This window comes from Varanus komodoensis, unplaced genomic scaffold (genome assembly GCF_004798865.1).
Source record: "Varanus komodoensis strain SLA01 unplaced genomic scaffold, ASM479886v1 scaffold74, whole genome shotgun sequence".
NCBI lineage: Eukaryota > Metazoa > Chordata > Lepidosauria > Squamata > Varanidae > Varanus > Varanus komodoensis.
The window spans coordinates 983,269-1,050,057 of record NW_025336401.1 but is presented as its reverse complement, the minus strand read 5'-3'; the positions used below and the strand labels follow the sequence as shown (position 1 = coordinate 1,050,057).

Sequence of the window (66,789 nt, the reverse complement as noted above, 5' to 3'; positions counted from 1 at the left end):
CAAGCCCCTTCTCTGCTTTCTCTGCCTTCTCCTTTCTGTCCGGTTAGGAACGGTGGTGCTGAAGGGACAGCGACCACCTGTTCGCTCGCGCGCGGCGGGGAAGAAGGTAAACTTCTCGGCGCTCTCCTCCAGTTTGCTCTGTGCTGGGCTTCCTCTCGCTCGCTCACTCTTGGCTGAACCACTTGGGGCTCAAGGGGTGGGCAGGGCCTGCAAGATGAGAGTGCCTCCTATTTTAAAAGAAATCCCTGCAGACGGAGGGGGAGTCCGTCAGGGAGAAGGCTGCGTTAGACCCCTTCTTGCAGACATCTAGTCCTCCACGATGGGGCACTGTGCACGGATTGTGTGAAGGGCACCTGCAGCATGGCAGCCTAGAGGCAGGCTCAGCGGCCAGGAAGGCCAGAGGGAGGGTCGCCAGCGGGAGCGATTTCCAGATAAGTGGGAAAGGTGCAAGGAATCGTTTTTCTCTGAAGGGGGTGCCTCAGTGGCACATGCCCTGCAGAGGGATGGCGTCCAGCAGGAGAGTGATGGCGTCTGGCGTGGCTCCAGTCCGAATTGTGTCCACAGCTGTTGGGTCTCATTGGCTTTGGGTCCGGCGCCCTTGCTTGGTGCAAGGGATGCACAGCAGAGCATTTAACCGGGGCTTGCAGATTTCAGATGAGGCTCAATAGGCCCAGTTCCTTCCACTTTTCTTCCTAGGACTCGTTTTCTGTAGTCCTCAGTGTCGTTGCTGCTCTTCACGGCACCAGCTCCAGTTTGCCCATGTCCCGCCCAAAGCGTGCGGCCTTGTACCAGATGCACCTTTCCAGGTGCAGAATAAAAGGCATGTGTGGTTTTGTTTGTTCATCACAACCTTCCCATGACTTGACGTGCCACATGGATTTTTCATTGCATAAAGGCCCACATTTGGCATCGAAAGGCATTCCCACCTGCTTTGCGCCAGTTACCTGGTAATCCTTGAGGTTTAGGCTTTGCCTGGAGCTCAAGGACTGGCTTGCACATTTGAGTTATCTGCAGCCACCCCATCCTCTGAGGTGGCTTGCGGCCCAATGTGGCTTGTAGCCTGGAGGCTGTGGGCTTGTCTGGGAGGTTTTTGGACTCCTGAATAGCCCTCTGCCACAGGACCCATTCTGGATCCTTCCTCCACAGACCTGGAGGCCTGGATCCTGGCTTTCCTATGGGAAAATCAGGAGCCTGGTGTACTGCTGGTGTCCTGGTTGGTCAGCTGCTTTTATTATGCCCAGAAAACCTTTATGTTGTGAGGATTCCCAGATAAGAAGACAGATTCTTCAGGAACAGATAAGGGCCTTGTTCCACAGAGAGTGGCTGATTCTTGGAAGTGGTCGTCTTTCCTGCTTCGGCCTTCACTGTGTGTGCTTGTGCAGGGTGGCAGGGGGAGGGAGGGAGGGATGGTTCCCTGTTCTACACATCAAGCAGAATTAACTGTCATCGTTTCAGGCTGCGGGAAAATCACATTTCTTAAAAATACTTCTCAGTGTTAGCAACTCCCTGAAAGAAGAAAAGGGTTGGCAAAGCTTTGCAGCAGAATCCGTCTCCGTGGTATGATACTTTTCTGTTTGGGAGGAGCGGCATTTTTAAAATAAATGCAATGATTGGGTAAGAACAGCCAAGGGAGGAGTTCCAGCTCTGCAACATAAAGCTGCACCATCTTTTCCACGGGTGCCTCCCCCTCCCGGGTGCGCCGACCTGGTCCATGGGGGGGGGGGGCACTGGGGCGCATAGTTTGCATGGGAGCCAGCAGGGCTCCCTGCCGCCTTGGAAGAATGATGACTTCCCCCCAAAGCAAAGAGAATTTTCCTGGTGACCTGCTCTTTGCAGATGGGGAGTTTCTTGGACGCAGCGGTGGGCTCGGAGCCTAAGCAGCACAGCAGAGTGGGGCAGCCTGGCTTGGCCTCCCGGTCCCTTGCCCTGCCCTGCCCCTGCTGCCTGATGGGGAGGGGCCCCATCTCAGAGACAGCCCCCAGACCCTCATCACGCCCCCACCTGTTGGTCAGGCCGCAGGGAGCAGACGTCAGGCTAGGAGCTGAAGTTGTGTGGTGCTTTTCCAACAGCCCGAAGCAAGGGCTTTATGAGGCAGCAAAATTCTCTGGCCCGGTGGTCCTCCTCAGCGTGAGGGGGACCTCTGCTGCCTGCCTGCCCACCCAGGCTGAGGCCTGCCGGGCCTGGCTCTGTGACACCCCCTCCTGCCACTGCTGGGGCCAGGAGAAGGCCTCTGCCATCCCCACGCCACGAAGGGCTGTGCGGAGCCAGGGCCCGCCGTGCCGTCGGGGCCAGCCTGAGTCAAGGCCTGGCCTGGCCAGGGATCGAGGCTGCGGGAACTCAGGGCCTGGGATCCCGGCCTGGGTGCTGTGAGGGGAAGGCACCCGAAGCAGGAGGCTGCTCTGGCTGGCCAAGCGGGGCTCCCGGCAGCTTTGCTCTCTTTTTCGGGCTCCTCGCGTGCCTTTCTCCAGCCCTCAGCTGGTTTTCCAGTTTCCGCCTCTGCTCCGGCTGAAGGTGAAACTCACGTGTTCTTTTATAGGGGCCAAAATGGTGGAAGCAGGCAAAAGGCTAAGCAGAGCAAGGGGCAGTCTTGCTCATTTAGAGCTATGTGGGCCGCAGTGCCTCGGAACATGTGCAGAGTGCCCTACTGTCGGGCATGGCACCCTCTGTGCACACCGCCTCCCGAAATGAGAATTCTCTTTATCTTCCCCAATCCTCTGTGCAAACTGCGGAGCGCAGAGCTGCGGGTTTGCGCCCCTGTGATTCTTGGGGCCGTGGCACAGAGCCAACCTCGCCCTTCCCGGGAGGCAGCGCTGCCTCCCGCACTCTGCCGCCAAGCCAGAGCTGGGGGCCTGTCCTCTCGGGGTGGTCTGTTGGGGGCCGCAGCCGGCCGCGGGCAGGGTCCCGGTGCCCGGTCGCTGCGCCATCGGCCTCTTCCTTCTTGCACAGCAAGCTATTCCCTGGGACTGGATGTATGGCACGCGGAGGGCTCTGGGAATCAGGCTCAAATAAGACCGGCAGCTGCAGGTTTCCTACCGCTTCCCTCAAGGGAGGAGGGCCCCAGTCTGTGCTGGTGATGCTGGGAGCCAACTGGGAGCCCCCTTCCTTGGGTTGGCCTTTGAGGTTTGGGGGGCCCCACCATCTGCCAAATGAACATGGCCCGGAGGAGAGCTGCCTCGGGCCAGCAGTGGCCTTCGGCGTAGGGATGACGGTGGTCCGTGGGGCTGCTATGGGACTGGGAAAGGACGTGTGAAGCGCCTTGGGGAACAGCTTTGGCTTCTCAGGCGACTGGAGGAGTGACCAAGAATGCCCTGCTGCAGCTTTCTCGGCTGCTGCCCACAAGTTATTAATCAAAGGGCCAGACTAAACAGCAGCTCCGTCCATATTCAACCTCTCCCCACCCCACCAAATATTAAGTCATGGCCGTGACACAGCAAAGATGTGCAGACGGCGCTAAATCACGACGGCTTTTCCAGACACGGTGGGTCGGCCTCTTCCCCGCGTGAAGTGTGCCACCCCATCCCGGCCAGGCTCCCCACTTTCTCTTGGTGCTCAGACCACCGCATGGGGCTGCTGGGAGGAGGGGCCCCGGCCCCCTCGGTGTTCGCCACCACACATCTGTCGCCGTGGGGCTCGGTGCCCTTTGTTGCGGGCACCTCCTGGGCGAGGCAGGGGACACCCTCGCCCCCCAGCTGCGCCCGTGGGAAAGCCACCACGCTTCCCCGGCCGGTTCTCGGCCACTTGACCCTCGCAGAGCGCCCATCACCCACTGTGCGCAAATGGGCCAGCCACGGCTGCGGGCGGAATCTCTGGGGCGGTGCCAGTGGGCCCATTGCTCCAGTCGGTGGACAGCCCCCGGGGGCAGAAGCAACAGGTTGCTTGAGCAAGGGCCGGGTGGCAAGTGGTTGAAAAGCCGTGGAGAGCGGTGGGACGGCAACTTCCGCCTAGGCTCCAGGTGCGAGACTTGATGGAGGGGAGATTGGGCAGCAGGCGACAAGGAAGGTCCTTCTGCCGCCCCTGAAGCACATGGAGGGAGAGGGAGTTGCCAGCACGGCCTCCCAGGCCAAGGAGAGGAGGGCCTCCTTGGTGCTGGCCCCCCGGCTGCAGACCGCCCTGCCAAAGGAAGCTCGGCTGGCCGCCTCTGTGCTCTCCTGCAGGCAGGTCAAGGTGTCCCTTCCATGCAGGCCTTTGATGTGTGAGCAGGTCTGCTGGGCAATCTGCTGCTGCTGCTGCCACCGCTTCGAATCGCATTTGCTTCAGCCCTGTTCCGGTCAGGGGCTATCCTTCTAGGGCTGTAAGCTGCCTGGAGCGCCATTTCTTTAGCAGAAAGGCAGGGTGCAAATCAGTGCAGTGCAAACGCAGTGCAGCTTTCCTCTGCTCCCATGTGGGGTTTCTTCCTGGCATCAGATATGGTGCGTGTGTTGCCGTGGAGTGTCTCCAAATAAAGAGGCCGGCTGGCCTGAAAATGGAGTCCCGGCTTCATGTGTTTGCACTGGGCTGATCAGCACATGGCTGTTAGACGCTACATTCCTCTCTCTCTCTCTCTCTGGAAGCGCTTTAGCCTTCCTGGGGTGACCCTGACATGCCCGTGGTAGGCATGTTATGAGCAAAGCTGGCTAGAGCCAGGGGTCAGTCTAGATGGCCAGAATGGCCCTTCTGGCTTGCTCTATTGGCCCTCAACATGGAACGTCTTTCCCTAGCGCCTCCCAAGCACCTGTCCTGCCGCTTCAGTTGCTGCCACCAACTGCTCTGCAGCATGTGGGGCGAAGGAAGTCGGGCTGCCCTGCAGAGCCGCCCCTGTCTTGCTTTTGGCGATTCACCCGGCCTCTCTTCCCCTTCCAGAAAGAGCTTTGTGCCAGAGAGATGCCGAAGGTGAGCACTCTCGCATCTCCCCACTCAACTTGTTGACAAAGACCTGTTGGTATAGACAGGTTACAAATGTTTTAAATAAATAAATAAACTTCCATCTCAACCAGACCCACCTGTCCAGTCCACTCCATCTGCTCCATTCCTTCCATTTCTAGCCACCTGCTTAGCTAAAGGACTGGGTGATTGTCAGCAATGTATACAGTGCAGTAAAATACAAAAATACAACCCAGTAAAACAGCATAATGTTGATACAACTTTAAAAACAATATTTTTAAACATTTGCGCAAGTACAGCAAATTTGAGCAGGGGCTCCCAAGCTGCAGCTTCAGCCTTGCTGTGAAGATCTCTGGGGGGGAAGCTCACCCTTAATGGAGCGGCATCCCTCCCCCAAAACTGGGCCTTCTCCCCAGGAAAGCCACAAGCATGTGGCCATGTTGGCCTGGGCGTCGTCTCGGCCTCCTGGCGCCGCCGCTCTTGTGGTTCCACATGGGCCTGGTTGCCCCACTTTGCGGGGGGGGGGGGGGGGGGGGGCGTGCCGGCCATGCAGGCAAGAGGTCCCTGCAGGGGGGGTGGAACTGACCGGGGCGGCCCTGGCAGCTTCCCCTCGCCTCCGCCGCTTTCCCACTGCATCGCACACACTGTTTGCTTGGAGGTGCTTACAGTAATATTGCAAGACTTGATCCGTAAACTGTTCGTTTGTTTTTACAATCCTGGGGCTCCCCCTGCACAATCTAGTCAGGGTGGTCGCGCAAAAAAATCAGGTGGGGCCAACATGAAACCAAAATGCCTGTCAGAATCGGAGAACGGCGCACTCCGTGATTCTTCCGGTCTGCGTGCCATTTCTAAATCGCTTGCAAACCGAAGGAGACTTGCACCCAGACTGGGCTGGTTGGGTTTTCCTCTGGACTGGCGAGCCCCCGTTGTCTGAAGAATTCTGTGAGACTCAGAAACTTGCCTGTGCCAAACGATGCGTCGGTCTAGATAAAAATGTTTGAGTTGGGTGATTCTGCCTCTCCCTGCGGATCGCTCCATGATGCATGGAGCCCCTGGAGATCGCATCTCGCACTGTCAGGTTTCGAGGGCTTCGGAAGCCCCGGCACGGAAAAGGCATCATCCGCTAGACCAGGAAGCCTGGCGTGCGTGGCAGTGAGGCTGGCACTGGCAGCGGAGGCCCTGGTGCAGCAGCGCAGGGGGGACCGAGTCGGGGGCTGACCCGCCCGCTCAGGCAGAAGCAGCGGTGCCGAGGCCACCGGGCGCCTGAGTGCTGGCAGTGAGTGCTTCACTTGTGCTAACCTTGTGGAAAGCGAAAGCTGTTTGTTCTGGAAAAGCGGCCCAGGAAAATATTGATTGGAACAGCGTGTGAGCGAGATCCGCCTGTGTCTGCGGAACATGCAGGCAAGAGGCGAGGTGTGTATGAAGCCGCCCCCGTCTGCTTTGGTGTGGGATTGCCTGGCCTGGGGAGGCTTTGCGGTGGGGCGCGAGTGCTGGAACTCCCCCATGCAGATTGCCTGGGCGTCCTGCCTCCGATTCTTGGCCAAGGTGTCCCCATCAGGACTATCGCCTCCAGCTTGGCCCAGTCCCCTTGCCAAGCTGCCTTCACTACGTGCAGCCGTCACTCTCTCCTGGGGAAGGGGGCCCCCTGCTTTTACTTCCTTTGGTCTTTCCTGAAGCTCCTCCCGTTCAGTTTCATGGGATGAACCCGTAGGGTTCAGGTACTATGAGAGGAAGAGAAAAATGCTCCCCTCTCTGCATGCCAGCGATCCTTTCCACACCTGCGCCCCGTCCCCTCCTTTACCTTTGTTCTAAGCGAGAAGCCGCAAGGGCTGCAACGAACCCCGGTCCTGGTTTGCTTCCAGCGCTAGCAGCCACCCAAGGGCATCGGCCTCTTTGCAGCAGCTGCATGCCAGGGACACCTGACCCACTGAAACGCTCACTTGCCTGCCAGAGACCCCCCCCACCCCGCAGAGCCACTGTTTCTCAGGGTGAGTTGTAGGACCCACTGGGATCACAGGCATTCCTGGGTTTTGCGCCCTTCTGACAGCCACAGTTTCCCTTCACAGACTCCTGCAGCTGCACCTGGCGGGCAATGAGTGTGGTGTCAAAGCTCCCTTGCAGAACTGTAATTCCAGAGCGGCAAGAAAAGCTGTCTCTGCCGTTCGAGCACGTCCCAGCCCCTGCCCCTGGCCCTGCCCCTGGCCCTGCGGGGCCGAGCACGGTTGAAGGCAGGTGGCCCAGGCTCCCAAGCGATGCCGGCGGTGCAGATGGAGATGGCTGCAGAGACTCTGTGTGTGTGTGTGTGTGTGTGTGTGTGTGTGTGTGTGTGTGTGTGGCGGGGGAGACAGAGTGGTCCACTGAGGATCTTCTCTGCTCTGGCGAGGAGCCGAGCAGGAGGCCCCTGCTGGTTCCGCAGGTGGCTCGAGCCCCTGCTGTCCTCTCTGGCTGTGACGGTGGTGTGCAGGAGTCCCTGGCCCAAGACCCCTGGCGTTGCCTGGTTCTGTGGGGCAGAAGGGGCTTGGCTCTCTCTCCCAGGCGCATCAACAACCCCCACCTGTAGCTTCCCCGCAGCAGTGGGAACGTCATCCTATCCCGGCAGCCAGGCTGGGTTTTGGAGGAGTCCTTGGGGGCCACAGCCCAGAGGTGGGGGCTGTGCAGGCAGGGGATGCAGCCCAAGCTCAGACGCAGAAGATGCGAGTCCCACCAGCCCGATCTGGCTTGAAGCCCCGGCTGCCAGGACCTGGCCTTCGGAGAGGCGCTTTGACCTTCGGGAATGGGGGTGTGCTGCGTGCGAGCCAGGAAGCCCCTGGACAACTGGCGCTTTTGCCCTGGCTGCGGGTGCCCACCCCGCTGCATTGGCGGCAGGGGCACGAGCCCTCCAGGCAAGGAGACGGCTGAGCAGCCCGTGAAGGGCACTGCAAGAGACAGTCCGGTGCTTTGCCCCTGCGGGAGCTGCCCGAGCACCTGCATGGAGCTCTGTGCGGGGCATTGGGGCAGCCCTCCTCTTCCCCACTGCTCACGTGGGTTCCATGCCCTTTGCGACCTGAGTTTAGAGGGGCTGGTGGGGCTGCTGGTGAGCCATCTCTCTGCTCTCTTTCCCTCCCCCACAGAACCACCTGCCCTCGAGGGACTGCACCTGCTAAAAGGCAGCGGTGGTGGCAGCCAGGTGGCCCCCTGGAGGAACCCGCTGTTGCCGCTTGGCTGCTCCGCCTGGCTGCCAGCCTGCCGGACCCCTCTCCGAAGACCTTTCCCGTCCGCCATGGGGGTTCTGTGAGCCCCCAGAGTCTGCTTGAGGCCTGGCTCCCGGCACGGCCCTCCCCAGACCATGTGGCGGTCACTCCTGCAAAGCCCGCCGCTCCTTCCCCCCTGTCTGCACGTGACTGAGGTGGCTGCCGGCTGGGAGGCGCGCCTGGCCCTGTGGATCCTCAGCTTTGCCTCGGCCGTGGGGCAGATGGAGAGCCAGGCCTACTCGCCCACGGTGAACACCCACTACGGGAAGCTCCGGGGGGTGCGCGTGCCCCTGCCCAGCGAGATCCTGGGCCCCGTGGACCAGTACCTGGGGGTCCCCTACGCAGCGCCCCCTGTTGGGGAGAAGCGGTTCATGCCCCCCGAGCCACCCTCCTCCTGGTCGGGGATCCGGAACGCCACCCACTTCTCCCCAGTGTGCCCGCAGAACATCCACACGGCCGTGCCCGAGATCATGCTGCCCATCTGGTTCACGTCCAACCTGGACGTGGTGGCCACCTACATCCAGGACCCGAACGAGGACTGCCTGTACCTCAACATCTACATCCCCACCGAGGATGGTGAGTCCCGAGCGGGGCGCAGCAGGAACGCAGCCCCGGCCGCCGTGTGGTCCCGTGTGGTCGCGCATGCTGGTGTCGCCCTTCCCTGCCTGGTGCATGCCCGCCTGTGTGTGGAGACGCTTCTCTGGCCACGCTGCTTGTCCCGCGCTCTTCCCGGCTGCCATCTCCTCTCTCTCCCTCTCTCTTTCTCGCTCTCGCTCTCTCTCTCTCTCTCTCTCTCTCACACACACACGCACGCACGCACGCACGCACGCACACGCGCTGCCTCAGCCCATCCTGGTCCCCGCCACGGCATCCTCTTCCTCCTCTGCCATCGCCACGGGCTCCTCTCGTGTGTTGCCAAAGATGAGAAAACGCCCCGGCCGGGCCGGTCTCCGATCTTCACGGCGAGCGGCTGGTTCGGGGGCCAAGGGGCCGGGGGTGGGGGCTTGGGGTCGGTGTGGGTTCTCCTCCCCAGGACTCCTCCTCCTCTGCCCCCTCTGCCCACCTCGGATCGCCAGTGGGCAGGAGCGGGTGTCGCGCGGGCCGCCTGCTGCGCGCTTTGCGCACTCGCCCTCGCCGGACAGCGGCGCCTCCAACCCGCTCGCCCGCGGCCGGGCGAGCTGCGGCCGGCGCGCCTCTCTGCGCGGCGCCACGGCCGGCGACGAGTGGGGCGGCGGGGCCTCGTCCCGGCCCGCCCCGCGCCCAGCGCGCCAGCGGGCCGGGCCCTTGGTGGTGAGGCTGGGCGCCGCCGCCTAACGCTTCCTTTGCAGCGGGCCGCCGCCTTCGAACCGTAAGTAGCCGCGCCAGGAGGGCGCTCCAGCCTCACCACCAGCCCAGCCAGCCCAGCCCAGCCCAGCCCAGCCAGAGCGGAACGGGGGGAGCCTCGTACCTGCACAGCAGCACTGGGGGGAGCCGCAGCCCCTTCCCGGGCGAGGCGGCCGCTTCATGCTTAGCGCTCTCCCCCAGCCTCCTTCCCTGGCCCGGGCCTCCCGCCAGGGGCTGCCCTCCTCCACCCCCCTCCTTCCCCCGCGGTCAGTCCTGAGGGGCTCGGGGCGGGGGGCGGCGCCCGTGGGCGAGGAGGGGTGCATGGCCACGCGGCCCAGCGGAGCCTTCTGTTATTTTGTAGTCTTCTATTCATTTTACAGTAAAACGGATTTCCAAGGAATGCGCCAGAAAACCCAACAAGAAAATTTGTAGGAAAGGAGGTAGGTTGCGAGCCTTGGTCTGGCAGAGGGGCACAGAGACAGGCCAGAGAGAGGGTGAGCGCGGCAGGGGCCCCTTGGTTCGGGGACAGGTGGAGGGGCCTCCCCCAGGAGCTCCGGATGGGTCTGTCCACCCCTCTCCGCTTGGAGAGCTCTCTCTCTCCTCCAGCCCCCTTTCAAGCACGTGGCACAGGGAGACCCCTACCCCAGCCAGGAGCAGCAGCTGCGGCCCTGCAGTGCAGGCCACCCGTCCTACAGGCCTCTGGGGGGGAGGCCCCTCTGGCCCTCCCTGTTGCCCTCCCAGCCTCTGGATTGGCGTTAGTGCTAAGCGCGCCCACCGGCATCCCTGGCAGCAGAGGGGAAGCGTGCGGTGCCCAGTGTTGCTCAGCGTTTGCCTAGCAAAATGGTGCCTCCCTGGCATCCCCCCCCATCAGCCAGTTTTGTATGTAGGGTATGTGGCAGGGACATGACTGGCTGCAGTCGCCATGGCAACTCGGCCCCAGCCGCGCGTTCGTTCACGTGGTGCGAGCCGCCTCGGGTTTCTGGTGCGGGTGTCACCGGCACGTGGACACACTGGGACGCACCCCCGGCCTTTCCCCTCTTCCATGCATGCCCCCAGGACTCCCCTCCCATGCCCTTGACTTTTGGGGCCCCCTTTTGAACATGCCTTCCCTCCTGGCTTGGGGGCAGGTCAAACCGTGTGGCTCTGGGCACGGCCGAGTCCCCATCCTGAGTGCGGCCCCCCTTCCTTGGCGGCAAAGGGGCTTCCGTGCCCACTTCTTCCCCAGTGCTGCTCACTGGCCCCCTCCTAGCAGCTCCCAGGGCCCCTCCACGCTGAGCACTGGGAGGCTTGGCGAAGGGCCTCCCTCGCGTTGTGCCAGAACGGGCCACGTTGGCCTCCTGGGCCAGGCCAGGCCTGCTGTGGGCATGGGGCAGGCACAGGCTGGGCTCAACAGCTGAAATCCAGGCCCCCTTGCCGGCCTCTGAGCTGCCAGTGCCAACCCGCTGGGCACCTGCCAATCGGAGTGGCTTGCACACCCCGCCTGGCCCGGCCCAGCTCCGCCGTAGTAACAGAGCACCTGCCTCCGGATGGGTTGTGCTTGTGCAGAAATCGGCTCTGGAGCATCCCATGATCCCCTCGCCGCTCGGGCCCCTGGTGTCACAGGCCGCCTCTGTCCCAACGAAAGAGCACCGAAGCACTGGGGGGGGGGGGCGGGGGGGGCTGCAATGACCCCCCTTCCCCCGACAGGCTTCTGAGGCGTGAAGTGGTGGGAACGCTTGGGCAGCATGTGCGGGCATTTCCCGGTTGCTGCATGGAGCCAGCGCGCACAAACGCAGTCCTCCAAAGCAGAGGAGGAAGGAGCTTGCTTGCGGCCCGTCCCGTTGCCCGAGCCTCGGTGTCGGTGGCGGGAGGGCAGGTGGCAAGCGCTTCGCCCGGTGTTGTGCCTAGAAGTTGGGCTTGAGTGGTGGGTGGGGACTGGGGGTTAAGCCTGGGACTTCACACAAAGGTAAGTTCTAAAGAAGTGGGCCAGGGGCTTGGGGAGGGGGAGTTCCAGGCGCGAGGGAGAGCAGGGGCAATGCGGCCACTCTCAGCATTGATAATCCAGCAAGGGATTTTGCAGCCTGGGACACACATCCCCTTTCTGGCCCTCGGCTTTGAGAGAATGAGACATTCAGCACAACAGAGAATGTGGCAAAGTGCCGTGTGTTTTCACAAGAGAGTTCGCGTGAGGCAGGACCTCCGGGTAGCCTCTGCCGGGAGAAATGGCAGCAGGGACCGAAACAGCATGGCAGCTCCCCCCCCCCCCTTTGGTTCTGTACCTGGAAGGAATCAGGTGCTCCTTTGTCTGCGACGCATCACTTTGGGCTGTTCCCAGCCCGGATGAAGGAAATAACGGCTGGAAAGAAGCAACCTCCACCAGGACGGTGTCCGGGGAGAAAGGCTTGATCTGTTCCCCAGACCTTGGTCCTCACTGGGTCTTTTGCGTTTGCTCTTTTGTGAAGAGGCGCTTGAGAAAGGAGGCCGTAATTCTTCTTATGGCGACCTTGACCTTCCGGGGCGAATTTCTGTGAAGCGGCTCGTTTAGGATGGGCAGCCTTGCCTACATGGGTCACGGGAGGCCGTGGGTGCGCAGTCCACGGCCAACCCGCCTGTAACACGCGTGTTGTGACCTGCCAGAATTACCCAGGGTAGTGCGAGGGCACAATTGTGAGGAAAGATCACAGGAGGGAGACGCCAGAGCGGACCTAGGCTAGGTCAGGCCAGGATTAGTGCCTAAGCACTTAAAACGTTTGGGCTCAGCACCCATAGGACACAAATGTGTATGTTCATTTATATCTCAATATGTGAGTTTAGACATCATTCTTAGGAGTTATTTAAATGCCACAGGTGGAAAAACCAGCAAATTCTTTTCTCAGATTATCTGAACTAAAATAAATGCTCCAGTTAATTTGCACCCTGGCCCTGATCCTCTCACACCTTACTTTTGGGCCTTGCACAAGTAGTGCTTGTAGTAGTTGTTGTAATCATCAAGCAGGAAAAGATGTGGGATGTTGCGGCACACGAAGGAGAGGGAGAATTAAATTAACTCTTCCTTCCCCAGAGGCAGTCCCCTATAAATGCTGCCCCCCTCTGGCAATTCGGATGAGAGAAAGAAGTCTTTCTGGCAGCCAGAGATACTCAGATTCTCTGGGATGGATTCAGGGCCGTGGGAGACAGAGACAGGTCTGGGACAGGGACGGCAGAGCCCCTGCTTCAGATGGCGCTGAGGGCCTCTCGCTCTGGAGCCTCTGCTCTCCGACCCGGCTGGGCCTGCCTGTGATGCCGAGGCTCCCGCTCGTGTGCTCAATCCTGGCATCCTGGCCATGCCGCCAAAAAAGCGGCCAGGCGCTGACAGATCGGGATGCCTGCCAGCAGCCCACGAACTCGCAGGCGGTGACTGGACGTAGCCTCGCTCACCTCTTGGGTGCCACGTACTTCTACCTGCGCCTCTGCCTGGTGATGGAGGGGCTTCTGGTGCCCTCCTGCCTTCGAGGGCCAAGCCTCGCTCTGAAGCAGCGGGACATGTGCACCGAGCCGGCAGTGGCTGCTTGCGCTCCCTCCCCGCATGGCACTCCCGCACTTCAGCAGAAAGGCCGCTTCGTGGCCAGGGGAGGTTGCCAGGGACTCTGCCCTCGTACCACGGCTCGTGCCCACCTGGCACACCGATGAAGGACAGGCGCCCCCCAGACCGCCCTCCCCGGCCCTGTGCACGCACACGGGGGGCTCAAGGGAGGGAGGAGGGGCTGCTGGAGCCCAGGGCCCAGGCGCTGAAGGGGCCCGCAGGGTCCGCTGCGCCGCTGCACTGCCAGCGGTGGGGACGCTTCTGGCTGCGTGGAGCTCTGCTAACCAGGCGGGGGCGGCTGGCCCCCGCCCGCCTGGAACTCTCCGCAGCTGCCTTGCTGCACGTGGGGGAGCTCCCAGGTGCCGGCCCCACATGGCCCTCCGGGGCAGCAGCCCCGGTGGGTAGCCTCCGCCACCCTCCCGCTCCAGCTCTGTGGCGGAAACACAGGCGGAGGGCGCTGGCCCAGCTGCCCCCAGTTCGCATCCCGGAGCAACCCGGCCGAGCTGGGGGGGCTTCGCCTGCAGCCAGGGATGGGCGGCTGCAGTCGGACGTCGCAGGAGTGCTGGCCTGGGGGACCCCGGCAGCGAGCGGCCCGGCTGCCGATCCAGGCCTGCTGCCTGGCCCATCCAGTGGCCTTCTGGGCCTGCGTGCATCCTGGGGGGGCGGGGGGATGAAGCAAGGTGTGACCCCCCCCGAGTCCACTGGGGGAGCCTGAGGGAGTGGGCTGAGATGCTGCGCCCCACCACGGCCATCCGCAGCAGGACAGGAGGCCCTGAACCAGTGGGTGGGGGGGGAATGGAGCTTCTGGATGGGAAGCGTGGTCTCTCTCTCTTTCTGCCGTTTCCATGGCGACGGTGCGGCCCAAGCATCCGAGCGGTGGCTGGAGACAGGGGAGCTTTGTTTGGTCCAGGCGGGCTGGGCTCTGCCCCCCCCCCCCCCCGTCTCCTGCCCTCTGGCTTTGTGGAGGCTTCACCTCCCAGGCAGGTTCACTTTGTGCGGTGGGGGAGCCACTGGCAGCCCAGAGCTTTGGGGGCAGGAAAGCCCCCTCGTGTTGGGCCTGGCTGGAGGGGGCAGCAGTCAGGGGGCCCCTTTGACCCTCACCCATCTGCTGCCTAAAAATGGGCAGCTGCAAACAGCTTGTACCAGTGACCATGGCCAGAGGAGCAGAGACCAGTCCCTGTGGCACCTGGGTGGTCTTGTGGGTGGAGGGCCACAAGGCCTGCGGCGGCGGCAGTGGGGGGGGGGCTCAGATCCCACTCGCTGAAGCAGCATCCGTTTCTTCCCAAGTGCGCGTTTGCCGGCCTGCTCTCCGGTAAACCAACCGTTTGCAACGAGCGTGGCTGAAGCTCTGTTCCCTACTGGCCTCCAGAAAGCCACCCCAGGACCCTCCGCTCTAAAGGCAGCAGCCTCCTAAAAGGGGCATTCACAAAGAGACCTTAGACCCCACGGTTAGGATCCCCCCAGTTGGCCTGGAGATTCGGGGCTGTAGGGGGCTCATTTCTGCCCTCTGGTGTGTGCGAACAGCACTTGGGCATGAGCCTGGAAGCCATTCTTTTAACCTAAAGGGTGATGGCAGAGACCAAGGTATGTGCTTTGCGTCTGAGGTTTCCCCAGTTCAGTTCCAAGCTTCTCAGAGGGATCTGGTAGGGGGCAAAAGGGGACAGGTCGTCAGACCCTGGAGAACTGCTTCCTGTCCGAGCAGATTTTTTATTTTTCACACCTTATTTCACTCAGCACGCAGCTACCTCTGCCCCTACCTGGGCTCTCCGTGCGGCTCACAAGACACTCTGGGCTGAAGAGGCCATTCTGGGCGGGCTTGGGTCGGGAGTGGGTGCAGCACCCCTCAAGGGAGCAGGCAGGCCACCGTCCGGGCGCCTCGCAGCCTCCATCGCCCGGCCCCACTGCTGCCCGCGGGAGGGTGGGCAGGCGGGTGCTGGCCTCTGTCCCCCGCGGGAGCGCCACGCGTGCACCGGCCTGCCCGGCACCCCCCCACCCCCACTCAGCCCGGCACCCACCTCGTGCATTCTCCAAGCAAGCCTGGCGCGGGTGGGCCACCGGGCATCCCGTGGGTCGTCCGTGTGGCAGCCAGGGGCAAGCCCTGCACACTTGCGAGGCCCTGGGCGGTGCACCCCACAGGGGGCACCCTGCTCGGTCTCCTCACGCAGAGGCGGCTTGCCCCGTCCAGCCACCCCGTTCTGCCGAGGGCTGCTGGCTTTCCCAAGGGTCCCGGTGCCTCCTGAACCTCCAGGGAATCCCGCTGCTTGGGAAGAGAAAGAGAGCGGGACGTGCCTGCCCATGCATGTCCGTCCCAAAGCCCCAGCGTGTGACCCCCCACCGCCTCGCAGCCTGGCCCCTCGCCCACAGGCCTGGCCCCGGCCTGCCACGCCTGGGGGTGGGGGGGGCATCTCTGTGGACGGGGGGGTCACTCTTGCGGCGAGTAGCCCCTTGCCCAGCCCAGGAATGGGAGAAGGGCAGCTGTGTCCCGTCCCGTCCCGTCCCCCCAGTGCTGCTTCTGGAGGTCAGAGGGGGCAGAGGTGCTTAGCGGAGCCCAAGCGCTGCCCGGGCGCCGTGCCCACCTTCTCTGCAATCATGCTATTTTTGAATTCTCTTTTGTTTCTTTTTTCCTTTTCTTCCTGTTTTGTTTTCCTTTTTTTCTCCTTTCCTTTTTGTTCTGTCTCCTCGTGTTTGGTCCTCAGGCTCCAGCGCTAAGAAACAGGGCGAGGACTTAGCAGATAATGACGGGGATGAAGATGAAGGTATTTGTGTGTGCCAGGTGGCCACCGCTGCATGAGCTCACGCTCTCACACGCTCGCTCGCTCGCTCGCTCTCTCTCTCTCTCTCATGCACTCCTCCTCCGCTGCGCCATCCCAGGACGCCCCCGCTGCTTGTGTCTCTGTCTCCGTGTGCTGAGCGGGTGCATGGGAAGAGCGCAGGGTTGGAATGCTCTGGGGCCCTCAGCCGCCCCCCTGGATGCGGGCAGGGGGACGGGATGCAGAGCCGGCCGGGCGGCTGCGGTTGCTCCCAGGGCCAGATCGCTGCCGGGCAACGGCCTCGCAGGCAAAGGTGGGCGCCAGCGGGGCAAGCGGAAGGAGAGTGGCCCAGGGCACACCGTGGCCTCTCCCAGCTTCCAGTCCGTTCCCCACCAGCCATCAGAGATACTTTTCTTTGACGGACACCCCCGCCCCCACACACTGATTGCCTGGCCTGCCACCCATGCATAGCATAGCAGATCTGCCGGCCTCGAAGGAGCCCGGGGACCTGCCGCCGCCGCCGCCCGGGTGTCTCTCCCCCTGCTCCAGTGTGCTCTCTCTTTCCTCCTCCTCTTGGCTGCCCTCACCCCCCCCCCAAGGCAGGCCAAGCCCAGCAGGAAGGGACACGTACGCCCCTCTGCCGTGCTGGCTGGTCTCCCCGCCAGTGTTAGCTGCCCCGTCCAAAGGCCAGGCTCCAGCCCTTCTGACACCATGTGGGGGACAAGCCTAGCTGCTCTGCCGGCCACACGGCGTGGGTGCAAGGGGGCCATGGCTTCCCCCAGGCAGCTGGTGGCCAAGCACCTCCCACGGTCCATGGAGCAGAGGGAGCAGCCAGGAGCCAAGGGGCTGCCGCCCTCTCTTGGGATCCAGCAGGGAAGAGGCTGGTCCGGGTGTCCACAGTCCAAGCAGGGCCTGCTGATGGCAGGGTCTGGAATGGTCCGCCGGCCCAGCCTATGTGAAGGGGACGCTGCCCTTGGACTCTCGGTGCCGGCCAGCATTCACCTGTGGAATAGCGTGTGCTTCTGTGCAGCTGCCTGTTGGCGGCAGAAAGAGGGATCGGCTTGCGGTCCCTGCTGCTGGGCAGTCATTGCAAAAGGGGGAGCAAGCCGGCTTCCTCCCGGCCGCCTCTCCTCGTGCCCCTGCCCCAGGCTCATCGCCAAGGGACAAGGCCTCTCTGCACCGGCAGGTGCCGTGCTCACCCAGTAGGAGCGCACCGGGCTCCCCGCAAAAGGGCAATGGCACGTTTGCCCTCGGAGGACCTTGAGCACCGAGCTGCCCGGGAGACGTGCGGCCGCTTCCCAGATGCCAGGGCAGCACCGCTTCCCCTCTCGGGGCTTCCTGGCAAGGGCCGTGGCAGCCTCAGCCGGCCCGAGGGGACGTGCGCCCAGATGGCGCCGCCTCCACCCCGCCCCCTTCCCGTGCCCCCCCCCCCCCAGCGCTTGTCCTGCCATCCTCCTTTGCATCAGAAAACGGGCTGAGCAGGGAAAGGGGCAGTGCCTGGGAATGCCTCCCTGTGTGGCTGGGGGGCGGCTGGCCTGTCAGGCCACGTGTGGCTTGCCCCCCCCCCTTTGTGTTTGAGCACCGTTTCAGCAGAAAGGATCCACGCACTGCCCCGGGGACCCCTTTCTTAGTGTCTTTTTAAAAAACCACATCTGGGAATGGGTCTTCCTCCAAACCTTGGTGTCGCTTGCCATCACAGCATCTCTGAAAAAAGGGAAAGCCGCCTCTGTCTCCACGCAGCATCCTGCCCGGCGTAAGCCTCGCCGTAACCCACTTTGCGCTCCAGGGCGTAGCTTCCAGTGAATGGAGCGCTGGTCCTCCATACGCAGGGCAGCCCTGTCAGGCGCCACTGCCAGGTGGGCTTGGGGGGCTTGCGACGGCAGGACTGGTGGGCCAGGGCTGCTCTTTCCGGAGGGGAAGCAGGTCCACAAATGACTCCCCAGGCCCAGCCGTCCCTGCTGGGTGTGCTGCTCCCAAGAAGCAACGACTGAAGAGAGCAGGGGCCCTGGGAGAGGCCCCCCCGGGAGGGGCCCGGCTGCTGTGGGCGGAGTGGGAGAGCCAGAGGAGGCCGCGCTGCCTGCCTGCTGCCCCGGGACAGCGTCGTCTCCTGGGCAGTGTCGCCTCGGAGGGGCTCCCTCCCACGGGGCAGTGCTGGTCACTTGTCCCTGCAGGGGGGCCCTGGGGCCCTGGTCCAGGCCCAGCAGAGCAGTGGGCCCAGGAGGCCTCCCCACGGTGCCCGGCTCGTTGCATCTGCGCCAACGGCTGGGAGTTGCAGGGCAATGGGCGCGCTCTGTGGGCAGGAAAGCGCCCTGGAGGCCAGGCTGGGCCTCTTCTGCCGCCCCAGGAGCCGCCTGGCCACCTCGTCTGGCCGTGGCGACGAGGGGGCCCTGCCGGAGTCCTGTCTCTAGCTTCTCTCCGCAGACATCCGGGACAGCGGGGCCAAGCCGGTGATGGTGTACATCCACGGGGGCTCGTACATGGAGGGCACGGGCAACATGATCGACGGCAGCGTGCTGGCCAGCTACGGCAACGTCATCGTCATCACCCTCAACTACCGCGTGGGAGTGCTGGGTACGCGGCTGGCGGGCGGGGGCCACGAGCACCCGGCAAGGGCCTGCCCGGCTCGGCTCTCCCAGACTGCTTGGCCGGAGGCGTGGGGATTCCACCTGCCCTCCTCCCCACGGAGGAAGGCCTGTTGCGAGCCGAGGCGCCCCTGCCCAGCCCCGGGGGCGCCCCTGCCCAGCCCCGGGGGCGCCCCCGCTCAGCACCGTTGCATCCGTGATGCTCCCCCGACGCCACGGGGACCCGGCGGAGCGTGCTTGCCTCACACAGACTGAGCCCGGACGGGGCTGCTGTGCCCGAGCGGGGTGAGCGCCTCCCCACTGGCTTCCCCACCGGGGCCCAGCCACCTCTCTGTCGAAGCCTCCCGTGACCAGCTGGGCGGATGGCAGGAGGGCCGCTTCGCCTGCCTGGGAATTCTGTCTCATTTACACATCCTGGCACGGCAGAAAGCAAATATTGATCTGTGGTTAAATACTGAATAAGTGTGTTTGCCCTGCCCTCCTCGCTGCCTGGCAAGCAGTGTGAGCGAGCTGTGCCGGAGGGAGTATTCCGTGCCTCCACTGGGAGCGGCCTGGCACCTCCAGCGTCGGGCAGGGGCAGCGCCCCCCTCTCCTTGTGGGCCACGCTGAGCAGGTCCCCGGGCCCGGCTGCTTCTGCTCAGGGAAGGGTCCTCCCTGGGGGTCTTTCGCCACTGCCTTTGCGCTCCGCCTCCTCCCTCCCTGCCCCCTCCTCAAGCGCCTTGCTCTGCCCCGGGCCAGGAAGGGGGCAGTGCCCGTATTTAATGGCCCGCTCTGATTTGGGGGGCAGCTGCGTCTGCACCAGAGCCCGTGAGCCTCGGTGAAGGGTTGGAGGCCCAGAGGAAATGGCTGGACTCGCCCACCAAGTCGCCTTTTTCCTTCACAGATTCCCCTGATCATTTAAGGCCCAACTTTCTTGAGATTGTCCAAAAGCAAAGTGCAAGTATAACGTAGATAAACACGACAGGAAGGATCCAGATTAAGAGCTGCCACTTCCGCCAGCACTTAAGTCTTGCCCCTTACCCCCAAATATGGGGCAAGGCCTCGCCGAGATGCTGCCGGGGACCGCGCGACACCAGCTCGACAGCAGGCCCGGGAGGGCCGATGGGCACCCCAGCCAGCTGGCGCTGAGGCAGCGCCTGTGGGCCGGCTCTTCCCCGGCGCAAGATGGCGGGCTGGGCTTGCTCCGGCCGAGGGAGCCGAGGCTCGCCTCAGCGACGGGCCAGGGGCTTCATGGCCTGCCCAGGGTTGCTCAGGGCAACCGGGCACGTCGGGAGTCGCGGGACCTTCTGCCACCCGGGCGTGCCTGGGACCGCGCTCTCGGCAGCCTGCACGGCCCTCCCGGACGCAGACCGAGCGGGAAAGCAGCCACGTGTTCCCAGCGACGGTGCGTGTGCCACGAGCCGCCTCAGCAGCGGGCCCAGCCGCACGACGCTCAGCCATCCTCGCACGGAAGAGCCCTCGGCAGTGGGCCCCGCGGGGTCCCCGGGCGAGGCTCGAGGGCGCCCTGCCTCGCCGGGGCCAGCGGCACACCCACGACGCGGTCTGCTTGTCCCCAGGCTTCCTGAGCACCGGGGACCAGGCCGCCAAGGGCAACTACGGGCTGCTGGACCAGATCCAGGCGCTGCGCTGGATCAGCGAGAACATCGCCTTCTTCGGGGGCGACCCCCTGAGAATCACCGTCTTCGGGTCTGGGATTGGCGCCTCCTGTGTGAGCCTACTCACGCTGTCACACCACTCGGAAGGTGAGCGCCCCGCGTCCTCGTCCCCTGGGGAGGGGGGTGTTGGCGGGGCGAGGGCGAGGCTGAACCCCTTCCCCGTGGCCTCTCGGCCCCTCCCGTAGCTGACGTGCGCGGATTCTGGCCTCGCGCCCCCCGCCTTCTCTGCGCCCTCCCACGGGGGCGAGCTCCAGCATCGTCTTCCCGGGAGGCCGCCGCGTGAGCCCGTGAAGCCTTGCCGTCAGCCAGGCGGCGGCCAGCGTGCCCGTGCCCGAGAAGTGGCACTGGGGGGGGGCATTCGGGCAACCGTGAAATGCGCGTGTCCCGGGACCGGGAGTGCCAGGATCGTGGGCTGCTGGGCTCCTTCGAACTGCCTTTGCCCCCTGGAGGCAACGCTTTGCCCACCGGAGCCCTGCTCAGCCGCTCGAAGCCCAGGCTGCCTCTTCCTTCCTGGGGTGAAGCCGCCTGGTGCTTGGTGTCCCTTTTCTTCTTCTGACGTTCCCCAGTCCGATGTTCTCCGGGGAGGTTTGTCTAGGAGTCCTGGCAGGAAGGAGGTGGGGTCAGGAGGTGAAGAGGGGCCGAGGGGCGGGCTCGGATTCCCAGGTGCTTTAGTTGAAGGAGGCACAAGGAGAGCTGTCCAAAAAGAAGTACCAGCTGCAAACTGGGCCCAGGGGAAGCCAGTGATACGCCATGAAATGGCCGCGGCCACTTGGGGTTGAAACTGCTGCGGCTGCGTTTCTCCGGATCCAAGGGGAGCGGCTGCAGGACTGGCCGGCTGGGGGAGGCTTGCGCTCAGGTGTACGAAGGGCTCCACAGGCCCCTTCCAAGGGACCTTGCCCCCGGGCCTGGAAGCCAACTCTAACCGAGGGGCTCCGTGCAAAGGGCCCGCTTTGCTTCTGGATTTGCTTTCCGAAACCTGCAGGCCTGATGGACGCCACACTCCAGAGTAAGGTTTAGGCCAAATCCTGCACTCCTGGACCTGCTAACGCAGCTGCGGGAGCCAGAGAGCACCGGAGGGTGCTGACTGGGCAGCTGGAAGCTGAGTGAATGGGTCCCAGAAACCAGCCACGCCTGTGCAGGAGTGGCCCCCAGGCATGCCCAGCCGGCAGCTAGCCCCCCACGTGAGGAGCACTGCCCTGGCCTGGGGGAGCAGTTACCCGCGGTCCCTCCTGCAGGCAGCCTGTGATACCCCCACCGCTGGGAAACACCCCATGGCCCAAGCTCCGCTTCCTTTCTCAGAAGGGCGAATCGTCTTCAGCGTGGTGAAGATCGTGCATCTGCCCAGCTGGCTCCTGGGGCCTGTGGAGGGAGCTGCACTTGCCTCGCCCTTTGGGAACATTTTGACAGGTCCCCTTAGGGCTATGGGGCACAAGGCACTGCCACGACTCCAGAGCACAGTGTTTTCCTGCTGCCTTGATGTGCAAAGGGGGGTCGGGCCCACCTGCAGGGGCGGCGTTGATGGTGCCCGCACCTTGCCGCCTCTTGCTCGATGCCCTCCGGGGCTTTCCTGCCCTCGCTCCGCCTTTCTCCTCACTTCAGGAGCACTGCTGAAGAGACAGGGGAGCAGCTCCTCCCTAGTCTAGGAGTCCTCCACCTGGAGTCACCTGAGCTTACTGAATTGTCGGGGGGGGGGGCGGGGAGCAGCTGCTGCAGAGGACCAGGGGCTGCAGCTTAGAGGGGATGTGGGAGGCGGCTGTCGCTGGGGGACCCTGCCTGGTGGCTGGAACCGGAGGGAGGGAGGCTGGGGGTCATTTCTGTGGAGGGAGCAGTCACCATTAGTGTCTTCTCTGGGGAGACTCATCACGTGTGGGTGGAAGATGGGCTTTGTGTGCCCAAAGTCCGTTAAAAGGAGCTGGGGAAGCAGAGGCAGGAAGGCCCTTTGGCAGCATGGGTGCCAGGGCGCCTGGCGGGCGGGCGGAGCATTGGCAGCAGGTCGGCGGTGTGGAGGGGAGGGAGCCATGCCTGCTTCCTTCCCCAGGAACGTGCCGTTCGCGCGCTGCATGGATCCCCAGGGCGCTGTGCGTGTGCGTGTGCGCGTGTTTGCGGAATGCACAAGTGCGAGCGGGAGGAGCGAGAGGGGGCGCTGCGAGAGCAGGTGGCTGCATTAATCAGGGCTCACACCGCTGTTGTGAGGGGCGGGGAGGGGAGGGGAGGGCCACATCCCTGCGCCTGCTGGAAAATGCCGGAGCCATCGCCAGGGCTGTCCGGGCTGCTGGGCTCCCCGCTCCGTCACCAGTGGACTTCTGCCTGCAGGGTGATCAGCCCCAGAGCTGCCCTGCAGAGGCTCGTGGGCCAGCAAAGAACCGGAGGATCTCTGCTGCCTCGCTCTGCGCAGCCCGCATTTCCACGCACACCTTGCAGCGCGAGCGAGACGTCATTTGCCAGCAAGCGGAGCAGGCGAGAAATGCAGCAGCCCCTGGGGAAGGGGGAAGAAGCAGCCGGGGAAGAGAGCCGGCGCGGGTGGGAGGCAGGGGGTCTGCCGGGAGAGGCGGGCGGGCGGGCAGTCCAGCTGCGATGCTTCCCCTGCCACTGAAGGTGCAGAGCAGAAAGGCCTGCTTCTGGTATTCCCTCCACGAACAGGCTCCCCACTACCCCCTGCCCTGCAAAGGCACAGCGCTCCCCTTGAGCTCTGCCCCACTCTTCCGCATCGCTGGTTCCGGGGGGCTAATGCGCTGGGCCTGCCCCAACCCTACACAGCAGTCGTGCTTTTCATGTCCCCACGGTGGGATACTGTGGAGCCAGCAATGCCTTCCATCGGGAGAGGAAGCTCTGTGCAAATGCACAGGTCTTGAGCAGATCCTGGGCAACTGCAGGGGCGGCGGCAGCCTCTCTGCCTGAGGAGCGAGGGGCTGCTGGTGAGAAGGCCCTGCTGCGTGCGTTCCCCTTGCCAGCCTGAGCTCTGTGCCCCGTGGAGCCCAAGGAGGCTTCGGACAAGGGCACAAGGGGCAAGAACGGGGCGGTTTTGTGGTGGGCACGGGTGGCCCTTGCACTCTGAAGGTGTGCTTGCCCCATGGTGGAAGGACAGGCCCAGGGAGCACACGTGGCCCCCGCAGCAGCCCCTTCGTGCCGTGCTGGGGGGCCCTCGCCACATGCCACCTGCGACGGTGCCTGCCAGGCTCGCGGTCAGGATGCTGCCCCAGCAGAGCAGGTGGGCTGCAGGCGGGAGCGAGTCCCTGGTTGGCGAAGGGCGGCGGGAGGGACCAGCCTGCTGTTCTCTCAGATGCAGCCTGGGGGCGAGGCGGTTTTTAACATTTTATTTATTTATTAAAACATTTCTATGCCGCCCCATTCGCCGAAGCCTCGGGGCGGCTCACAACATAAAATTAAAATACAAGAAATAACAATATAAAATCAGTCGCCCTGGCACTTAAAAGGCACTTACAGGAAGGCAAAATGGAACGTGTGACTGAGGAGGAGGCAGGCACGGAGCTGGCAGGAACGAATCCAGCCAGGCAAAGGCCTGAGATGAGTCACCCTGCGCCAGAGGGAAGGTCAGGAACACCAAGGAATAGGGACACGTCACCTGCTGGCAGGCCGGGCCGGGCCGGGCCGGGCCGGGCCGGGACGCCGCCGGACCTCCTGGACGCTTTCCTCTGCCAAAGGCGGATTCTGCACGTGACGCGTCCCGTCGCGCACGGCGTGAGCCCGCGTGTGTGCCGGGAAGCCGGAGATGCACTGGGATCACAGCGCAGGCCTGGGACAGGGGTTCGCCCTGCAGGCCGCCCTCACCCCTGCCCCCACCTCAGCTGCGCCGCGGCCCCTTTTGGCATTCCAGGCACGAGTCCCCGGGAAGGAACCCTGGCTCGGTCCCAGCGCTCCCCTGCCAGCCCAGGGCCTTTGTGGGCCGCTTCCTAGGCCCCGCGCCTCCTGCCTCTGGTGTTCCCTCCAGCAGAAAGGCCCCTTTGTGCCGCCGGGGCACTGCTGCTCTGCGCGCCCGATTGGCACAGAGCGGGGCCCAGCTGGGCAGGAAGTGCGAGCTCCTCTCGGAGGGACGCGCAGGGTCAAGTGGCGCGGGCTTAACCCCCCAGCTGCCGGCCCCCAGCAGCCCCGCCTGGGGCCAGGGGCAGGGCAGGAGGGCTGCGGCAGCGCCGGCCCCTCGGCACACGCAGCCCGGGCAGGAGTCGTGCCGGGCCCGGCTGCGCTGCTGCCGGGGGGGGGGGGGAAGCAGGAATGGTGGGGGCGCCTGCCGCAGGCCCGGAGCGCTCTGCCCAGCAGCCAGGCCCGGGACGAAGGAGCGGGCGGGCGCCTCTGCTCCCAGGACAGCTGCCGCCGCCTCCGCTGCACAGGGCCGGGCCTTCCCCGGGAGCCAAGTGGCACAGACACTGCCGGGGCGGGAGGGGTCCGCAGGCACACGTGCGCGCACACGCGCGCTGCAGTGCCGGCTCCTCACAGGTGCCAAGGCTCCCCCTCTGGGCCTGAGGAGCGCTCCGGGGCGCCCTTTCCCTGTGCCCTCTGGCCGCCTTGGCCCGGCACTCCCCGGAGTGCCTGGCCAGCTGCGGCCGCTGGGGCCCCGGGTGACCCCGGGGCGCCCTCCCGCCGTGGCGGGCCCCGCTCGGCTCGCCCAACACTCACACCTGCCCGGCGTCTTTACCCGCAGGCCTCTTCCAGCGGGCCGTCATCCAGAGCGGCTCCGCGCTGTCCAGCTGGGCCGTCAACTACCAGCCGGTGAAGTACACCAGCCTGCTGGCCGACAAGGTGGGCTGCAACGTGCTGGACACGGTGGACATGGTGGACTGCCTGAGGCAGAAGAGCGCCAAGGAGCTGGTGGAGCAGGACATCCAGCCGGCGCGCTACCACGTGGCCTTCGGACCCGTCATCGACGGAGACGTCATCCCGGACGACCCGGAGATCCTGATGGAGCAGGGCGAGTTCCTCAACTACGACATCATGCTGGGCGTCAACCAGGGCGAGGGGCTCAAGTTCGTGGAGGGGGTGGTGGACCCCGAGGACGGCGTCTCGGGCAGCGACTTCGACTACTCCGTCTCCAACTTCGTGGACAACCTGTACGGCTACCCTGAGGGCAAGGACACGCTGCGCGAGACCATCAAGTTCATGTACACGGACTGGGCCGACCGGGACAACCCCGAGACGCGCCGCAAGACGCTGGTGGCCCTCTTCACGGACCACCAGTGGGTGGAGCCCTCGGTGGTGACGGCCGACCTGCACGCCCGCTACGGCTCCCCCACCTACTTCTACGCCTTCTACCACCACTGCCAGAGCCTCATGAAGCCGCCCTGGTCCGACGCGGCCCACGGGGACGAGGTGCCTTACGTCTTCGGGGTGCCCATGATCGGCCCCACCGACCTCTTCCCCTGCAACTTCTCCAAGAACGACGTCATGCTGAGCGCCGTGGTCATGACCTACTGGACTAACTTTGCCAAGACCGGGTAGGTACCCCCAGACGGTGCCATCAGGGCCCACGCTGCTGGGGGGGCCGGCCTCTTCCGACGGCCTCTGCCTGTCGGCACCAGCGCGAAAGGCCAGGCCGGGACCGGAAGCGGCCGGGCTGTGCCAGGTTCCTGCTGCAAACCAGCCCCTCCTGCTGTCCACAGCCGGACGCTGCATGTTCGAGGGACGGGCCGCTTGCTGAGAGTGGTGTGGGAGGAGGCGGTGCCTGTCCCGGCTCTGCATGCCGCCGGTCCCGTGACCCACGGAGGGACACAAACGGGCGCCTCAAACTGAGTCAGGCCCCGGGTCATTCACCCCGGCGTTGCTGACACTGCCCGGCAGCAGCGGCTTTCCAGTGTCCCAGGCGGGCATTTTGTGGAGCTGCAGGGATGCCCTGCCACTGGGCTGGGACCTTCCTCAGCCAGCGGCACCTCCAGCTGAAAAGCAGCCAGGGAGCCAGTGCTGGAAAAGCTGGAGAGCTGCTTCTGGACAGTGCAGGACCAGGGATGAACGGGGGACCTGGCATGCTGCCCCCCAAAGCCTCCCCTCCGTCCACGGGAGCCTCCTGGTCCAGCAGCAACGCACGCCGTTCCTGCTAGTCATGCAATCCCATTTTAGTGGGAGTCGCCATTCAGAGCGCCAGGCGCGGGACCAGCGTGCCCTCGGGGGGCAGCGTGCTCCCCGAGGGCCCGTGCACAACGGCGGCACGTGGCTGACCTGCGCCTCCTTTCTTTCTTTCCCAGGGACCCCAATAAGCCGGTGCCGCAGGACACGAAGTTCATCCACACCAAGGCCAACCGCTTTGAGGAGGTGGCATGGTCCAAGTACAACCCTCGGGACCAGCTCTACCTGCACATTGGGCTCAAGCCCAGGGTGCGCGACCACTACCGCGCCACCAAGGTGGCCTTCTGGAAGCACCTGGTGCCGCACCTGTACAACCTGCACGACATGTTCCACTACACGTCCACCACCACCAAGGCCCCGCCCCCCGACGCCACCCAGAACTCGCACATCACGCGCCGGCCCGGCGGCAAGGCCTGGAGCACCAAGCGGCCGGCCATCTCCACCGCCTACACCAGCGAGGGCTCCCCGGAGAAGTGGAGCCCGGAGCAGGACGGCGCCGGCACGCTGCTGGTGGAGAACCCGCGCGACTACTCCACGGAGCTCAGCGTCACCATCGCCGTGGGCGCCTCGCTGCTCTTCCTCAACGTGCTGGCCTTCGCCGCCCTCTACTACCGCAAGGACAAGCGCCGGCAGGACACGCACCGCCAGCCCAGCCCGCAGCGGGCGGCCGCGCCCAACGACATCAGCCACGCGCCCGAGGAGGAGATGCCCTCCCTGCAGGCCGGCCAGAGCCGCCACGGGGACTGCGAGGCCGTGCCGGCCCACGACGCCCTGCGCCTCACCGCCCTGCCCGACTACACGCTCACGCTGCGCCGCTCGCCCGACGACATCCCCCTCATGACGCCCAACACCATCACCATGATCCCCAACTCGCTGGTGGGGCTGCAGACCCTACACCCCTACAACACCTTCGCGGCTAACTTCAGCAGCACGGGGCTGCCCCACTCGCACTCCACCACCCGGGTATAGCCGCCCGGGGGCCATGCCAAGCCCGCCGTAAACGCCGCCCTCCCCCGACCCGGTGCCGCGGGGCCGGGCCGGGCAGGCGCTCCGGCGGCCTCTCACCAGGACGGGCGCTTGGACTGCCCCCAGGCCAGCCCCAGGGCAGCAGAGCCCCTCCCCTCCCGGCCGCGTGGGATGGAGCCCGGCCGGGCGGCACTGCTCCGGAGTTGGGAGCCAGGCAGGAGTGGGGCAGCTGCCTGGCGGGTGTTCGGCCCCGGAGGAGGCGTCCGGGCACTCCTGAGCCAGCCGGAGCACTGTGGCTTTTCCTCCTCACCACGGGAGAGTCACGAATCAAAGTGCCATGGGGGCCGCGTGGCCGCACCCGCAGCTGCTTGGAGTCACCCGCACCGTGTCTGGGGTGCCGGGCCTGTGCCGACCTGCAACGAGGCCCTGGGGAGTCTGGGCTCGGCACTGGGCCCGGCGGAGGCTCCAGGGGCCCTGCCCCGCCCCGCCCCGCCCCACGGTCCGGCCTCACGGAGTGACTGGCCCTGTCTGTCTGTTTCTTTCCGAAAGACTTTTTTAAGCAGATCTTTAGTTCTTTAAACACTAACGGAGGCGCCGTGTTTTGTCCTTTGTAAAAATTTTAAACTAAGTGTTCTTGATAAAGCCAGTTAGACACCACACACACACGCACACACACACTCTCTCTCTCTCTCTCTCTCTCTTACGTGTGCGCACGCACTGCCTCTGCGCCACGGCCCCACCAGTATTGACCAGTGCCAAACCGAGAAACCAGCAGACTTCCTTGGGCACGGGCAGTGGCACCAAGCAGCCCACCACCCCCTTTTGTATTTTTTATACACCCTCGGCTGCCATTCGTGTCTGTCCCCCCATCGCCCTCCAGGCTGCCCGCGTGCCCGGGCACGGCTGGGTCCCCCCGATCCTGCCCTCCGGCCAGCCAGCCCCGCTCCCCATCTCCGGCCCCAGATGAACTGCAGCGCAGCCCACCCTGCCCGCGCGGCGTCCAGCGGCAGCCGGCCCGTGGCCACCCCTTTGCGCCTGACTGCAGGGGCCGCGTCCTCGTGTGGGGGGCCCATGGCTGGGACTGCAGAGGGGCAGCCCCATGCAAAGGCACCGGGCTCGACGCGCGGAGACGAGGGCGGTTCTGTTCACGCACAACGGGCCACCGGGCCAAATCCAGATACGGGGGGAGTCAGAAAGGGGGAGGGCAGACAGTGACCCGCCTGCCAGTCGGGCGTGGCCGTACCTGGAGGGCAGCCCGAGGCTGCTGGATCGAGCTGCACCGTTGCGGGGGCCGGCTCAGTCGCGGGGAGGGGGGAGGGGGCAGGGAACGGGGCCCCGTGAAGACGGCACCGCCTTGCGCGGGGGGGGGCAGGCCCCGCAGCAAGCGAGCGGAGCGCCCGGCACACACAGCTCGGCTGACGGGGCGGGGGGCAGCTCCGGGCGGAGGCGGGGGCGCAAGGCTCCTCCAGACCTGGAAGCTTCCGCCTCGGCTTCCGCGCAGTGAAGCGCGCCCGGCTCCCGCCCCGCCACGGAGCCTCCTGCGGAGGACAGGCCCCTGGCGGCGGTGCGGGGGGAGGCCGGAGGGGCCCCTCGGGCTGAGAATGTATTTAAGGGGCCCTGTCCATCACCTGAGCAGTGGAAAAAGTTCCCAATAAACTGGAAGGGGCATTTTTAGCGGTCTCCTGTCTTATCTGCTCCTCGGGGCGTGCGCGGGGAGGGCTCCCCTGCTTTTCGGGGCGGGGAGGTGGGCAAGGCCGGCGCCCCGGGCAGGCATCACCCCGGGGGCTTCTGGAGGCGCCCCTGCTCCCGGCGGGCGGGGGCAGGGGGAGGTAGAAGGCCCCCTCCGGAGTGGGAAGGAGGGCGGCCCTGATGCGGCGCAGGCAGAGCCGCCTTCAAGGCGGGGACGAGGGCGCGCCGGTGCTCGGCCGCCGCTCCGCCCGTTTTCCGCAGATCCGGCAAGAGGGGCTGCTGGGACCGCTCCGCTCCGCGCCGCCCGGCCCTGCCCGGCTCGGCTCGGCCCGGCCCTTGGCGTCGGCAGGCGGGGGCAGCCGCGCCGGCTCCGGGGATTCCTCCGCGCCGCCAGGGCCGGAGGAAGGGCGGGCGGTGCGCACAGCCGCGCTCGCCCGGCTCCCCTGCGCGCCCGGCCAAGAAGCCGCCGGCTCCACCTCCGCTTCCCTTGCATGCGGCTTCTCGTGGCGTCTCCGTGGCGACCGCGGGCCGAGCCCTTGCGGCGAGCACGTGGCGGGCCCCCAGCGCGGCGGGCGGCGGCGGCGCGGCGGGCGGGCCCTCGAAGCGCGCTCGGGCGCCCTGCCTTTCCCGCCCCGCGGGGGCTCGCGCAAGCGGGAGGCGGCCCGGGTGGGGGAGCAACGGGAGGGGGGAGGCCACGTGCCAAGGCTCCAGGGACCGGATCCGTGGGTCCGTTTTTCTCCCGGGCCATCCCAACGGTTGGCGTGCCCTGCATTTGCACCCGAGGGGAATAACCGGTCTGCCCTTCCGGGCTCTCCCGTCTCGCCACCCTACACGTGACCCGCTTCCCAGCTCAGAAATGTGTGGGGCACCTCCCAGTTTTCGCGGGTGGCTACCCGCGGGCTTGCCCCTGGAGCGCTGGTGGGCTTCCGGGGGAGGAGAAGGGTGTCCTGGGGAGCACTCCTCCGGCTGAGCCTGCACAGCATCTCCCGTGCGCTCCGGGTGATCCTGCAGGGCACTCTCTGAGGACCCTTGCAATGCGCTCCTCTCCCGACTCCCTTCTGATGGCTCCCCGGTGCATGGGGGGAGAGGCCAGCCCTACAGAAAGCCGGGGGGGGGGGCAGCTTGTCAGAGCCCTTTGTCTGCTTTCCCAGAGGAAGGAGGGGCTGTGCCTGGTGCCGCTGGCACTGCGCATGAGCCTCCTGCAGGCCTCCGAGGCTCCGGGGTCCTCATGTTTTGCAGAGACCCTGAAATGTGGAATGATCGCTCCCCATCAGGTGATGAAGTCCAGAGTCTAGCATTCAGGGCCAGCAACAAGGGAAGGGCACCTGCCTGGAGACCACTCCTCAGCAAGAATGGGACACCCTCTTCCTCCCCACTGAGGCCTGCTGGTTCTGACCCAAGCTGTGGAGGTGACAGGGAGAGTGGGAGCAGCTGTGGCCACCCTGCCCCGGCTCGCGGCCTGCCAGCACGCGAGGCAGTGAGGACGGGGCGGCGGGGCGGGGCGAGGGCAGCCAGCGGTGGGGCTGGCCAGCCGTGGCCCCCGCAAGGGGGGGGATACCTTCTCACCCAGGGGGCGCCGGAGCCTGGGGCCAGCGCTGAGGAATGGCCGCAGGGCACCACTGGGCAGGGATGCTCGGGGGGGCTGTGGCGGGCGCATCGTTTCCGTGCATCCACCTGGTGGCGGCTTCGCCCCAAGGCTTGGGGGCAGTTCTGAAGCTCTGCATCAGCAGCTGGACCGTCCTGGCCAACCTGCCACCGGCATCGGAGCTTCCCAGCCGCAACCGGCAACGGCCGTGCGCCCGGACGGAGCAGAGGCAGCAGATGCTCCCTGCGTGGCTAATGTATTAGACCAGCCCCGGGGCAAGCTCGGACAGGGATTGGCAGCCTATTTATGATTCAGTCACCATGGCGACGGAGATGCTTGGAAATGCCCGTTCTGCCAACCCTCTCACAGTGGGTCGCTGTCTCCCACCCAGCTCTGGCGATGGGGGGGTGCCTTGTGCTGAGGCGGCAGGGCGTTCCATGCTCAAGATTACTTTTCCCAAACGGGCTACTCTGAGCAGCCATTAAGTGCTTCCCGGGCATGATGGCTGAAGGTAGCAAAAGCAGGGATCTCCATGTAGGGACCGCAGTTAAGGATGACGAGCTTAAATGTGTGTGTGAGAGAGAGAGCAAGAGCAAGAGCAAGAGCAAGAGAGAGCATGCACGTGCTTTTCAGTCAGTGCACAGAGCATGGGCCCGAGCACGTGTGGCGCACTGGTGCTTCCATCCTGGGTGTTCGTCCAGCCTCTGACCCAGCCCCGGTCCCTCCAGCATCCCAGGGCCTCCGCGCTCCCGGCCGGAGACGGAAAGGCGCTCGTGCCGCACTGGAGCACCGAGGGTGGAAAGGCCTTCCAGGCAGGCCTGTCATGGGCGAGGGTGGGAATTTTTCGGAGGGCAGGATTCCAGGGGTGACATCCTCCATTTGAAACCTGGCCCCTGGTGGCTTCCGTCTGTTTTTTTACCGGAAAGAGACAAACATTATGGAGGAAAAGATGGAGGGGCTTTTGATGGGTTCAGAATCTGTTTGTTCCTATGTCCAGGCGCACCTTCGATGCCTTTGACCCCAACAGAGTTGGCAGCCACTGCCCTTGCGTGCAGGATCTGGCCTGAGGGCCAAACAGCACTTACCTTGGTCACGTGCTGCGCTTGGCCCCCTCAGTGGCAGAGCAAAGGCCGCTGTGGAGCCCCTGATCGGAGGCAGAGGCCCGGCCAGGCCGGTAGCGCCATCCCTGTGCGGCTGATGCCACGTGTCACTGGGCCGTCGGGGAGAGACGAGGCGGCTGCCACTCTGGGGGAGGATGTGCGGCTCGGTCCCACCACCTGAGAGAGCAGATCTCCTGCGAGAAGCGTGCCTTTTCTGCTGGAAGCTCTGGGGCTGCTGCAGCTGCCAGCCAGGTGGTCATGCCAGGCCTGCTGGACCAGGGGTCTCACGTGGTGGGACACCCTTTTGAGTGTATACCGTATAGACCGTGCTTGTACCACTTTCAAGGGAACTTCTCACGGAAGTTCAACACAACAAAATTATAATGCACAGACATATATAATACAAAGGTAACACAAAAACCCGAGTGGCATCCTGTTGTTATGCAAAAAGCTGCAAAATACTTCTCCTCAAGTTAAATAACCAGGACTACCAGCAGAGTGAGGCGATTCCTTCACTTACCGCAATAGACGGGGAGAGCCCGCTCTAGCAGAATCCCTCCAAAGTGCAAACACAAAGCATTCCCTTTTCACCCCCAACCCGTCCGCCACCGTCCTCCCACTTCCCCTCACTGGGTAAGGCACTTGGAGGTTACGTCTTTCCGTCCGCCTACTCCGTAGCGCCCACCTCGTCCCACCACATACACCTACATGCATCGCATGGGCATTATCATTAGCCCATTGTCTGTTCAGGAAGCGTGAGTTGTTATTCATCAACATATTACGCCTGCGTGCTTGTAACTACAAGTTCACTAGCTCACTCCACCTTGCCCCACGACCCCGTCTCATGATGCTACTGGCAGGATGAGACGGAAGTAGCAAACTTCCTTTCAAGCCAATTATCTTTCTCTCCCCTCCACGTTCCTTCAGGCAGGCTTCACGGCTCCACTGTTTACCTCACTGTTACTCAATCGCTGAGTTGCATCCTTCACTGTACAAAACAAACAGAAGCAGTTGTCACAAGCCTGACCTGGTTTCAAACCTAAGGCTGCATTCACATGTGATGCTAAGCCCCGGTTTATGGTAATATAATGCTGATATATTAGGGCCTGATTGAAATCTGGATGGGTGATTTAAATGTTGTGAACCTCCCAGGGAGCTTCCGCTGTGGGCAATATGACATAGAAATGTAATGTAATAATAAGGATGCTCTCAATTTGTTGCTTTACCCATAAATCACCATGCAGACAAGCCAACACACAGAGAGAGATTGCTTCCCATTTCTGCTTTGTTTCTTTCCCACCCATTTTGCCAGCCTTCAGAGCCATTTTGCTTCCACGCTGCACTTGCTGTGAATTTCTGTTTCAGGGTGGAAAGTAATGCAAACACACCAGGAATAATGCATGGAGGACTGCAACAAGCCATGGCTTAAACGAGGCAGTGACTGCATTCACATGACACAGTAAGCCACCCCTACTGTGAAGCCATGGCTTATTCTAGGGCAGGGATGGTGAGCCTTTTAGAGACCGGGTGCCCAAACTGCAACCCAAAGCCCATGTATGTATCGCAAAGTGCCAACACTACAATAAAACCTGAAAACTCAGGTCTTAGTTTAGAAAAAACAACTCACAGCCAGTCCAAGCAAATATATATATTTATATCCTTGGCAGCGCACTGACCGGCCATGCAAAAGCTCGGATGAGTCACGGCTAATGAGTCGTGGCTTGTGACGTGCCACTACCTGCCCGGCGCCGCTCCTCCTTTCCGAGCGTGCGCAGGGCCCCTGTGTGCGCGCTGCTCTCCAGTGCTCGGCTGCTGGGGCGCTGCTGGGGCGACTTGGCTCGCGTGCCAACGGAGAGGGCTCTGGGTGCCCGCTGTGGCACGTGTGCCATGGGTCCGCCACCACTTGCTGTATTCCCAGGCAGCCCAACGAGCCCCGGTGCAGCCCCAGAGCCTACGGAGCGCCTGGCCAATTTGACCACTCGGCCCCAGCGGCCGATGTGCGAAGTGCCTCATTGGCTCGGAGCGGACCACCCCCCGGCCTCCCTCATCCCAGCCCCTGCCCCCTCCTCTCCATTCGCCTGGGATTTCCACTGGGATATGGGCAGGAGGCAGAGGGGCGCATTGGAGCAGGGCCTCTGGACCCTGCTGTGCCCAACAGTTCGCTGGCACAACATGGGGTGCAGGTTAATCTGGACTCTGGGGCGTCTTCCAGGCAGTGCTGAACGTACAGTGTCATGCGAGCACAGCCAGACTCTGTAAGCGAACAACAAACTGTGGCTTCTATTTCTGCTGTGCACTTGCTTAAGGAACCGTGGCTTGCTGGCGACAACAGCACAAGTCCAAGGGCCAGCCAAATTTCAGCAAGCAGTACAATGGCTTGGCGTTATGTGCAAATTTGCAAGCACGTTCAGAAGCACCGAAGGAGTGAGCCAAGTCAGTTTCCTGTGGCACACAGCCACTCGTGCCTGCCTGAAGGGCCTCTTTGGCTGAAGACCAGGGCCTCGGCAGCCAACCAGGGCGGGCAGACGGGTGTGCGTGGTGGCCCTAGACCATTCAGGGTTCTGGGGCCAGCGACCCGCCTGCAAGCACACGGGCAGCCCATGTGGCTGTGCGGAACCAGGACTCTGCTCAGGAGCTTCGTCCCCACCAACGCCTCCTGCATTAGCTGAAGCTTCTGCGCAGCCTCCAAAGCGGACTTGCGCCGGCCACGCCGCAGCGTCCGGGGCACAGGTGACTGCACAGCACCTGCTTTCCCCCAGAATGGGAAACCGTCTGGAGCTGACGAGGAAACACGCCTTCCTACCAGCACCACACGTTCCTCTCACGACGGCATCAACTCCAAGAGCCCCGAGTCTTCGGGCCACCTCTAGGCCACTCAGCCGCCTCTGTCCCATTTGCCAAATTTGGGTGCGCAGAGCACCTTCTTCTCGTTGGTTTATCAGCCTCAGACATCCTGAAATGGCCTCCAGGTGCTCCTTCAGGCTTTCTGCAGCCTCCCTGAGACCACCGGGAGGAAGGGAGAGGAACGAGGTGTGCTTCACTGGCCTACTAATGACACCTTGGCCTAAACCCCAGATGACCTCGCTCGTGTCTCCCTGCAGATGTTAAAAAGCATCAGAGGTGGGAAGGATGCCAGAAGCCACAGGCAAGTCCCCAGCATCACCCCCCGGGTGGGCCGTCCAAGCGGGATGGAGCCGCCACGACATTAGAGCCTTTGGTCCTACCCAGGCCAGATGACCAGGAGGTCATGATGGTCAATGGTACTGCATGGGAGGCGCAGAGGACAGAGCAGTGCTCCCCCCCCCCCCCCCGGCCCCAGCACTTCTCCAGCAGGATTGTCTGCTCAGGTGACGGAGACCGTTTTGGTCCCCAAAGCAGGTCAGAATTGGATCAAAACAATCTGTATCACCCACGACCACCCAGCATGTTCTTACACTTCATGCACCCCTCTCAAACAACAGCCTAATTAGTTTCATTAATCAAGCTGTCGGTGGAGCTGCGCTCTCTTGCAAAGACACGGTGCCCTCAGACCCGACGCTGTGCCATCCAACGAGCATCACGCTGTGCCCCCACAAAGTGAAGTTGTAGGGAGAATTAGAAAGCAGCAGGAGAGAGGGAGCTGAGCCTTCCCCTCTGCTTGCGCTTCCCCTGCAAAGGGGCTTTTAATAAACCCTTTACCCCGCCTCTTCCTCCTGGCAGGGCTTGCCTCTGCAGAAGAGCCGCTCCAACGTGGTGCTTGTGGGCCTTTGGAGAAGTGTGGGCAGGAGGCAGGACCCTCCTCCCCTCCCACCCGCTGCGGAGCACCCCACCCACCCCATTCGGGCAAAATCCCGAATGAGCAGGTCCTCAACCATGCAGAGCTTCTGATAGCGTGGCTGTATGGTCCCCTGGATAGGTGCGCAACTTCAGGCGTCCAGCATGTCTTTGGCAGCATCAGATCTGGAGGGCAGCCAAAGAATTCAGGAGTTTGCTCGGCAGTTCCTCTCTTGGTTGTACAGGAAGTCAAACACTGGCCAGATGGAAAGTCCTGGGAAGCCAGTTTGGAGGGACGGGTGGACAACAGTCCTGCTGCGGCTGGAGCTGCGGTGTGGCCAGGCTGGGGGAGCAGTTTGGCCGGTGGTGCGGTGGCTCTTCAATGCCAGTGCCAGCGCCCCCAGCAGGGAACAGCTGCGGGTGCCCATTCTCAGGCCCGGGAACTTGAGCTCTGTGGCTCTCCAACTCGATAGCACAAAGCCGTGGGTGCAATTCACCCACGTGCACAGAGGTGTTTTGTACACGGTTCTGCATGGGGAAAGACGGTCATGTGTGAAGCAACCCTGAAACAGTAATCAGCCCAAATAAATTATTTCCCCTTTCGCAGACTCTGAAAGGAATTACTCCTTTCCTACACAACTACACAGCAAATTCTCCCTCCCGACCCCTGGCCTCAACAAAGGGGTGCAAGAGAGGAGGAAATTTTAACGTATAATTATGCCAACCATGACCACTGCCGTAACGATCATACTTTCCCATCATCGGTTGATGGACCCCTGTGGGTTTACCAAAGAAGCCCCAGTAAAGTGTCGGGAGGATTCCTAGGAAACGGTCAGGCGCGTTGCCGCCTGCTCAGGGAAGATCCAGACCACGCAGGCCTGATCTCTTTCAAGAAAGGGGGACGGCAGAGCACAAACTTCTGGAAGAACCCCAGAGAAGGTGCCCTGGAGTCCTCCAGGCTGGCAAACCCCCGGCACACAGCCAAGACGCTTCCTTGGGCAGCTTCCCCCGCTGTACCTGTGAGCGCTAGGAGCATGCCTTTCGAACAAGGGGTGGAGCCAGTAATCCACCGGCGGGCTCCTCCATGGCCGCCTGGTTATGACAGCTCCTGTCACCACGGGGACGTGCCTAGCCAAGAGCTGGCCCTGGGCCTGCAGGTAGGGGCCCCCCGGAAGGCGGCACCGGCTGTGGCAGTTCTCACAACCCCTGGAGCACAGAATGCAAGCCAGACCCATTGGCAGCTCTCTTTCCATCAACGCGCACATGTGCGTCTGTGCGTGCTTGTTTTTTTATTATATTTTACCCTACTTTTCCCAGCAAGGAGCACAGGGTGGTTTTAATTGTTCTGCCCTCTTTTTATCCACACAACCGCCCCGTGAGGAAGGCCAGGCTGAGAGACGGGGTGGCCCAAAAGCACCCAGGGAGCTTCATGGCTGAGCAGGGACTCGAACCGGAACCTCCCCCATTCCAGTCAACACTCTTGTCATAACCACGCACTGGTATATACTTTGTGTACACACACAACACACACACAGATGCACACACCCGGGGGGGAAGCCCGAGACTGCAGGAAAAAGCAGGTCTTCACACAGAGTAAAATCGCCGGGCCTGGGCCCGATCCTGCAAGCCCGGCAGTGTCACCTTGATTCTGGCCACCACAGGGAGCCCCAGAGCGGCCAGATCCTGCCATGGTGAAGACTGCAGCTAAGCACCTTGAGGACAGGAAAGCCGAGAGGGATGGTGGAGGGAGCCCGGCCCGCTGGTCAGAGCACCTGGCGCTCAGCCCCGGAGCCCCCTGCGCTGCCCACGGCCTGCCATCGCCACTGCCTGAGGGCAGACGGTTCCCTGTGCCCCCTGCCCAAGCCCAGCCGGGGGGGCAGCGGTCTGCTGGTGCAGGCACAGCACCGCCGGTGGGGGATGCTCAGGCCTGCCCCCCGGTGGAGGAGTGCAAAGGAGGGCTGCGGCTCCGTTCCCAGGCCTGGGCTGCAGGTTGCCCCTCAGCTGCAATTAGAAACATTCAGCTAACAAATTGCTACATTAAATTTAATTATTCAAGCAGTAATTGGTTACACTGAGAGCATGCTAAGCCCCTGCAGAGAGGGTGCCTCTAATTAACCAGCAGATCAGGGAACGAGAGTGAAACTGAACCTGGTGGAGGGGGACACCAGCCCCCCACTCCCCGGCTGCACCGGCGGCCGGCCTGCCAGGGAGCATTCGCTTCCCAAATGGAAGCCAAAGGGTTCCCCCCACCCCCGAAAATGTTCCTGCAATCAGTATCTCAGACCAATCTAAAAAAGTCGTTTTGAGATGCCCCCTTGATTCTTGTTTTAAAAATGGAAAATATTTTAATCGTGCAATTTAGATGCTTCCATTTTATACATTTAATTGCTGTTATTTAGGATAGCAAACTACTCCAGCGGCTTTGGCCAGCCAAGCGATATGCACACCTAACAAACAGGAGTTGGTGTGGGAAGGTGCAGAGTTCCTCTCGTCACGAGGGGGGGCGGTCAAGCTAACTTCCCTACTGGGGGAACTGGGGCAGTCTGTCCATGGCAAAGGAGGCACAGCCCTCTTTTAAAAACGCACCAGTGCCTCATTTGTCCTTTTGCTCACACTGAAGAGGCAGCAGGTGCGGGCAGACACATTCTGCACATGCTCAGAGGCTTTTCCTTACCTGTTCCAGCTGTGAGATGGTGGGGGCGCCACAGGCAGACATGAAGGTGCGCTGCAAGGCTGCCTCAGGTGTCCCCTTTCCTGTTTGGGGGGGGGACAAACAGACCCCAGGCCAGGAAGGATTGTGCTCCAAGGAGGGGCTTCGTCTCCGCCCTGTCTATGACCCAGCCACTCTTCATAAACCAAAACCTGCAACTGGCATGAACCGGAGGTGCCACTAGCCTTGCAAAAGCCGGGTCAGGCCAGCACAATCCAGCACACCAGCTGCCTCTGGGTTCATCCCCCTTTTCCAAAACTTACAGACGGGGCAGGGAATATCCTTGTGGAAGAAGAAGGCATTCTGCACATACCCAGATGCTCTCTTGCTGCTTGTTTATTTTAGGTAATCATTAAGCCAACCAAAAGGAGTTTTCGCTGCCCATTCAAATGGATGGCCGAAAAACTAAATTCGAACCTTCCATCAACAATGGGAAGGGTTTAAGTTTAGTCGTTCTGTTGTGCCTTAGGAGGGTTGGGGGAAGTCCTTTTGTTCCATGAACAAGGTGTCTTTATGTTAGACAATGGTCTGTCCCGAGTTTCTGAGAGCATGCAAACATTAAATCAAAATGACCGTGCAAAAGGAAGAAAAGTGCGCCATGAACAAACAACCTTGGTAAGTTGCAGTAATAACAGGAAAGACGGCGAAACGGGGTGGTTGCCATGTAAGTCTGCAGAGGAAGCAGATGTTCACCCCGAGAGGCAAGCTGACCCACTGGGGGCAAAGGGGCTTCCAGGTGAAGGTGCGGCCCTGGATTCCTCACAGGGTCCAAGCAACGAGGCCAGCCCTGGACCTGCAGTGCTTCCCTCACGGCTTCTCCCCGCTCCTGTCCCTTCCTCGACCAAAACACCACGGAAAGGCTCCACCACTGCACAGGGGTCCTTTGGGGAGCTGGGGGGCCCTCGGAGGAAGCGAGGAAGCCCAGCTCCTGCAGGACTCTTTGCCTGTCCTGCCCTTTCGCAGGGGTCACTCCTCTCTGCCAGGGATGCTGGCCTGGGGGTGGAAGGTGCTTGGAAAAGGCGAAGGGGGCCAGCGGCTCAGGCCACTCACAACCCTCTTGCCAGCTTTGCCCCGCAGCCTCCCTGGAGGCCCACCTGCTGCTTTGCAAGCCACCTGGCCACAGGCAGCCTGGCGCGGGGGCCTGGCAGAGCGTGGGCCCCTCTGAGAGGCCAGTCGCCTGGTGCAAATCCTGGGAAGCCGGTGAAGGAGGGGGACTGAGGGGAGCGAACGTGTGAACGCAGGCGCTGGGGGAGTGGAAATGCCACCCCCGGGCAAGGCAGCCGCACCCTTCAGCTGCTTCCGTAGCCCACGGGCCGTGCCGCAGGGCACACAGAAACGGCCCCCCGAATGCCACGGCCCCTGTGGCTGGGGGCTCACGTGTCCCCACATGAGGGGCTCTGGCCCTCCTGCCCTGCTGGGCCACTGCCTGCACTTCTCACCAGCCATTTCTGGAGGGCCAGGCAGCTTCTCTGGGGAAGCCCCGGGTTCCAGGGCGGTTGGCACCTTGCCCCAAGTGCCGACTCTCTCTGGGTCTGTGCCCAGCTCAGGAAATTGTGCCGAGGGGCGGCTGGTGGGGACATAAGGCACTGGGGCGTCTCCCCCTCTGACTGGGAGAGCCCCGTCGCTGGGCCGCCCTGTGGGGCTCCTCTGGTGCTCTTCTGCCACCGGGAGCTCTCCTGGGGCCGCTGCCTCCCCAGTGCCCCGTCAGCCTTTCCCCCTCCCATGCTGCTAGCTGGTTGGGGATTTAAGCCCCCAAAGGGGCTAAGGGGCCACACGCAGACTCTAATTAGCTGAATGGAAAAGCAACGAGGGGAAATGCCGGCGGAAGCAGTCCCCCTCTGTGGCAGGCCCTGCCGTGTCCAGGAAGGGCTGTGTGTGGACTGGGAGAACGGTGCCAACCAGGAACTGCTGAGGTGGCGAGTCCCTTTCTGGACTATACCACTTTGGACTGTACCATTCAGGGGGTAGGTGGGGACACCCACGATCGAATTGCTTTATTTAGCATGTTTGTGTCCCAGCTGTCCTCCTTCTAGGCTGATGTGGGGGGGGGGGGGTCAGACCGGTCCCAGCTGGCCTTCTCTCCTGTCCAGGCCTTCTGAACATCCAGGCCCTGCAAGCAGAGAGCTAGCTGATATGGCAAAGGGTTCTAGTTTAACCTTTGGCACGACAAGCTATTATTCTTCTGCATTTGTGGGTGGGAGGAATATTTGTATGCATGGACTTGTGAGCTCCCACCTTAACTGGAACTTAATTGAACCCTAACCAAAAAACAGGACTACCACCTCTTGGGAGAATTACCATTCCTCGGATCAATGCTGAGGGTTAAAATAAGAACACAAGCAGGCAATGCCATGTCAGTTTCGATAGAAGGAAGTCCCTAGTTCCCCAGCCGGCTATGATGGAAAGTGCGGGCCGTTTTCCTTCTCAGCACGCACAGGATTGCACCTTAGGTGTCCCTGTGCAGCAAGTGCAGGGCTCTGCAGCGGGGGGGGGGGGGGGAGCGCGTGCTGCAATGGCTTTCTCATGGCTCCAAAAGAAGGCGCTTGCACTTGCACACTGGTCCAGACAGGCGCCGATCACTGTGGCAGGGCCTGGGCAGCTCTGGAGCTCCCTCTGGTGGCCAGAACCCAGGCGACTGCTGCAGTGCTTGCAGGATCGGGCCCAGGCCCTGCAGGCACTCTCAGCCTCATGAGCAGCGCCAACTGGGGGCCCTGGGGAGCAGTTGTGCAGAGCAAGCCCACCCCTCCAGAGGCTGCCCTCCTGCTGGCTGCGGGTCCATGCCCACACCTTGCCTGTCCATGGTTCCTCTGGGGCTCCCTCGCCGTAGTGCCTCCGGCAAGCTGCAGCATGTTCCAGCTCTTGCACCTTGCCCGCGTCTTGCTGGTTCTGGTTCTGGTTCTGGTTCCGGTTCTGGTTCCGGTTCCTTCTGTGCCTCGCCATGGGGAGCCTCGCTGTCTTGCCTCCTTGCCCCTTGTCCTGCAGGACACGCCGGCGGGGCTGTGCAAACGGCCAGGGACTGAGCGACCTGGGCCAAAAGCTCCCAGCCCTGCCCCAGGTAGCCCCGCCTCCCAGGTAAGCGTGCGGATTCCGATTGTATTCAGATGTGCCAGTCGGCCATCGCGGTGGGAGGTTCTACCCAATAAGCCGCTGTCGCCACTTCCTGGACAGCAGCGGTATAAAAGGGGGCTCCGCCGTGCCCTCGGGGCCCATTGCCATTTCGCTGTGACGGAACTCTGTCCTCGAGAATGAACTGCAGTTTTGCGCCTCGCGTTCTGGCTGCGCTGCATTGAGAGAGACACGCCAGGGGCAGAGCTCTCGCCTCCTGCACTGCCTTGGCTCTCTTGCCACGCTCTCAGCTGCTCCTGAGCGTTGCCATGGTGCCGCCTCAGCTCCCCACACCTCTTCCCTGCCAGGCCCCTGGCGTTGGCTTGCTCAAGGCCTTCAGGCCACCTCTGCCCTGGACTGGGAGCCGCTGCCTCCGTTCCAGCTGCGCACGCTCTGCCCCGCGATGCACTGAATGCGAGCGAGGCCGCCCTGCAGCCCCGTCTCCGGTGGCCAGCCTTGGGTCAGCACTCTGAAAGGACCCTTTTCCACTTCCTCGCCCCCTGGTAAGATCCGGTTGCCGCTTGTGGCTTCTGCGCAACACCAGCAGGTCTGCCCCATTGTAAAAGCATAGAAGAAGAGAGACAGAGCGAGTCAGAAGGGGCCTCCCTGGCCATCTAGTCTGACCCCCGGCTCCAGCCGGCTCCACTCACAGCATGCCTATGGGATGTACTTTCTTGCAGTCTGGAACCCCGGCCTTCTCACTTCACAATGCTCCTTTTTGTTACAAGGTGTTGGTGCTGCACCTTGTAAGCACCAAGAGCTGGTCAGTTCCCACACGCACCTTTGTGGGCTCAGAGGTGCGAGAGGGAGCCCGTCTGCTCCTCCTCGTTGAGGCCCTGTGAAAGGGCACATGCTCCTCCCAGAACGTGTGCTCACTCCAGTGCGCCCTGTGCCTGCTGGGCCACAGACCGCGACTGCGAGGGCCCCCAGGAGCCTGCGCAAACGGCGAGGTGCACACCTGCGTGTTTCCTTTCCAGTTTGCGTCCCTCATCCCAGCTGCCTCTGCCAGAGATTGGCACGGGTCCTGGAAGCCATGAGGTCTGCACCCGTCTCTGTTCCACTCACCTTGGTCTTTCTGGGAAGCTCTTGCTTGGCATGGGCACAGGCAAGGGCAACGCACGCACACAGCACCACAAACAGTTCCCACTTCTGCGACTCCAAGCGAGGAGGAGATGCTGCCTTCTAGCCAGCTAAAATTGCCAAAATTGTGTGCTAGTTAGTGGGGTGTGGAGGCGGCCCAGTCCGTCCGGCATCTTCTCCCCGTTGGGCATCCACTGCCGGTCCAGTTCCCCCCGCACCCAGGCCCCCCGCTGCTGCAAGGCCCTTCCCGAATTCATGGCGAGGGCGAAAAAGGCTGTTCAAGCAGCCCTGGAGGCCGACTTCAAGAAGGCGACCCTGGTGCCCCCCCCCCCCCCCCCCGCAGCCGCAGCAGCGCAATCACACCCAGACTCTCCCGCACCAGGGCCCACCTCCATCGTCATTAGCAAATGGTAGGCTTCATGTTGCCTCATGGATCAGGAAGCTATGAATAGAACCAGGATGTCGCCCTTCACAAGAACGAGCGGGTGGCCGGAGCAGCTCTCTGGGCCTGGGCCCTTCCCCGAAGGTCTTTTACTGCCGTTCTGCTCCAGCCTTGAGGTCCCGCACGTGCCCGAAACGCCCTGGCTGGGGTCTGCACAAGCCAGCACTGGGATCAAGAAGCCACGGATATTCGAGGGAGCTGCACGGCCGCCGATGACGTGCCACCAAATTCATCACATAGTTCCCTAGAGATACGAGAGACATTCCCGGGGGGGTTTATGGCCGCTAGTGCTTGCATGAGTATGTAACCCATAAGCATGGCAACCCCCTCCCCGTCCTCGCCCCTCCCCCCCACTGCCTCCCTTGTGCCAAAAAGCAACCCAGTCGTACAAACAATAGAAAACAATAGAAAGGTCGGGTCACGCCCGTGTTGCTCCCCAGTCGGCGGGCCTGACGTGACGTGAGCTGGACTTGGGAGCAAGTCGCTTTGATCCCCTCTGTTTAAGCCCCTCTTGAGGGCCCCGCTCCTTCCCCCGCGTGTGATTCATGCAGAAGTCTTGCCAGGTGGGCCAGGTGAAGCAGTGGCCAGGTGAAGCGGCTGCCCCAGGTCACCCACCGGGAGGGTCCGGGCCAGGCGGGCAACCCCTGCTGGCTGCCGGAAACCTCCTTGGGAAGGGACGAGTGGTGCAGCCCCAGGGGAGGCCAGCCGGGTTCCTAGAGAGGGAGGTGAGCCGGACCCTGGCCTGGCCACGAGCTGGCCCTTGGCTGTGCAGACCGAATTCCTGTGGGAACATCGGAGGTGGGCCTGGGGGGGAGGGTGGCTGTGAAGAGCAAAGCCGCTCCTCAAGCAGGATCGCCCTCGGGCTGCGGAGGCGCGTTCCGCCCTCTGCAGGAGGATGCCTTCTCTGCCCGTGCGGGATCACGTGGGAGGAAAGCGCAGGCCGCCTTCCACGCGGGGCCATGCCGGCTCGCGGGCCCCCCCCTCCAGCCACGGGCCTGCCGCGGGGTGTGACTTCAGGAGGGGCCGCCAGCCCCCAGCCGAACGAGTGGCGCCCGGGTGGCGCAGGGCTCGGGGGCAGCTTTCTTCTGCCCTCCTGGGGTCTGGAAGCGAGCTGGTGGGTGCGCTGGGGCCACGAGGGCAGGCGGGGGCAGGGGCAGGGGCAGGGCATGGGGCAGGGGCTGGGGCTGGGACGAAGGGCCCTCCCCCTGTAGCACCGGCCCTGCAGAGCCAGTGGTTGGTGCCGGGCGCAACAGCTGCGGCCCTCTTCACTGCCCAGTGGCAACGAGCCAGAGGTCCCTTATGGTAGCAGGTGCGGGGGGGGGGGGGCAGTGCCTCACTCGGGGTCTGGATCTGGCCCTTCTCCCAGCAGCCTCCAGCCCATGGGAGCCTGCAGGAGGTGCTTCAAGCGGTATTTGGCTCTGCCCTGCCTCGCCCGGAAGACCTCCTCCAAAATTGACATTCAGCCCCCAGGTGCAAAGAGATTCACACACAGACACACCTGCCAGGAGAACGCGCTAATCCCACTTCACCTGCAAGCAGAGCGGCTGCTTCCCTCCCACACCAGCGGCGTGGGGGAGCGAGCGAGCGAGTGAGCGAGCAGGGAAAGGGCCAGCCCTGCCAGCAGGCGGCCTCCGCCCTCCGGCTGGCGGGCTCGGCAGGGCAAGACACGGCGTCCCGCATGGGGCGAGGCCAGGCAGGGGCCGCCGGGGTCGGAGGGGCTCTTGGAGAGGCCGGGCATGCCGGCACCCTCCTGGGAGTGCGCCTCGTCTCCCCTTGGAATCATGACAGACGGGCGGACAGGCGGGTGGGAGGGTGGGAGGGGTGCCATTCAACCCAGGCAGCGTTGACTCCAGCTTCATTTTGCTTTGATTCATACCCTTTGCATCCCATAAGGACAAAATGCCCAGGTTCAGAGATTAGGGTATTTCTCTTGAAGGCAGAGCGGAACAAATAGGATTCCAGTGTTCTCTTGATGACTAATGCTGAATAATTTGGGCAGAGCTGTGGAACACGTATGCGTGTGTATTTAAGCTGTGCGTAAGAAAATGTACTGCCGGAACACCAGATCTCCCCAGCACATCCTCTTTTCCAGCAGCACTTGCTTTCTCATGGTGTCCCCAAAGTGTCCCCAAAGTAGGACAGCGACAGCCGCACTTTCACTGTATTCACTTCCAGGGAAAGTTCTGGCCTGACTTAATCTGGGACCCACTTGTCCGTCCGTCCGTCCCTGTTGGCCCAGGGCATTCACAAGCTCTCCTCCAGCACTGTGTCCACAGCATCGATTTCCCCCATCTGCCTTCTTCACTGTCCGGCTTTTACCCCCACACCTGATGACTGGGAGTACAAGAGTTTGGATCATGGGTCCGCAAACTACGGCCCGCGGGACGGATCCGGCCCGCCATGGCCATCCATCTGGCCTGCGCCGTTGTTCGCTGCCCGTGCACCCGCTCGCTGCTGCCTCGCCGCGTGGGCGGGGAGGCGGTGGCTCGCTCGCTGGCTCGCTCGGAGATGGTTTTGGACTTGCTGGGAGATCTCTGAGCGAGCAAGCGAGCCACCGCCACGCGCGCCCAGCCCAGTGCCGCCTCGCGCGTGCCTCACAGCACCTCACCAGCCCGCGCCCCCAGACACCCCCACCTCACCGGCCGGCAATGGTCACCGCAGCCTTTCAACTGGCCCCCTATTGGAAAAGCTTGAGGACCGCTCGGTTGGACGATCTTGCCCTCCGTCCCCAGTGAAGTTTCCTTAGACCTGAAGCCCTTCCTCGTTCTGCCATAGCTGCCCTGCCATGCGTCAGTCTTAGAACAACTTAGAATAGGAATGTGGATGGAATGGATCTCACATATTAGAAAAGTCGCAAGAGGATGGAATCAAGTGAATCAGCAGAACGGAGGAAGCGATGCGAGGTGGTAAAAGTGGAAGCCCTGGCCAAATAAACACACAGGAATGCACCTTCTGGTAACCTGAGCGTGGGCTAGCAGTAAAGCGGGAAAAGAAAAATGTATATCTTCCTAAAGCTTCTTAAACAATGGAGGCATCTTTACCTACCTTGGAAGCAGGAAAGCAGCTGTGGAGGAGGCCAGTCCAGGAGAGAAGGTGCAAAAGGCTTACAGAGCAGTGGGGCAGGGGAGCGGATGCGGGTGGGGTGGCCAAATGAAGTCCCTGTGGCGGTCATCTTCACTGTGGAAGATGCAGGAGAGGCCCTTGAGTCTGAAGAACTTAGTCCTGGTGACAAAAGCAGACATCCTCGGGCAACTGGCAAGGGAGCAGAATCTTGGAATTCTTCTAGACTGCAAGCTGAGCATGAGCCCACAATGTGATGCGGCCGCAGAAAGGGCCAATGCTGTTTCAGGCTGCATTAACAGAAGCGTCTCTGCCAAATCACATGCAGTGCCAGTTCCCCTTTCCTCAGCACTGCTTAGGCCTCACCTGCAGTCCGGTGTCCAGTTCTGGGCACCGCAGTTTAAGAAGGATGCAGGCAAGCTGGAAAAGCATTCAAAGGAGGGCAGCAGGGATGATCCAGGGACTGGGAACCAAACCCTGGTTTGGAGTTGAAAGAACTGGGCATGTTTAGCCTGCAGAAGAGAAGACAGAGTGGAGGTACAATTGCACCCTTCAAGCACTTGAAAGGCTGTCACCGAGAGGAAGGCCAGGATCTCTTCTCGATCATCCCGGAGTGCAGGACACGGAATAACGAGTTCAAGTTGCAGAAAGCCAGATTCCAGCTGGACATCAGGAAAAAATTTCCTGACTGTTACAGCAGAAGGGCAACGGAACCCAGGACCTTGGGAGGTGGTGGGCTCTCCCACCCTGGAGGCATTCAGGATGTACCTGGACAGCCATCTGAGAGGGAGGGCTTAACTGAGCAGGAGTTGGACCAGGCGGCCCCCTGGCCCCTTTCGGCTCTCCTATTCTATGATTCCATGGAATTAGTAGATGCAACATGAGCAAGCCGCATCGTCTGAGTGGCATGAACCCAAGAATTTGAAAAACGTTATTGTGAAACTGTTAATCATCTAAGAAGACTGTGTAACTTGTCCCTTATACTTGGTTTGTCATCTGGAAATCGGTACATGACAATTGATTTTTAAAATTACGAAATTACAGGGCTGGTGGCATAACATCACTTCTGGGAAAATTGCTGGAGGATGTTAGGAGCGCGGGACGTGTCTTCTGCTGAAAAGCACCATTTGGTCCATCTACTCGGCCCAGCAGGGTCCACAGTGACCGGCAGCAGTGTCTCTAGGCCTTCAAGCCGGACTCCTTCCTGGGCCTGCCGGGAGAAGCTGCAGGGATGGGGCTGGGCCTTTGCATGCCATATGGGGCTCCCCTGCTGAGCCACCGCCCCCGTCAGTCATTCTGCAGTGGACTCAGGAGGACGGGCCTTGCAGGACACTTCTGGAGGGCCCCATCTTGGGGGAGGGTGGGCTAAAGCACTGGGACATTTTCTCTTGGAAGGAAGGGGTCGAGCAAGGAGGGAGTTCGCAGGAGGCTTTATAAAGTACCCGGGGCCCGGAGAACGGGCTGGGAGGGCTTAGGAAACCCTGATCTCCTGCTGCCACGGATTGCAGGAAAATCAGAGCACTCCGCGGGGCCTTGCGGGAACCCGCTCTGGGGCTTGCCCGCCCGGAATCGGGAGTGAGCAGTGGGGCACCCAGGCTTGCTGATGGCGCCCAGACAGTTGGGGCGGTGATGCCAGGAGGGCTCGGGAGGAGCTCCAAAAGGAGCTCCCCCAGCCGGGAGAAGGGGCTGCAAACTGGCAAATGCGGCACGGCGTGAGCACGTGCGAAGTGCCGCCCGCCCGCCCGCCGGAGCACACGGTTCCGCCTTCACACATCTCAGACCTGTGCCGGCCCGGAAGGAGCTGGCCGGGTGCGGGTGGGCAGCCCAGGGAACACGCCGCCCCGCATGTGGCTGCTGTGGGAAGAGCGCTCCTCCCGGTGAGGCATGGCGCGCAAAGGGGCCGCTGCATAGGGTGGGCGACGCGGTGGGGCCCGACGGCCCCCCAGCCCCTCCCAGCTCTGCCGTTCTGGGATGTGCTGCGTCCGTGTCCAGCCTGCACGTGTGCACAGAGTGTGGAAGGCAGAGGCTGGCCACTCAGGCACTGTGGCGCCCCAGCAGTGGCCTTCCCGTCCAGCATGGACGCTGGCCCAGCCGAGTGGGGGCCTCTTCCCCTGACGCCCGGCCCTCCGGCTCCACCCAGCCCCCCATCTCTGCTGGACTGCAGCCCCCGAGAAGCGCCCTCCTTGGGGGTCCTGCTGAGTCACCCACCTGCGGTCCCAGCAAGTACCTCCCTGGGAGTCCGGGAGCCTGCTAAACTTTCGCCCAGTTTCTGTGAGCGCCGGCCAAGCGGTGGCTGCACCCACAGCGATAAGCGGCACCAGCCCAGCCCAGCCCTGCCCCGCTTGCTGACCTGGAGGGAGGGGCCGACAATCTCGTGCCGCCTCTGCAACTGGAAGGTTCGTGGGGGGGGGGGGAGGCTGCCTGAGAGGGCATGGCCTGCCACAGGGAGCACGTGGCGCCCCATGGGTCCCCAGGAGCAGCGCCCCCAGTGCACCAGACAGGGCGGGGGGCGTGGGCGAGGCAGGGCCGTGCGGGAGTCCCTTGGCAGGGGCGAACACTCCTGGGACGCGGTCCCCAGCCACAGCAGCGCGTGGCCGTCCACGCCGGGGGACAATCCACTGGGGGCCCTGGGGTATCAAAGGCTGCTTCAACACGGCAGGGGTCTGTGCCAGGCCGGGCTTTCTGGCTGGGACCCGCCACCAGTGATGCTCGCAGACCAGCCCCTCTGAGCCAGCTGCTGCCCCTGCGACCCCAGAAGCCGGGCTGGAGGCAGAAGACAGACTGCATTCTGCACTTGCTCGGGGGGCGGGGTATGGATAATGTTCAAAGGCATCCCGATTTGTCTTGGGGATTTGTTCAGCTCCACAGACAAGCTGGAAAGGGCTCAGAGGAGGGCAGCAGGGGTGACTCGGGGCCTGCAAGCAAAGCTACAGAGCCCTCCGAGGAGAGGCTGACAGAACGGGCGCAGGTAGCCTCCAGAAGAGGAGGCCGAGTGTTCGGGGGAGAGATGGTGTCACTCCGCAAGGACTCGGGGAGGTGCTACAAAGAGGAAGGCCAAGATCTCTCCCAACTGCAGGACACCAAATAACGGCTCCAAGTCCTGGCAGGCCAAGTGCTGGCTGAATGAGAGGAAGAACTCCCTGGCGGGAGTGGGGCGCAACGGAGCCGGTGGCGGAGGGCGGCCACGGGCTCGCCCTCACCAGTGGCGCTCGGGTGCCCGTCTGAAAGGGGCGCTTTCACTGGGGGTCGGTGCTGAGTGGGGGTGGACCCGATGGCCCTCCGGCCCCGTCAGCTCCACGTTTCTTTGCTTGCCTGGCCTGGGCTCGGGGGGTGTGGGCTGTCCGCTGGTGCTCGCCAGGGGTGCTTTCGTCCGCCCCACCCCCTGCGCTGCAGCAGGCTTGTTGGAGCGGTGCCCAGCCGTTCGGGGGCCCGGCCGGAGAGCGAAGCAACCAGCCAGCCCCTCACCGGGCCCGGGGCAGCCCCCCTGCGCCTGGTGGCCGGGAAGGTGGCCACCGCGTGGCCCCACGGCGTGTCTCTCGGGGCCTTGTGAGCTTTGGTTGCTTCACCAGCTGTTTGCCTCCCTCTGTCAACGGGACCTTGGAATGCAGCGTGCGAGTACAAGGGTTAATGTTTACAGGCGGAATCTGCTTCGGCAAGCGGCTGGGAGGCTTCCAAGACACCCTACAGTCCCTTGCCTGGGTGGTGGCAACTAATGCCAGGCGGTGCCCAGGCAGGTGGGCAGGCACTGGGCAGAGGAGGGAGCCAGCCCTCCTGTTTTGGAGAGGGCGCAGCTTCCCTGGAGGGGTGTGGGCACAAGAGGCTGCGTCTGCAGCCCGGGGAAAGGAGCCCGTGCGGGCCTCGGAGTTGCGTGGACCAAACTGGTTGGGCTCCACCTCCAGGGCCACCTGTGGGCAGGGCAGGCGGGGCCAGGCACACACCTGGAGACTCCTCTGGGCTTCGGGGGCTCCAGGGGAAGAGAAGAGCAGCCTTCTGGGCGGGAGAGGAAGGGCATCTGCTCTTCCTTGGCTTTCCCTAGATGGAAAGGGGCAGGGAAAGGGGAGGAGACTCTCGCCCAGTATAAAGGTTGGCAGACTGGCTGGCAAGAAGTTTATGCTGGTGGCTGTTCGGCTCCGCCTGCCTCTGCTAAAGGTGAGTGAGGGGTGCGCGAAGACGCTGGCTGGGAACCAGGAGGGGGCTCGGGCAATGCGCAGGCTGTGCCAAAATCCATTTCTCTGTGTGTGTTGCGGGGGGAGGTGGAATCTTAGAGTTTGCCCTCAAACCTCAAAATCCAGGATTCAAGCTTCATGGGGAAATGCCGAAGTGGGATAATCCAAATACCCAAAACCTAGTCCGTTTCTTACCTCTTTCTGTGTTGTTGTGTGGCTTGTATAGGGAAATCTCAGTTCTGAGTAATTTTTCTCAGCTTCAGCTCCAGCTCTGGAAGTTAAACAGAGGAGTAGATTGCCAGGCCAAGAGTTCCTGAGCCAGTCCAGTGTAGTGCAGACCTTAGTATTTGTTGCTGTATTTAACAGCCTGAGAATGCACATTTCTAGTCCTCATGGGGGCTTGAATGCTTCAGAGAGAGAGATTGTGGCAACAACTGGCTGGCTGGGCTTCCAGGGAAAAGGGCCTCTTATTTCATTGCATTTATACCTCACCTTCCTTCTTCGTGCAAAGAACCCAGGGTGGCTTCCAAGTTCTGCTCACAATTGAAAACAACAACCTGGGAGGTCGGATAGGCTGAGTGCGAGTGCCAGGCCCAAAGCCATCCAGTGGGAGTCATGACTGAGTGGAGCCAGAGCTCGGGTGGTCCCCGCTTCAGCCCAGCAGTGCAACCACTAGGCCACACTGCAGCGATCTTTGAGTCTCGGAATTCTGCTTTTCGTGGCTCAGGATCCGGTTTTTCCATGGCTGAAGCAAAGGACATTGGAAGATCCCGAAGGCTCATCCAGTCCGCTCTTCCATTCACATGGAGGCCAACCAGCCTCTCCCTGGAACCCTCAGGCAAGATGGGAATGCCACAGCCTCCTCCTGCCCATGTTCCCCAGCAGCTGGGGTACATGGGCATCCTGGTGGCACTATGTAAACTAGGATTCCCAGCTTCTTTATCCTTTGTGGATTTAATCCTTGAATAGCCATCTGAATACTGCAGTTTAACTGTGTGAAAGGGGTGTCCTTCCAGTTTTCCTGACCCTTCCACCATTCAGTTTCACAAGGGGAGGGAAGCCCCCCCACCCGCTCCTCATTTTCCCCAGCTGAAGTGTCCCAGATGTTGGGACCTTCGGTGCTCACGAAGCTGCCCCAGCCCGGGGACCGTCCTTCCTTCCGGGCAGGTTACCCCGACCTCCTCGGGAGGAAGAGGTCTTGAGGTCGGCACCGAGCCAACCCCACCTGCAGCCGAAGGGACGGCAGCCTCAGGTGGACTGTGGGCCGTGTGACTGCTGGCCTCCGCCTGCCGGCGCGGCTGCAACGTGCCCGGGCACAGGAAGGCGGCCTTCGGGGGCAGCCCTGCTCTCCCCGTCCTGCTAGGCCGGGAGACCCCCAGGCCAGCCCCTTCCCAGGTCCCAGCGGGCTCCTTTGCCTTTGGCCTTCTCCCCCACGGCGGAGCCCGGCCCGCGTCCTTCCCGGTGCCGGTCCAGTCCCTGCCCACAAAGCGTCCTGCCGGGCCACACTGCCATCCCCGTCCCTCGGTGGCGGCACGCGGAGCGCTGCCCTCGGCCCCCGGCCCTCTCCCCAGGAGCACCCTGGGAGAGGGCCAGTGGGGCCAGCAGTGGCTGGGCCGTGGCCCTCGGGGGGTGGCGCCAGCCGCCTGGCTTCTCTGCCGGCGGCGTCCAGCAGCTGCCAAAGAAGAAAGTCCGCTGGGCTCTGTGCAAAGTCAGGCCCACTTCTAAAATCCCAGATCCAGCCAAGCTGGGATCGATAATGCCACGAACGAGGCGCAGGAGAGGAGGACACCAAAGCATTCCAGAGGCGAGGGCAGGGCGAGCCTCGACCAGCTCGGGCAAAAGCAGGTGCCGGGGGGGGGGGGGCCGCCCCCCTGGGGGGCCGGCCCGGCGCCTGGCCCCGGGGGGGGTGGGGGTGGCCCCGGGCCCCCTTGCCCCGGGCCTGTAGGGGGGGCCCCCCCCCCCCCCGGGACTCTCTTCTCCATCAAACTCCCCTACCCCCTTCCTAGCAGCATGGAGAGCACTTTTCCGGTGAGCGTCAAATGCAGCAGAACCCCGCAAACGGAAGCCCACCTTGCTCCCGGGACAAGGAGAAGTGAAGCTGGGCTGCTGCCCGTGTGCCTCCCTCCGCCCCCCGGGAGGACAGGGCTGCTCCTTGCCCACACATCGCTCGTGGGCGGGGGGGCAAAGGGAACTTTGCTCCCTGGCCACCCGTGGCCCTTGCTCTGCTGTGTTTGAGCTGGCTTAATGGTTACCTGCCCACTGTCCCAAGCGGCCGCAGCCCCGCCGCCTGCACCACAAGGGGCGGCGGGGAGGGGCTCTGCGTGCTCTTGGTGGCGCCAAGCGCCCTCCCGGCCTCTGGCCCCTCTGCCGGCCTGCCAGCCCCAGCGGCCTCGTTTGGGCACCATCCCTCCCGCCGGGCAGCCCCTGGACAGACGGGCCACCGAGCACACCTGCCCTTGGGCAGCGTAGGGCCTCCCCCCCACAGCTGCCCCCCCCTCGTGCCGCAGGGGCACCTGCCCGCATGCGGCGGGGGTCCCTGCGGAAGGCTGGCCAGGGCCCTGCCCGTGCCAAAGCGGGCAGCTCCAGCCACAGGCTCCAGCCCTGCGCCGCCCTTTGAGACCGCATGCGCGTGACGGGGGGGGGGGGTCGCCCTCCCGACTCCTGGGACTGAGAGCCCCTTTGTGTCCGGCCAAGCTTGGCACTGGGTTCCGGCCGCGCTGACTCTTTTCCGCACCCCGGAAGGAGACGTGATCGCCTTCCTTTTCGTGGAACACGGTGCAGCTGACGCCAAGAAGCGTCACGGCAGAGGCAGTTGGCGTGTGTCGAACAGCCTGACCTCTGGCCCTGGGGACAGCAAGCGCAGCCTTAACTCTTCCCTCTCCCTGGGCAGGGCGGGGCCATGCCTCGGAGGCCCATCAGGGCAGCCCGCCAGGAGTGGCCTGCCGTCCCGGGGAAGCCATGAGGCCCCGAATGCCCACCGCAGGCTTCTGAGCCCCGTTGGGGAGGGAGCGGACCCTGGGCAAGGGGGCAGCCCCGGCGGAGCCTGGAACCCGGTGTCGCTGTGGGCAGGGCAGCCGGGGAGCCACACACAGGCACTTTGTTTGGCGAGGGTGGGCGGACGTCCGGGCGGGCAGGCGGCCCGAATTCTAAAGTGTGTTGTTTCGGGCTGATAAAGGGCCCATTGTATGCAAAGCAGTTTAAACAGCAGTGTCCCGAGCTGGGCACAGAGTGCAGGAGGCATGTGCCTGTAGAGGCAGCCGGCGGCCGCCGCAGCCTCGGGACAGACCTGCCCGCCCCGCAAGGTAAGCAGCTGGTGCCAGGTCCCCACAGGGAGGGGTCTCTGGCTCGGGGTGGACCGCGCAGCCCCGCTTTTCACCCAGGTAATGGAGGACGGGGTGGGGGGCTGCCCTGGGGGTGCAGCCAAGGAAGCCCCCTGGTCAGGCAGCCGGCAGCAGCCACTGGCGGGGAAGCCCCAGTCCCCGGAATCCGTGACGCCGGGGAATTTTGCACGTTGCCGTCCCGACAGAGCTTGCGGGTGTCCTTCCAGCGACCGTGCAGGGCAGGGCAGGGCCACCGTCGCCGCCTGCCGGTGGGGGCTGGGCGGAGGGCATGTGGCCAGCCCGAGGCCCCGGCCCAAGACGGGCTTCCGGGGCCACCCTCCACCCGGCCTGTGCACTGCCCACTCTGGCGCGCCGGGGATCCGGAGAAGAGAGCCCCACCTGCCTGGCACGGGCCCGGCGGGGCATCTTGCGGGACAAGGAACTGGAGGCCGTGTGTGCCCGGTCTTCATCCCCAGCGGAGGGGCTGCTGCGGGTGGGGGCGGCTTGCGCAGCACCAGAGCGGGGTTTTGCTGAGCCCCCGCAATGCGGTCTCTCTGGAAGGGCTGGTGAGTCCTCCAGCCGCCAGGCGGCCGCCGAGGGAGGGCAGTGCTGGGGCAGGCGGGGTGGGCTGTGGGGGGAGCTGGGGGGGGCACGGCACACGGCCCTCCGGAGAATGGCCCCCTCTGGGCAGCCGGGGGCTTCCATTGCCTTCCTGTCCTCCTGTGGGCAGGCCTTTTGCCATGTGTGGCCGCTCGGCGGGCCGGTCAACGGCTGGGGCCGCACCTGAAACGGATCAAGGGCCCATGAGAAGCTGTAAGGCACGGAAGGCCGGTGGGGAGCGGGAGAGGAAAGGGGGTGGTGTGCTTCGCATGGGGAGCAGTCCACCTGGCCGGCTCACCTCCTTCCCCGCCACAAAAGCCTGAAATCCCAGAGGGGCTCTCCTGAGGGTGTGGCCCGGCCTTCTGCTCCCCAAAACACCCTTGGCACCAGGCCGAGAGCCGTTGCGAGCCAGCAGCGCCGTTCCAGAGCCGGGGAGCCTTCCCTGGGGCTGTTCCTCCACACCCACCGCCCATGCCTCCGGTAGCAGCCGGGCAGGACGGAGCGGGAGGGATGCAGCGGCCAGAACAAAGGTGCATGGAGAGCTGGCGCCACTCCCCAGGACTGCCGGCCCGAGCGAGCCCCGGCCGTTCCAGTGGCAGGCTTGTGTCTGGGCCCCCCAGCTGCCCAAGGAGGCTCCCGTATTCCGGCAGATGCCCTCTTTCCCACACTGTGTGGGAACAGCTGGGTGTGCCGTGATGTGTGCAGAGTACAAGTCAACGTCTTTTGCACAGACGCTGCACAGCCCAGTCCAGCCATTGTTAAAAAAATGAACTTAAAAAAAAAAAAACTTTCTTATCAGCGGGTGGGATTACTGCGAAATGGCTTTTGGGGCTGACTGGGGGGAGTTCAAAGGGGTCGTTCAGTGCGCTGGGCTCAAACCTCACCTGTGCCCCTTACTTGAGGTTTGGGGCAGGTGCCTGGCCCCTTGCCATGCCTCCTCTGGCAGCCATCTTGTGCTGCGCAGCGCCCTCCGGTTGCCAAGAGGAGCCCTGCCCTAGGTCAGAGCGCTCCCAAGATCAGTTCAACTGGGTGAAAGCTGCCAGGTGAGGGTCAGCACCTGTCCCGAAAACACGGCGCACGAAAGCCGAAGAAGCTGCAGTGGCAGCGTCTTCTAGGCGCTTGCGTCGCATGCCGTACAATGTGCCAGACTGCCACGCTGGCCACAACCGGTGAGCTTCGCCCCGAACACGTGGCTTGCGGGCCTGCGGCCTGCTCTGGGAGGCACTGCCGTGCCCAGTGGAGAGGATGTGGCGACCCGCATGCCGCCAGGGGGTGCGTGAATGACCAGCACACGTGGGGGGAAGAGGCCTCGCCGCCCAGCGGTCCCACGACCCTGTGGGTGCCTGCTTCTGGCCCTGATGGGATTGCGCCTCTCCTTCCAGCCGTGAGCAACCATGAAGTGGGAAGGCTTCTACTCCCTGGTGATCGGAGTGAACCGCCACTCCACGGCCATCGGCCGCGTGTGGCTCTCCGTGGTGTTCATCTTCCGCATCATGGTGCTGGTGGTGGCGGCCGAGAGCGTCTGGGGGGACGAGCAAGCCTCCTTCACCTGCAACACGCAGCAGCCCGGCTGCAAGAACGTCTGCTACGACTTCTACTTCCCCATCTCGCACATCCGCCTGTGGGCGCTGCAGCTCATCCTGGTGACGACGCCGGCGCTGCTCGTGGCCATGCACGTGGCCTACCAGCAGCACCAGGAGAAGAAGCTGCTGGTCATGGCGGGCCACGGGGACGCCAAGCACCTGGAGGAGGTGAAGAAGCACAAGATGCGCATCTCGGGCTCCCTGTGGTGGACGTACGTCTGCAGCGTGCTCTTCCGCATCCTCTTCGAGGGCACCTTCATGTACATCTTCTACATGATCTACCCCGGCTACCAGATGGTCCGGCTGGTCAAGTGCGACGTGTACCCCTGCCCCAACGTCGTGGACTGCTTCGTCTCCCGGCCCACCGAGAAGACCATCTTCACCGTCTTCATGCTGGCCACCTCGGGCATCTGCATCGTCCTCAACGTGGCCGAGCTGGTGTTCCTGATGGCCCGGGCCTGTGCCCGCCGCGTGCAGCGGAGCCGGAACCCCTCCTCGGGGAAGGGCTCCTTCCTGGGCCACAAGCACAGCTCCGAGTACAAGCAGAACGAGATCAACCAGCTGCTGACGGAGCAGGACGGCTCCCTCAAGGACCTTCTCCGCCGCAACTCGGGGCTGCAGGAGAAAAGCGACCGCTGCTCGGCCTGCTGAGGGCCAGGACCGCCAGGCCCCTTGCGCCCCGGCCGGCCGGAGGACCCTCCACGGGCCGCCGCGGGAGGAGCGGTGGCCGCCCGGCCTCCCGGCCTCCCACGGAGCTTCGCTCGCCCTCCCGACAGCGCGCCCTGCTCCTGCCAGCCCACGGGCTGCCTGAGGCGCCCCAGCGCAGCAGATGCGGGGCGCCTGGTGCAGCCACGGAATCCGCCCTTCGTGGGGACTGCGCAGGAGGAGGGTGCGACTTCAGCCCCTCACCCCGCCCTGCCCCCCGTTCGCCAGGGACCGGGAATCCTTCCCTGCGCTCTGTACGCCTGCAGTGCCTGTCAGGCTGGGAAGCCTCAGCAGCAGAGCTGCATCGGTCCCCCCTCCCGGGCGCCTGCCGCACACGGACCCCCAACCTCCCTGCTCACGCTGGCGGCAGCTCCCAAGAGGAGGCCGGGCTGTGGATCGGGACCGCTGGAAGGCGGTCCCTGCTGTGCCTCCTGCACCCAGGATGGGCAGGGCCTCTGGCGATTTGAGGCCGCAGAATTCACGGGGCGCCCTCGGTCCCCTTCGGGCAGCCTCTGCAGCTTGTGTCCTTCCCCTGCCGCCCTGTGCTCAACCCCCCCCCCCCCTTCCCCCCCCCCCCCGCCTTGAGTGCCAGGGAATCGCAAGCAGCTGGGCCCAGGCTGGGCAGCGCCCGCCTCTCCTCCTGGGCAGCGCTCCACAGGTGCGGCCGGGAGGAGAGCGAGCAAGAGGCAGCGCCTTCCCCTTCACCACCACCACCAGGTCTTGCTCGTCAGGTGGATTGCAACAGGACAGGGAGCCCTCCCCCCAGAAAACCTGCCCCCTGCCGCTCTCTTTCAGCAGGGGACCCGAATGCCTGCCACACATCACTGTTCCACAGCAGTGACAGTATTAAAGAAGGTTTTACAGTTCTGCCATCGGCTGCTTTTCTTTGTGGGTTTTGCCTACAGCTTACAATGCACGTGCCCACGGGACGGTCCTCACTGCTCCGAGGCCCCAGAAATTGCAGGCATCCTATGTGGGGCGGGGGACAAAGGCACTCTTGGCTTGCCTTTCCTCCTGCCCCACATTATTCAGGAGAGGCGCTTTCCCCCGTGCAGCCACAGTGGGGCTTTTTGGGGGGGGGGAGGCTGGAGAGGCTGGGGGAGCCCAGTCCAGGCCTCCCCAGCATCTTTGCCCTTCCCCCTCCATGTGCTCCTGCTCCTGACTTTGGAGGACACCTGGCCCAGTTCTTTCTGCACAAGTGGGGCAGGGTGGGGTGTCCAATCTCCAGTCCCCCTGAGATTGGGGCACCGTTCCCCCCCCCCCGTCCTTGGATCAGGAGACCAGGACTACCCCACGGCCCTTCAGCTGCGGCCAGGGCCAAAGGGCCGCTCCTGCTCCTTCATGTCCCAGTAAGAGGGTCGTGGCGCAGTCCTCTCACAGCCGCAGCACGTGGGGGACACATGCGCATGGGTGGAAGAGAATTCCCCGCGGGGGCTGGCCACCCGGTGTGCCTCCCCCTGGCCCTTCTGCTGCACTGGGAGGCGGGTGGAGAGGGGCCCCGGGTCGGGAGGGGTGAGGATGAAGGCCGGCCCGATGGAGAGGCGGGGGGACCATGGCCATCCCACCCACGGTGTTTTCCCTGCCATGGGGACACGCTGCAGGTCTGCCGAGCCCAGTGCTCTCTTCTGGCCAAGCCGCTTGGCCAGAGCGTGTCGGTGCCCGGCGCCTCCCACCCAAGCCCGGTCTGGCCCAGGGTTCGCGAGGGGCCGTATCTCTAAGGAGCGTGGTTTGGCTTGTCCAGAGGTAAGCAGAGGTGTCGTGAAGGTGGGCAGGCTCCGCACCTGCAGGTGGAGATGGGCAGGAGGGCTTCGGGCAGGGCCTCGGGGTGGAGCACAGCCGCCCTCCGACGGCCTCCCCTCCTTGGCGTGAGTGGCCCAAACCCTGCAGAGCCCGACCGCGGCGTGTTGCCCGGGAAGTGTGTGGGGGCACGGGGACACACAAGCCCTCCCCTTCCCACCCACGCCCCAGCCCCCCATAGGGGTCGGGGTAGCTGTAACGTTGGCCAGCTGGCCGGCGCGCTTCTCCCGGGGTTTCCGAGGAGACACGGGTCAGGCGGGGGCCGGGGGCCAGCGTGCGTCCCGCAGAGTCACCTTGCTGTGAGGCAGCAGGCGGGGCCGAGAGGAGGGGCAGCCAGCGAGGGCCAGCGGAAAGTGCCTTGCCCGAGGAACGGGGCGACCTTCCCAGGACATGCGCGCTCCCAGAGGCAGGTCACTCCGAGGTCCCACGCGCCGCAGCGCCGGCGGAAGCACGAGCCCCTCGCCCCGCGCGGCCCCATGTGCGAGAGGCTGTTTCCAGAGAGAGGCAGTCCAGAAGAGGCCCCACCTGGCTTGAAGCGCGCCAGTGAGTGGACCAGCTGTGCCAGCAGCAAAGCGCCGGCCTCGGAGGGGACGCAGGCCCGAGCGTTTGCGGCTCCCGGGGGGCACCCGCACCTGGATGACTGGCTGGGCTCCGGGGAGCGTGCGCACTCGAGGAGCTGCCCCCGTACGCCGGGCAGTGGGGGCGACTGTGGACTTCGGCTCCCGAGGGCTGCAGCCTCCTGGCGTGCAAGGGGTGAGTTTCGCTCAGCTGGCTCGGGGAAGGCTGTGAGGGGCTTGCCCACCCCCTCCCACAAATGCCCACCCCCAGTCCTAGCGAGCCGCGCAGGGGTGCTGCAGCTCCGTAACAGCACCCCTTCTTGGCATGTGGAACACCGCAGGGTGGATCTCCAGCATCCTGGGGCGGGGTGAGCCGTGGGCACGACGCTGAGCTGGGCTTACCATGATCTGCGTTAAAGCAGCTGCTCTCAGAACCACGAGGGCCAGAACCTTGCTTTGCTTTAAGGTGGGAAGGCTGCTGCTCGGTTTTGGAGGTCCTGCTCGGCACACAGAGGGTCTTGAGCGCAGGCAGGGCTGGGCAAGCTCCTGCCTGCAGCTCGTCCGGGGGGCCAATCTTGCATCGGCCAGCCCCGGGGCCCCATGCCCACCGGGGCAGCGCCCTGGCCCCACCCTGCTGGAGCCCGGCCCTCCTCCTCCCATTCTGGTGCTGGGGCAAGAAGCGGCTGGCTCGCCTCGAAGTGGCTGGAACTGTGAGGAGCACCGCCACCCTGGGCGGACCGGGTGGAGGGAGCTCCTTCGGTCGAGTCAGGCCCTGGCGTTTCAGGGACAAGGGCCCCGCGAGAACAAAGACCAGGCGCCGCCTGCCGGCATCGAGCTGCGCCTGGAGAGCCGGCCTCCCCCAGGCCTGGCCCCGTCCTGACGCACCGGGCCTCTCCCTTGCAGGCTGGCCCGCACGGCTCCCATGGGGGACTGGCAGCTGCTGGGGAGGCTGCTGGAGAGCAGCCAGGAGCACTCCACCGTGGTGGGCAAGGTCTGGCTGACGGTGCTCTTCGTCTTCCGCATCCTGGTGCTGGGGGCCGCGGCGGAGAAGGTCTGGGGGGATGAGCAGTCCGGCTTCTCCTGTGACACGAAGCAGCCCGGCTGCCAGAGCGTCTGCTACGACCAGACCTTCCCCATCTCCCACATCCGCTTCTGGGTGCTGCAGATCATCTTTGTCTCCACCCCGAGCCTCATCTACCTGGGCCACATCCTGCACCTGGTGCGCCGGGAGGAGAAGGCGTGGGCAGCCGGGGGGGTGGCTGGGGAGGCCGCCGGGAGCCCCGGTGCCCACCCCGGGACCAGCGGCGTGCCCACACGGGGCACGTGCAGCCGGATCCACCTGCGAGGGGCCATCCTGCGGACGTACATCTGCAACATCGTCTTCAAGGCCCTCTTTGAGGTGGGCTTCATCCTGGGCCAGTACGCCCTCTACGGCCTCGAGCTGAAGCCCCTCTACACCTGCAGCCGCTGGCCCTGCCCCAGCACCGTCCACTGCTACATCTCCCGGCCCACCGAGAAGACCATCTTCATCCTCTTCATGCTGGCCGTGGCCTGCCTCTCCTTCCTGCTCAATGTGGTGGAGATGCTCCACGTGGCCGCCACCAAGTGCCGGCCCAAGCCCGGCTCCACGGCCAACGCCCCCGGCCGAGCCCGGCCCCTCCGCCCTAGCCGCACCCCCCCGGACAGCCGCTCCCCGCAGGAGGCCGAGCAAGCCCGCCCTGGTTCGGAGGCAGCCAGCCCAAGTCCCACCAGGGTGGGGGGCCAGAAGCGGGGCAGCAGGTCCAGCCAGAAGTGGAGGCCCAGCGACCTGTCTGTCTAGCCAGCCTCCCACTCGCCGGTGCGGCCGGCGGTGTCCTGGCCCTCAGTGCTCCAGATCCTGGGCCCCCCACCCCTGCAAAGGCTGGCTGCGGAGGGAGGGCGGGCAGCCACGGGCCCTGGAGGCGTGGGGGGCCCTGCAGGGAGGCCCCTTCCTTGCCCCCCGCCACAGGGGCCCTCCTGGCACCATTTGCCCCCGCCCTTGCTCCGCCCGCCACCTTGCACCACTGCCCTCCCCTAGAAGCGGCCGGCCAAGTCCCGGCGGAGGGGCCTGTCTCGGCAGAGCCTGCTGCCCCCTGGCGGGCAGAATGCGAGCGGGGCTCCGGAGGCCTGTGGGAGGCTCTGCCCCACCACAGCGGCGTTAGGAGGGAGAGCGGGCAGCCTTCTCCCCCGACGAACACCTGAAGCTGGAGTGCTGACAGGCACCCACACGAGAAGGGGGTGCAGAGAAAGGCCTTTCCAAGGGGAGAGCAGCAGCAGCAGTGGGGCAGTTTAGCCGAGGGAAGAGGCCAGTGCATGGGGGAGGCACCGCTGAGGGACACAAAGGATGCCCAGCATGGAGAAAACGAAGAGGGAGGCATTTTCCCTCCTGCTTATCAAGCCTGGACTCAGGCTGATCTGGGGAGTTACTTGGAGAGGATGCAAGAGAGAAGTCTTCCCACCACGCAGGTAAATCCTGGGACTCACTTCTGCAAGAAGCGGGGACGGCACCAGTCCAGGCAGCTCTGGGGGGGCTCGAGGGCAGGGTGTTGTGCCCGCTCGTCCGGCCTGAGGGATCCTGGGAGCAGCTGGCCGGCCGAGTGCTGGGCTGGGGGCTCGGTCAAGCTACGAGGACCCGCCACCTTCTGCTCACGGCGCCTTCTGTGGGGCAGACGGGCTGGGCGCCCTCTTGCTCCCCTGGCTGAAATGAGAGGCGGAGAGCGGAAGGCAGGTTTTGTGCCTTTATTTGAAATGAATGGTTTCCAGAGACACGGGGAGGGGCAGGCCCAGCGCCCGGCATCACGGCGGTGGGACCCGCAGCCGGCTCCCTGGCGACGAGGACACAAGCGGGCTGGGCCAGAGCAGTATGTACAGGGCTCGACAGACGGCACCATCACCAGCCACAGAGCAGAGCTCAAGGCGACACACACGGATGGGGGAGGCGTGGGGAGCCGGCGGCCGCTGCCCCGTGGGGGCGGCTGGGCCTCGCGGAAGCGGCGGCAGCCGGTGTTGCCGCAGGGCCTGCTCCCCAGCAGCGACGAGAGAGAAAGGGGGAAGGAGTCAGACCGCTGGGGGAGGCAGGGAGAGGCCCGCCAGCTATGGGAAGGGAAGGGGAGGGAAGGGGAGGGAAGGGAAGGGAAGGGAAGGGAAGGGAAGGGAAGGGGGACACGGCAGCAGGAGCCCCCACTAGGGGACGTGCGAGCAGGAAGACAGGATTGTGTCCATCCTGCTGGGCTCCCCAGAGGCCCAGCGCCCACCAGGATGCTTCCGCACCCCTTCCACAAACAAAGAGCAGCCTGTGGCATTGCCCACCCGCCACTCCACCGGGCCCCAGAGGGCCGGGAGGAGGGTGGGCCGGGACTCCGAGGAGGCGGCGGGCGGCCCGTGGCTCCTCCCAGGGCCGTGGCTGGAGTCCTACGGGCCCGTCGGCCCGGACAGGGCAGGGGCAGTGAGGTACACCAACAGACCCCCCGGCTCTGCCCAGCGTGTGGGGTGCCCCAGCCCGCCCCGGAGAGACGAGGCCCCTCAGTCCGTGTCGTCATCCAAGCCGCTGCCGCGGCTGTGCTCCTCATGGATCTCGCGCACGGCCAGGATGCGGTTCAGCATGCTCTCGAGCATGGTTCTGTCCATGGGGATGACCGAGTACCACAGCGGTGACTCGGCGATGCAGGACCGCTCGGGCTGAAGGTAGAAGACGTCGTTGCGGTTCCGAAGGCTTTCCGGGCTGCGCAGCGGGAGAGGGACGGCTGGTGAGTGCGGAGCAGGGACCCCTGCAGGGGCTGGGACCCGGCCCAGAGCTCCCCTCCAGCCCCCCGTCCTGAGTCCACGCACAGAGCCAGGGCCGGGAAGCACGACCCCTGGGGCGGGACAGAGGCGCTCCTTTCTGGTCAGGACAAGCCCCTGGGCCCCCGCTCAGGTGCACCTGTGCCTCGCCTGCCCCTGGCCCCGCAGCCGCCGGCACCGACCACCCTCTCCCCCGGCAAGTCGCCTGCTCCTGCCAAGGGCTCTTGAGCGGACGTGGGAGGCCGGCCGGCCGGCCAGCCAGCAGGCAGGGCCCTTCCCCAGCCTGGCGGGAGGGCACCCTTCCCTTCCCTTCCCTTCCCTTCCCTTCCCTTCCCTTCCCTTCCCTTCCCTTCCCCGCGAGCCACGTCTTTCTGGAGCGCAAGCCTGTGGGCAGGGCCAGCTCCGTTCCCAGGTGCACTGACGCCGCTCCAGGAGCCCCACGCGCGACGCGATGCGCACAGCACAAGACTCTGGATCAGCGGGGAAGCACTCACCATTTGGAGAGATAAAACTCGTAGAACTTGACGGGGCAGCGCAGCGGGTTCAGGCGGTTCTCCCGCTGCTCCAGGACGGGCAGCTCCTCCTCCCGCTTCCGCTTGCCGAGGCCACCCGTGCCGCCGCCGGCAGCGCTGTCTGCAGGGAGAGAGGCGGTCACCCCGGGCCGGCCGGCCGGCCAGCCGGCCAGCGGGGGCGGGCGAGCGCGCGGGGGGAGCGTTCCCTACCTCGCCCCTGCCGGTGCCGCACGGGAGCGTAGTACCGGATGCTCACCACCTTGGCGGTGCCCCGGGCCGTGCTGCGCTTGCGGGACTGGCGCACCACGCTGGCGAAGGAGAGCCGCAGGTGCTCCTCGGCGGTCTGCAGGCCGAAGAACTTGGTGTTGAAGAACATGAGCGTGTTGAGCAGCACGAAGGGGGAGTAGACGCCCAGCTGCTTGCACTCCCAGAGGTGCTCCTCCTCCACGCGGGAGAAGACGGCGTCTGCAAGAGAGCACGGCCTGCTCAGGGCACGTGGCCCCCGGCCCGGCCCCGCGGGGCAGCCGGAGTCGACCGCTCCCTGCGCCCAGCCACGAGGACTGCCGCCCCCGGCAGGGCATCGCTTGGGTGTCTCGACTGCTCCGTGGTCCTGATCCCCTCGTGCCGTTTCGGAAGCTCCTTGGCTTTTCCAGGGAAGCAGTACAGAGGTGTCATGAACAGGAATGAGCAATCGCGTGGTAATTGCTGGCACTGGTGACGGGGCGGAGAAGAAACAGGCCTGGGCGCACGCGCTGGGCAGGCCCCGGGACGGATGCTCTCTAGTACTTTCTCAGCCTTGCCAACGTTCCGGCAGTCAGGCACCCCTGAGCAGCCCTGGCTTCCCCAGGCACCCTGCTCTTTCCCCCTCGCCCTCGGCAACAGTGGCCCGGCGTGTTTGCACAAACAGCCTGAGGTCCAACACATGGAACGGCTGATGCGGCAAACCTCCCATGTACACCGAGGGTCCCGTGAAGGCCACAGGCACCATTTGTGACGCTTGGGGAGAAATAGGGAAATAGCTGCAGAGCAGCCACGGTGCCTCCAGACAAGAGGCTCCAAACCGTGCGGCCCAGGGCTGTTTCGTCTGCCCCACGCCCCCAGCATAAGGGGCAGAAGCGCATCCCGGTTGCTCCGTCAAAGACCTTCGAGAGTCGCAAGTGGCTCGCTGAGCACGGGGGGCAGGGGGGAGAGCACAGCTCAGCAGCCCACCCGCCGATATCCTGATATCCCAGGCCTCCGTTCCGAGAGGCCACCTGGGCACCGCACGGGCCCTGAGGGGAAGAAAGATGCCCCCCCTCCCTCCCTCCCACCGCCCAGCTACATACTGTTGGGCAGGATCGTGGGCTGCCAGCCGCTCAGCGTCTTGTTAAGCTCCTGCACAAAGGTCAGGTAGTAGAGGTCTGTGAAGATGTTCACCATGCGGTTGTTCTCCAGCAAGTACTGATGGGGCAGAGCAGCGGGGTCAGCAAGGGGATGCCGTCCCGAGCGCAGGCGCACCTGTGCTCACGGGCTGCGCCCACTCTGGGCTGGCATGCAGGTGCAAGAGGTGGGAGGCAGGGCCATGCGCCCTCAAGGTGTTCCCTCCCAGTACTAGCTGGGCTGACAGGGCAAGTGCCTGCGGGAAGCTGCCCGGCCGGCCATCGTGTGGAGCCTCCTGCTGGGCAAACACTGGCCTCCGGGGCCACAGGGAGGAGGAGGAGGAGGAGGAGAGGAGGCCAGGAACGGGCCGGCGGCTGCGCACCTGCTGGATGCCGAGGCAGAGGTAATAGATGCTGTCCGGCTCGTAGCGCTCGCCGTTGGGCCGGGTGATTTCTTTGACAAACTGGGCCAGGCCGTAATTCAGCTCTGCCGCCGTGCAGGCCAGGATGTCCTCCTTGATCCGCATGGGCTTGGCTGCGAGGCCAGAAGAGGCAGCCTTAGGCACGGAGGCAGCGGGCGCTCACTGGAACAGGGCGGGCCCCCCCCCCAGCAGCCCCCCCACCGCCTCAGCCCAGACTCACGGCCGAAGCGCAGCTCGTCGCTCTTGCTGGTTTCGCCCCCCGCATACTTGGCCTGCACCCAGCTCTTCCAGGCGTTCACGCCATAGGAGTAGTTGAGGGCCGTGCAGCTGGGCTGGCTGCTCATGGAGTCCCGGGAGCAGCTCTCCGAGAGCACCAGCCGCTTCTGGCCCTGCGGGAAGGGAAGGCGGAAGGGGCTGCCGGGCGGGTGGCTCTCACCCAGGGCGCACCCCCCTCGTGGAGAACAAGGGCGCCCCCCGGAGCTGTAGCTACTTGTGGGCGTGGCGGGAGAGCAGTGCACCTCGGGCCCCCCCAGTGGGCTCTCTTGAAATACCCAGGTGATCTGCCCACCTGCGGCCCGGATGGAAGTCCCACCTTGCTCCCGTCCTGGGGTCACAGCTCCCTCTCCCCTCAGGAAGGCTCCCCCAAAAGCCCCTCCTTCACAGCTGCTGCCTGACGACGCCTTTGCAGCCACCCGCTCCAAGCTGGGCGTCCCCTGCCACGCTCTCGCCCGAGCAGGCAAAGGTGTTTCTCTGTGACAAGGTCAGTCTGGCGGGGGGACCAAGCAGAGCTCACCTTGCGGATGGCCCGGGGCAGGTCTTGGTCTGCGGAAACCTCTTCCGGCCCCACCAGGCCACAGTCGAAGAGGAAATCCACGCTGGGGTTAATGTCCAAGGGGTCTGGATGAGGGAAGAGCCGCAGAGGTGGGCAGAGCCCAAGAGGAAGGCCCCGGGAGCTGACAGACCCCAAGCCCTCTGCCGGATATGAGACCTGCCCACACTTTCTGCCCTGGAAGAGTCACCCGCCCCAGGCTCAGAGGGAAGCCAATGCCTCTCCCCTCCGCAGGCCGTGCAGGCCAGCCCAACACCCGCCCTTGCAGGGGACCCCAAGCTTCCAGGAAGGGTGAGAGACACCGCAACCCTTCTGGCCAGGCCAGGCCAGGCCAGGCCTCCAACTCGCTCCTTGCACACACACCCTTCCTCCTGCTCCGGGGCAGACCCGCCCCCAAGGCTGTCCTTGCTCTTACTTTTGGGGAAATCGGCCTCCAGGTCCTGGCCCGGCTCATCCAGGACATTGGCCATCTTGACCGCCATGGCCAGCACGTCATCCCTGGCTGGCCCAAAGAGGTCGCAGTCCTCCAGGAGGCCTTCTGCACTCTGGTTACTCACCAGGTCTGTGAACGCAGAAGCGGGTCAAGCGTCGGCCCCACTGGTGCCGGCACAAGCGTGCAAGGCCCCAAGCACGCCAGGGGTGCTTTGCCAGCCAGAGCACAGACTGCAGGGGGCTGAAGGGTTAACCCTACGGGTCAGGGATGGGGAACTCCAGCCTGTGCTACAGGGCCCCCTGCGCTCAGCCTGCAGCCTCCCCTCCTTGGCTTTCAAAGCCCTTCGGAAATCTAAAGTGGGAGTGAGGAACTGCGAAGCGCTCCGTTACACCTTCCTGGAACCCGTGCGGCGCTCCGGCTGGGGCAGCAAAGCCGTGTCCACGGTGTGTGTTTGCGTGTGTGCTGGGGGACCCTGTTCATTTCTGCTCCAGCTGCACCTACCAGTAGCAAGGAGCAGCCGGAAGGGAACCTCAAACTGGGGCTGAGGCAGGCTGCCCCGGAATGTGTTGCATGGGGTTGTGGTGCTGTTTCAAACCTGCCTTTTTCCTTTGATTGAAAGGTGGGATTCACATCAAATCTTGCTGTAGGAATTGCAGGCCTTTGGGAAAATACTTTACTTCCGTAAGCCAGACGTCAAGCGAGGAACTAGCTCTTCCGGCATGCTTCCCATTCCCACACCCCCATCATCCCCAGCATTCCTCTGGGCCACGTCAGGTGAATTACAGGAGCAATTTTGGGCGAGGTGCAAAGCCGCAACTTTGTGTTATTCGCTTGGACAGAGTGGGGAGCTTTCCTTGGACTCTGGGAGGGGGACACCAGTGGGAGAGCAAACGCCCTGCTTCTTCCTCCGCTTGACCGGAGGCAGCCTGGGGATCAGGGCCACTGCTTGGGCAGGCCAAGTGTCTCTTGGCACCTACCGCAAAGATCCGAAGAGGCCTTGTCCAGCTCCTCTGCCTCAGCGATCATCTCGGCCATGGCCAGGATGTCGGCTTCCAGGGGATTGGAAGGGATTTTGACCTTCAGTTCCTCGATGGTCTCCACAATTTTCTCTGTGCTCTCCAGCGTGGTCGGCAGGAACATTGGCACAGGCACCTGGGGAGGGCGGAAGACGGGCCCAAGAGGGAGTGAGGGGGCAGAGGGCAGCGG

The 66,789-nt window shown here is 63.9% G+C and overlaps 4 protein-coding genes across 9 annotated transcripts in view; 3 read left to right on the top strand and 1 right to left on the bottom strand.

The window, feature by feature from the left end:
* The first annotated feature begins 8,059 nt into the window (after positions 1-8,059).
* Positions 8,060-26,982, top strand: NLGN3 (neuroligin 3). 6 transcript variants are annotated; one of them, XM_044452744.1, is made up of 7 exons: positions 8,060-8,666; positions 9,794-9,853; positions 15,651-15,710; positions 18,126-18,275; positions 19,843-20,028; positions 24,599-25,388; positions 26,133-26,982. In XM_044452744.1, exons 1-7 carry the CDS (start codon positions 8,186-8,188, stop codon positions 26,980-26,982), a joined length of 2,577 nt encoding a protein of 858 aa, XP_044308679.1. In that variant the 5' UTR covers positions 8,060-8,185. The 6 variants fall into 6 exon arrangements, with proteins under 6 accessions (XP_044308679.1, XP_044308682.1, XP_044308680.1 ...); XM_044452747.1 differs by lacking the exon at positions 9,794-9,853 and having other exon boundaries at positions 8,215-8,666; XM_044452745.1 differs by lacking the exon at positions 9,794-9,853 and having other exon boundaries at positions 8,215-8,666; positions 19,843-20,064.
* A 22,436-nt stretch (positions 26,983-49,418) lies between these two features.
* On the top strand, positions 49,419-56,232 carry GJB1 (gap junction protein beta 1). Its single transcript, XM_044452774.1, has 2 exons — positions 49,419-49,662; positions 54,984-56,232. The coding sequence occupies exon 2, from the start codon at positions 54,984-54,986 to the stop codon at positions 55,821-55,823; it is 840 nt and encodes a 279-aa protein (XP_044308709.1). The 5' UTR covers positions 49,419-49,662; the 3' UTR covers positions 55,824-56,232.
* A 2,921-nt stretch (positions 56,233-59,153) lies between these two features.
* Positions 59,154-60,050, top strand: LOC123034958 (gap junction alpha-3 protein-like). The gene has a single exon (XM_044452772.1). The coding sequence runs from the start codon at positions 59,154-59,156 to the stop codon at positions 60,048-60,050; it is 897 nt and encodes a 298-aa protein (XP_044308707.1).
* A 1,322-nt stretch (positions 60,051-61,372) lies between these two features.
* The window catches only part of ZMYM3 (zinc finger MYM-type containing 3), a 19,872-nt gene continuing 14,455 nt past the window's right edge, over positions 61,373-66,789 (bottom strand). The window contains exons 17-25 of the mRNA XM_044452740.1: positions 66,561-66,735; positions 65,566-65,712; positions 65,115-65,218; positions 64,542-64,710; positions 64,283-64,434; positions 63,867-63,981; positions 62,752-63,006; positions 62,524-62,662; positions 61,373-61,970 (exon numbers count right to left, since the gene is read on the bottom strand). Of these exons, the coding sequence (XP_044308675.1) occupies positions 61,772-61,970; positions 62,524-62,662; positions 62,752-63,006; positions 63,867-63,981; positions 64,283-64,434; positions 64,542-64,710; positions 65,115-65,218; positions 65,566-65,712; positions 66,561-66,735 (1,455 nt within the window). The 3' untranslated portion in view covers positions 61,373-61,771. The remainder of the gene's footprint in view (positions 61,971-62,523; positions 62,663-62,751; positions 63,007-63,866; positions 63,982-64,282; positions 64,435-64,541; positions 64,711-65,114; positions 65,219-65,565; positions 65,713-66,560; positions 66,736-66,789) is intronic.

What these genes read in the sequence shown, in the direction of transcription:
- LOC123034958 (XM_044452772.1), top strand. Translation starts at nt 59,154, where the DNA reads ATGGGGGACTGGCAGCTGCTGGGGAGGCTGCTGGAGAGCAGCCAGGAG.
- GJB1 (XM_044452774.1), top strand. Translation starts at nt 54,984, where the DNA reads ATGAAGTGGGAAGGCTTCTACTCCCTGGTGATCGGAGTGAACCGCCAC.
- NLGN3 (XM_044452744.1), top strand. Translation starts at nt 8,186, where the DNA reads ATGTGGCGGTCACTCCTGCAAAGCCCGCCGCTCCTTCCCCCCTGTCTG. An exon ending in GAAAATTTGTAGGAAAGGAG is followed by an intron (nt 9,854 to 15,650) that starts GTAGGTTGCGAG and finishes TTTGGTCCTCAG; the next exon opens with GCTCCAGCGCTAAGAAACAG. An exon ending in ACTAACTTTGCCAAGACCGG is followed by an intron (nt 25,389 to 26,132) that starts GTAGGTACCCCC and finishes TTTCTTTCCCAG; the next exon opens with GGACCCCAATAAGCCGGTGC.